The sequence below is a fragment of the Spea bombifrons genome, chromosome 1 (genome assembly GCF_027358695.1).
Source record: "Spea bombifrons isolate aSpeBom1 chromosome 1, aSpeBom1.2.pri, whole genome shotgun sequence".
Lineage (NCBI taxonomy): Eukaryota > Metazoa > Chordata > Amphibia > Anura > Pelobatidae > Spea > Spea bombifrons.
Genome location: NC_071087.1, coordinates 60,467,389 through 60,526,705, shown reverse-complemented (window position 1 = coordinate 60,526,705; position 59,317 = coordinate 60,467,389). Strand labels below are relative to the sequence as shown.

General features: G+C 37.2%; 2 protein-coding genes across 2 annotated transcripts; one reads left to right on the top strand and one right to left on the bottom strand.

Moving 5' to 3' along the window:
- The first annotated feature begins 9,497 nt into the window (after nucleotides 1-9,497).
- GIPC3 (GIPC PDZ domain containing family member 3) lies at nucleotides 9,498-24,209 on the top strand. The gene is made up of 6 exons (XM_053455948.1): nucleotides 9,498-9,992; nucleotides 14,191-14,376; nucleotides 15,122-15,302; nucleotides 18,787-18,899; nucleotides 20,936-21,017; nucleotides 23,991-24,209. Exons 1-6 carry the CDS (start codon nucleotides 9,738-9,740, stop codon nucleotides 24,131-24,133), a joined length of 960 nt encoding a protein of 319 aa, XP_053311923.1. The 5' UTR covers nucleotides 9,498-9,737; the 3' UTR covers nucleotides 24,134-24,209.
- Nucleotides 24,210-33,257: 9,048 nt separating this feature from the next.
- Nucleotides 33,258-58,655, bottom strand: TBXA2R (thromboxane A2 receptor). The gene is made up of 3 exons (XM_053461971.1): nucleotides 58,537-58,655; nucleotides 38,042-38,990; nucleotides 33,258-33,776 (listed from the first exon to the last, which is right to left on the bottom strand). The coding sequence occupies exons 2-3, from the start codon at nucleotides 38,933-38,935 to the stop codon at nucleotides 33,507-33,509; spliced, it is 1,164 nt and encodes a 387-aa protein (XP_053317946.1). The 5' UTR covers nucleotides 38,936-38,990; nucleotides 58,537-58,655; the 3' UTR covers nucleotides 33,258-33,506.
- Nucleotides 58,656-59,317: the final 662 nt, after the last annotated feature.

Genomic DNA, 59,317 nt, shown 5'->3' with positions numbered 1-59,317 from the left:
AGAGCTGTCCAAGGGTGTCAGGGATAAGATTGTAGACCTACACAAGGCTGGAATGGGCTACAAGACCATCGCCAAACAGCTTGTGGAAAGGTGACAACAGTGATTCGCAAATGGAAGAGAAACAAAATAACTCAATCTCCCTCGGACTGAGGCTCCATGCAAGATCTCCCCTCATGGAGTTTCAATGACCACGAGAACGATGAGGAATCGGCTCAGAACTACATGGGAGGATCTTGTCAATGATCTCAAGGCAGCTGAGACCATAGTTACCAAGAAAACAATTGGTAACAGACTACGCCATGAAGGACTGAAATCCTGCAGGGCCCACAAGGTCCCCCTGCTCAAGAAAGCACATGCAGGGGCATGTCTGAAGTTTGACAATGAACATCTGAATGATTCAGAGGAGAACTGGGTGAAAGTGTTGTGGTCAGGTGAGACCAAAATCGAGCTATTTGGCTTCAACACAACTTGCCGTGTTTGGAGGAGGAATGCTGCCTTTTGACCCCAAGAACACCGTCCCCACTGTCAAACATTCAGGTGGAAACGTTATTCTTTGGGGGTGTTTTTTTTGCTAAGGGGACAGGACAACTTCACTGCATTCAAAGGGACGATGGATGGGGCCATGTACCGTCAAATCTTGGGTGAGAACCTCCTTCCCTTAGCCGGGCAAATGGGTTGTGGATGGGTATTCCAGCATGATAATGACCCAAAACACACGGCCAAGGAAACAAAGGCCTAGCCGGTCTCCAGACCTTAATCCTATAGAAAGTCTGTGGAGGGAGCTGAAGGTTCAAGTTGCCAAACATCAGCCTCGAAACCTTAATGACTTGGAGAGGATCTGCAAAGAGGAGTGGGACAAAATCCCTCCTGAGATGTGTGCAAACCTGGTGGCCAACTACAAGAAACTTCTCAACCTTTTATTGTTGTTCTGTCTCTCACTGTTGAAATAAACCTACCATTACTGATTGTCAGGACTCGGGTAATCAGGTCAGGTAGGAGCCCATGTGCAGGGAATACTTGGGGTCTGTCTGTAACCCACGGTGCATGATTATACAAAGACACCACAAGCAGAAATCTAGGTAATCTATCTAAATCCCTCTGCAGCAAAGTAATATCCTACTCACAGTATTACTTTACAGAGTTTGGTGTCATCTGCAAACACAGAAACATGACTTTCAATGCCTATTGCAAGATCATTTATAAATATGTTGACTAAAATTGGCTCCAGAACAGAACCCTGAGGGACATCACTTACCACTTTTGTCCAGCTTAAAAAAAAATACTATTTATGGCAACTCTCTGTACTCACTAAGCCAATGTTCTAGAACAATCTCTTTCAGTTTGAATTCTTACCTATTGTGTGGAACCGTGTCAAACACCTTGGCAAAATCCAAGTAGATTACATCCACTGCAACACCTTGATCTACACTTCTACTTACTTCTTTGTAAAACTCAATTAAGTTAGTTTGACATGACCCATGTTTCATAAAACCATGCTGATTTTTGCTAATTGCACTGTTCTTCCCAATGAATCCCTGAATATTATCCATTAATATCCTTTCAAATACTTTCCCAGCCACAGAAGTTAAGCTCACAGGTCTATAATTTCCAGGCAAAGAGTTTGAACCCTTTTTTGAATATAGGAACCACATCTGCCTTCCTCCAATCCTCTGGTACAACTCCTGAAAGAAAAGAATCATGGAAGATTAAAAAAAGAGGTTCACTTATTTCCAGGTCTTTATTAACTTACACACCCATCTCTGTTTTCAGTGTACCTACATTTTCATGTTTGTTTTGTTATTTTAGAATTTATGTACTTTTTGGGGGGGTGGTTTTGCTCTCCATGACTATCCCTTTCTCATTTTCTTGTTTAGCCTGTCTAATCACCTTTTTGCATGCATTATTGGTTTCCTTATGTCTTAAATAGGATGCCTCTGATTTGTCTGATTTAAATGCTTTAAAAGCCCTTTTCTTATTTTTAATTTATTGGTTTACTTCCCCACTAAGCCACATTGGTTTCAATCTGTTTCTTTTATATATATATATATATTACCCAATGGTACATACGGAGGAATGTAGCGTTCTAATATTTGTTTGAAGATATTCCATTTTTCCTCAGTGTTCTATTGTTGATTTCAAATGTTGATTTAATTTTGTCCCCCCCAGGTACCCCTTTGACAAAGGCTCATTAGCCCAAAAAGATGGTAGTCTTTCAGTGGTGTATTGTTATTTTGCTATTTGTAAATTATTTTGCTTACTATGTACACTGGTATGATAGTTACATTAATTGCGATACATGTGTGCTCTGTATCCGAAATTATGATTTTTGCATATTTGTTTTTTAATTTACTCCAGATGGTGTTTATAGTTGCAAAAACTACCCTTCAAATGCACTATTGTTTTTATTTAAGAGCGATATGTGGCCCCTTCTTTCCCTCCTCAGCCTGAGGATGCTTCAGGAGAACTGAATCTTCTTGGCCTTTCCCCACAGAGAATGACCACATGAGTCACCTGAGGGAGGAGGGGCACTCACCTGCTAACCTATTGTGAGGTTCTTGTAAACATTTTCTTTATATACCTATCAATTTTCGTAGTTTCTTCAAAGAAGGAGTTAATGGATGTTTGTATAATTGATTTGCTCACAGATATCCCCTGTGAGTGCATCTTTTCATGTATAGCCCCAGGGAAATTGGTTTGTTTAACTCAGCTTCACTGTTCTCTTCTCATTTGAGTCCGGCACTGACTGCTTTACTTCATTTGTGCTGTAAGATAAGATTACATGTTCTCTAACATGTTTGGGAGATTGTTTGGGACATCTTTTCATGGTATATACTTCAAAAGAGCAGTCCAACTTCAAATTTTAATCTCTTGTAGCCTCTGTCTTAGTATTTTTCTTACACCTGGCAGTGAAATGTTGCATGGTTGAGATAGGAGAACAATAAAGGGCATACCTCAACTAGAAACTGGTTTTATGAAGAATGGAGTGGATTCTGAGCTGAAAAGCTACAAGTCACTAAAATAAACACATAAGACCACGAAACAAGGCAAAATGTATCTAGTGCACCTACTCAGGGTCAACCTGTGCCTCCTCAAAAGCTTAGACCAAGATTGGTTTTCCATACTCAGCTAGCCCACGACAGCTCAAATGGACACATCAAAGGTCTTACGAATATTAAGGAACTTTATGCTAAGATTGTAGAGGCGTTCAATATCTCCAACAAAGGTTTTTAGAACTATGTATATAGACATTCTTATACAGTACAATACTTAATAGTACACCCTTATCCTATTTTCTCTGTAGCAATCTGCTGATGCATGGGGGATCAGGCAGTGATCATGACTTCTGATCTTCCTCAATTTGAGAATGAGTCAGCATTGAAAGAGGTTTAATCCCCAACCATTCAGGCATTCCCTTCTGTTTATGTCAGTGTCAATCCTCATGCCACAGACCCTAATGGGGCCTGACTTTGAGCCAGGTCGCACATTCTGTTAAAAGAAGAGGGCAAGGTTTTAACATAAGGAATCAGAGTGAGGAACGAGAGAAGTAAACTTTGAAAAATAACAGACCAAAGATAGATGGGAACCCTAGGCATATGAGTGCCTGTGCTGAGAAGTTCAGGATTTTTTAAGCTGGTGCCAAGTAAATCCCCCTCCAGCCACATATCATGGGCGCGCCACTTGCTGTGTGTTACCAGTGCGCCTGCTGGCATTTCCGGGATCAGGGTAAGTGCACATCACTCAGAACTTCTGATAATGGATATTTATATCATCAAATTATGTGTATTTGAAATAAATTATATTCTTCTTGTCATTACATTTTCTCCTCTGATGTGCCCTCTGGTATCATTGGAGACTTCAACATCCAAGAAACCCTTTGAATCTCATGGCTTCTAAATTCCTTTCTTTTACCTCCTCACACAGTGTACTAATGCCTCTACTCATGTTGATGTCACACTCTGGACCTTATTTTTTCTAGCATGAGCTCACCCACTATTTTCTCTTATTCCACCCCCCTTCTGACCACCATCTCATATCTCTCCCACTTTGCCTCCTACTCCTTCCTCTCCACTCTAACAGGATGACCAGCAATGCAGCAACTCAGTGGGTCATAACCAGGATTCATTGAATATGAGTAGGCAGGAGAGCAACCCCTGCTGTGTAGAGTAGTAGCAGGAAAACATCAATATACAAAAGCCTAAAAACCATAGTCTAATACAGATGCCAAGGTCAGGGATATGCAAAATCGGAAAGCCGATATACCAGCTGGGTCAAAGACAGGAGACAGACAGGAAGATCACAGAGCATAGTGAAGATTTAGATACCCCTCCAATCGAGTCCCCACCCCCCAGGGAGCGAAACTGAGGCTTGGAATGCAAGGAGGGCAATGTCCCCTTGTAAGAGGCAGTACAGAGTCTGGAATGGATGCATTGCCATCTGGCTGGTACTTGCTGCAAGGGGGCTCACCAAACTTTGGTTGACTCCATGTGGCCAGGAAGAGAAGTGGTGGATCCGGGAGTGGAACAGCTGGCTAACTAGAGACCTTGCCTAACTAGAGACCTTAGCAATCTTCAGGAATTCTCAAGCAATCTACTTTCCTCTCTCCCATCACAAACATGTCATGCCCTATCTCAGCTCCTTTTCTACAACTCCACTCTCAAATTTGCTATTAAATGTTCAAGTAGGTGAATACCAAGTTCTAGCAGTTTGCTGGTCTGGAGCAGTCAGCTGTGTGTTAACACAATCCCAAGGAGAAAAGACATCAGCAATGATCTTAGAGTGCCCATCAATCTGGGAAGGGTTGTAAGGCATTTTACAAACAATTTAAAGTCAAGATAGTTGCTAGTCTTCCCAGGAGTGGACGTCCTAGCAAATTCACCACAAGGTCAGACCGTGCAATGCTCAGAGAAACTGCAAAAACAAAAGTTACATCGCAGACTCTACAGGGCTCAGCTAACATGTTAAATGTTAAGGTTCATGCCAGTAGAATTAGAACTGAACAAGTATGTTTTTTGGAAGAGTTGCCAGGAGAAAAACCTCTTCACTCTAAAGCAGCAAGGCTTATGTTTGCCAAGTTCCATCTAAACAAACCACAGGAACTGACAGAAACAGTGTCCTTTGGACAGACAAGACCAAAATGGAGATGTTTGGCCGTAATGCACAGCGCCATGTTTCTCGAAAACCAACACAGCATATCAGCACAAACACCTCAAAGCTCTTCATAAACAAACGCTGGCAAACCTCAATGAATTGAAGCAAAGTTGTAATGAAGAGTGGGCCAAGACTTGACTAGCCCACGCAGAGGCCTGACCTCAACCCCATCAATCACCGTTGGGATGAACTGGAATGGAGATTGGGAGCCAGGGCTTCTAGTCCAATATCAGTGCCTGACCTCACAAACGCTCTACTGGATAAATGGGCAAAAATTATCACAGAAACACTCCCAGAAGAGTGGAAGCTGTTAAATATAGGGAGACCAACTACTGATTAATGTCTATATATGTAATGTCCCAATACTTTTGTCCATATAGTGTATATCTGTATGTTGATTCTTCTTTGGAGATAGACAATTGCTTTCATTAATATATGTATATATAGTAAAAAAAAAGGAAAAGGATTGCACAGACAGGCTGTTTGAGGGCACAAATGGCACAGACAAGCCTTTTGGTGGAAAGGCTGGAACAGACAAGCTGTTTGAACTGAAAGGATTTTTGGGGCAAAGATGGCACAGACATGTTACTTGGGGGGCATATGGCACAGCCATGCTGTTTGGGAGCAAAGGTGGCACAGACTAGCTGTTTGGCAGGGCAAAGGTGACACTTTGGGTCATTTTGCTTGTGAAGTTGGGGAGGTCAGGAGTCTATTCCCCACAAACATTTGGACCTTTTAACAATTTTGGTTATAGGTATTTTAACAATGATGTCATATTAAGGAACAAGTCAATATAATTGTAAAAATAATTGTTATATTTGTATGGCAAATAGTGTGACTAGGATAAACATGCATAAAGGGTATGGCGTGTGGGCACAAGAGCTGAATCACGCAATAAAATATATGGGGCTGGTGTCCAAATATTTTCAGTGCTGTTTTTAAGTTCCAGCCTGGTTAAGTGGATTTATTCTGTTAAGAGTAAAAGAAGAAAAGCATGTTAACAGTGACATGTAAAACATAGCTGTTATATCTGATATATATATATCCTCCTGTCACACCACACATTGGATCTGTTGTCGAGAGAAGAAGTCCTGTATATAGGGGGGTACACGGCTGACTTGTGCATTCAGATTTGAACACGTTTTAATGTTAACAAATTTTGTAAAATTAAGTTGTTCATACAAATGTTAAAAATGAGGATGGGGCTCCAACAAAACAAGCAAAAAGCTCAGAATTTTCTTCTCTTCCTACCTTCTCTGACACCCGCTTTGGTGTCTCTGTCTCTGTCTCTGTCTCCTTCTAGGCAGGTCCGCTTCTTCTGCTACTTCTTTGATGGTTCTCCTACTCCACTTATCCTTCCATACTGATCTTTCTACATTATTCCCTCCTTTACCAGTACTTCCACAACAGGGCAGGGCCTTCATACACCTAAACATACACCTAAACTTAAAAGTTACCTGATAGTCGTTACAGATTTTTTTAATTGCCAATATTTATTGTAGTTTTAACAATTTTCAACCTAAAAATTGCTATCTGATCAATGATTATTGACTCTTTAGGTCACTGATTGTCAGCCCCCCAGACTGGTCCATGATTCTTTATAAAAGGCCGGTAAATATGATATAACGCGCCTGTTGAATATGTTGATCAATTTGCAAATTGAAGTCTAAAAGTTAAAGTGTATTAATTTTAAAACACATGTGTCATCATATTTTCTATGTTTTTTGTATAGAACTCTTTTTTCCACCCAAACACTCCCTTGCCATTTTATTTCCATCCTCAGCATTGTCCTTTTCCATCTGTCATTTTGCCTCTTTGTGTCCTTTGTCCTCTTGTTCTTTGTTTTTTCTTGTCCATTACTACCCTTTTTTCATTCCCTACTACCTGCATAATGTATTGTAATTCCTTCTATTTCTATCCACTCACTATTGTTCCCTGCGAAGCATCTGTTTCTTTAGCAGTAGCTCATTTTGTTCCGTAGTGTGTGGCCCTGCAAACATATTTATCCTTTACACTCTTCTCTCGCTGCTTTGTGTGACTGTTCCTGCTTTTCTGTGAATCACCTTGGATCCGACTGCCCCCTCCTCCAGAGATTTTCATTATTCCTGAAGGTTATTAAGACCTATACAACACATATGATATCCACAAAAACACTTGATCTGATGATTCAAATATAGATTAATAGTTACCTTTCTACCCTTATCATGTGTGGAGTCCTTTGTAGGCCATCATGAGCTAATTTTCTGCCAGCACGAAAAGTTTTGTCTTCTTTGTATCAGAGCTCCACCTTGTCATGGAGCCCTTGGCGGATGCCCATTTGTTAATTTTCGATGTTAGGTTATATTATTCAAATCTTAGGAAATGTAATGTTAATAATGTGTAAATTCCATATTCTATTTTATTAATCTTAAACAAAGATTAGGTATCAGTGAAGATACATTTAAGAAAAGATTTAACACAAATGTGATGGAGTTAATGATAGGGTACATAGACAGACAAAACGCTCCACTCCGGAAGTGAAAAAACTATTGTACCTTATATATACATTTTTTGAAAATATATCAGTATAAAATATTGTCTCTTTCATTGAAATTGATCCTGACACCCATGCAAAATGTCATCTAAGCTTCCATATTCTTCTGATTTAAGTAACAAAACACATTGCTATATATATATATATATATATATATATATATATATATATATATATATACACATAACAGAAACCCTGTCAAATCAACAAAGCCCAGGAACATCCATCTGGCCAGCAAACATATAGTTAAACAACGAGGAGCACAATGGGACCTTAAAGTAAATACTGTTTAATCCTTGTATCCAATGTATAGAGATCCAGGTTGAGTCTATACAGACTTTCTTGTCCCTGTTGTATCAAGGAGATTCCCTGGAGACATCAGGTCATCTGAAGGAAATAACAGAACAAAATATTTATGTCATAATTTTTTAGTAGTGGGGAATCGGGGATTTTTAAAGAAAAATTAATTTTTATATTCAAGGATTTTCTCATAGGGAAGTACTATTTGGATTTTTATGAATAGGTACTTTGTGTTCCTCGTATCACCAGGACCCATGCCTACTATTGTTAAATGATAGATACCATCTTGGTGTTAGCTTCTTTATTGGTACATACATAGTTTCCTCTGAATTTGAATGAGACAAGAGAAACTCAAGAGGCAGAGAGAGATGGAAAGCCATAGCTAGTTTTATTTTTTCTGTATCTTTCTCCAGCGTCCCAGAGAAGCTGGAATCAGCAACAACAGCCCATGGTTGTGGAACACTGCTCTATAAATTATAGATGGTAGGTAAGGATAATTAGTTACACATATCCTATGACTGACTGTAGAGTCTTTGGGTTGCTCTGAAAGTCTCCAGGTAGGGCCATATTTGTGTTAAAAATAATATAATATATATTTTAAATTACTAAGTTCCAGCTAGCCTTTTTCCGTACAAAGTGCACGGGCGCCACAGCAGTAAGTTGCGGGCCCTTGTTAGGCGCTGTCAGGCCGCATAGATTTCTGGACAACCCCAGTGATGCCTGGCTGGCCCACAGAACAGTAAAATCTGCAAGAGAGGTAAGGGGGTGTGGGAGAGTGAATGTGTTTAGGGGCAGAAATGGAACAAGCAGGCTGTTTAGAAGGAAGACGTGGCACAGGCAAGTTGCTAAAGGGGCAGAGTTGGCACAGACAGGCTGCTTTGGGGCAGAGGTGGCACATGCATGCAGCTTCAGAAGCATAGGTGGAACAGGCAGGCTGCTTCAGAGGCATAGGTGGAACAGGCAGGCTGCTTCAGGGGTAGTGTTGGCACAGGCAGGCTGTTTTAGGGGCAGCGGCGGAAAGGGGATCCTGTTTTAGGGGCCTACCACGTCTGACTCAGTATAGTGATTAAGTGGTTATGCTGCACTACCATCAATGTCTGGCTCAGTGTATAATGATGGGAGTTATGCTGTACCATATCTGTTTAGTAAATGTTATTTATTTAATTTAAAGTTAATAATTTAGTTTTTTAAGATTTCTATTTTTTTGTGTGGGGGGGGACCACATAAAGGATCCGCCCCGGGTGCCAAATACTCTAGGTACCCTTTAGATGTGCTGCTCAGTAATGAGAAATGTATATGTCTCCTGGAAGAAAAAAAATGTTCATTAGATTAGCCTCTTGTGCAATACTTGTAAACAACCTGATTAAACCCCTATGGATTTCCCTAGATATATTCTTCAATGAAGGAGTTAAGGTGTATAATTGATTTGCTCACAGATCTCCCTTGTGAGTGCATCTTTCCTTTTACAGCCCCAGGTAAATTGGTTTGTTTAGATCTGCTTCACTGTTCGCCTCTGACGTTAATTCAGCACTGTCTTACTTGATAACCTGAGCTGTAAGATACGGTTACATGTTCTCTAAACCGTGCTTGGGATCTCTTTTCAAGGTGTGTACTTCAAAAGAGCAGTCCAACATCAAATATTAATCTATTGCTGCCTCTGACATTTTATTTTTGTTACACTTGTTCCTGGCAGCAGAATGTCGCATATCTGAAACAGAACCAAAAAAAAGGCATACATCAACCATAAACTGTATTCATGGAGAACGGTGAGGACTCTGAGCTGAAAGACTGCAGGGCACCAAAAGAGACACATAAGACCAAGGAAGCGAGACAAAATGTATCCAGTGCACCAGCCCATGGCCAACCTGTGCCCACTCCAAGGGTTAGACCAAGATTGGTTTTCCATACTCAACTAGCCCATGGCAGCTCAACTGGATGTATTGAAGGCTTTACCAATGTTAAGGAACTTTATGCTAAGATAGCAGAGGTGTTCAATATCTCTCCAACAGAGGTAAGGCAATACATATTTAGAACTATGTTTAAACACATTGTTATGTAGTGTTTTCAATCATATTGAAGGACTTAATAGTATGTCCTTATAAACCATCCCTTGAGGACAAAGGACATACTAGTACACCCTCTGTTTCCTCAGTAGGATGCTGCTGATGCAGATATCACGGACTGTGACAATAGCCTGATCTCCCTCTCTCAATATGAGAGCACCTCTTAAAGAGTTTTAATGTCCAATTATTTAGTCATTAGTTTCTAGTAACATATGTAGTAATTTAGGTTGAAAAAAAGAAACAATTCCATCAAGTGGATCAAGAGCAAAGTGGATCAACTTTGCTCTTGATCCACAAGAATGACAAAAACCCAGATTGAAGACAATGTCCCTCAAAGAGGGGAAAACATCTGATTTCTCACTGAATCAATAAGATATAACTAACCCTGTACTAATACTCCTGTTTATCCATATTTGTTTTTGCAACCCCCCCCCAAAATAATAAAATTTATTATAATAATAATAAAAATAATCTGGCCCATATTTAAAGGCATATTTTGAATCTTATAACACTACATCTGTGGGTGGTGAATTCCACATTCCTTTCTTCAAAAGGGATGACCTTTTTGCAGAGTCCTTTCAGTCATCGAAGAGCAGCTGATATTGTCCTTGTCTGCACTTCTATAATGCTATTATATCCCCTCCAAGGTACCTTTTTAAATGTAATCAAATTGAACTTCTCTAGCCTTCCTTCACAAGAAAGGTGTCCCATTCCTCTTATTAACTTTGTAGCTTACCTCTGCATTTTTCAAGCTCCATAATGTACATTTTAAGAATAAGACTTTTGCTCAGACTTTTAACCTTTTCCCCCAAAGAGGCAATACCTCTTTTTATACATGTCTGACATTGAAAAGTTTGCTTAGTTTATTGTCTACAGCTATTGCATTCCATTTAATGATGTAATGATTTCTCTCACACAATCTCATTAAACCCCTTCAGTCCCTTATGGACGTACCGGTACGTCCATAAAACGCATCTCAAGAAACCATTATGAACATACCGATACGTCCTGACCTTCTTGCAGCGGCATGGACCCATACCTGCCACTGCACGGGAGATCAGGCTGTCGTTTGACAGCCTGGGCTCCCCTCTGTCAGCAGAAGCCAGCATCATGTCTATGGGGACTTGCATGGACATCACAGTGTGATTGGTGCAGGGGGATCACAGGGAGGAGAGAAACCATGTTTCTCACTCCTCTCACATGCTGAAACACAAATCAACGAAAACAACTGTTGGTGATTTTTTTAACAATAAAAAAAATCACTAAAATAATACAATAAATAATAAACAATAAAGTGAGCTAAGTGATGTCATTGTGACAGTACTGGCATTACTAACATGTTCTAGATGTCCCTAAGAGGACCTCTAACCATACTGCACTGATAACAGGGCAGTTTTTTTTAAAAAAAATAACAACAAAAAATAAAAAAAATTAAATAAAAAAATTAAATAAATTATAAAAAAGAAAAAACCCTTACATTACATTGCCCTAACACAACATCTAAAAGGTATAAGCCCCCCTGCCCCTGTTCACAACCCCCAAACCTGTTAAGCCATAACTATAAAAAATACTACCCTGTAAGGGATGGATATGGCCCTCTAGAAAGAAAGAAATCCAAGGATGTGGGATATTTCTGTAATCAGGAGATGCAGCTAAACAATTTTGGCCGGGTTTCTCTGCCGTAACACATACCCTGTGAAAAAAGCCCAGGAAATAATTTCTGCAGCCACCTTTGACTGATGATTGGTGGCCAAATAGCTGCATGAAGAGTGTCCAAATACCCCTGATATGATAGTCTGGGTTGTCTGCTTTACAGAAATATATACTTTTGTGGGTATTTTTGGTTTATTTGTTTAAAATTAGAATTCCATCATACCTAATGTAAAAATTCTACGGCTTTGTAAAGAATAATGTACACCTTATAGTATGGTCCCTATAAATGCTGGCAAAGTATGGAAATTCTATATAAATTAGGAATTTCTGAAATCAGGACACCTGAATTGATAAACTTGGAGGGGATTTTTCATCACTTTATGTAATTTTGTGAGGATTCAGAGGGGATACTAAAATAGAGGTTTTATTTCCAAGGAGAGAGTAACTAAAGCTGCTAAGTGGGTCGTTTTTAGTTTTTTTGATATTGCTCAAACCTTTACAAATTGAAGGCAGATATGGACACACATCAGCCCTCACTCAAGGAATTCCTGAGCTTAGTAGAAATAACCATGCTTGAAAAAAGTTTTTGGTAGTGTCTGTGTCTGAGAAATAAATTTTGTTAGCTAGTTGGGACAGATGGATTCTCCAACAAGTATTATAAAATATTCTCAAGTTCACTTATTCGTTCATTGTATAAGTTAACTATTTCAGAACTCATTGTAATATTTTGTAACAATTCCCAAACCAGGATTCCAGGATAGGAGTGGAGGGAAGACTCAATGGGACTATTCATGGATGACATGTTGTCAATTGTGAAGAATTTTTGCTTCTCAGTTGCTCTTTTGTTGCGTTTATTTAGGGAATATGGTGTGGTAACATATCATAGGTTGAATTTTGGTAAGACTCAGATCCTCAGTACAAACTTACCGTGTGGTGAAGTCAAAAAGTTATGCTCTCAGCTTTAACTTGCAAAAAAAGACGTATTTATTCAGAAAATAGGCTTATGAAGGATCCTGAGACTTTTCATGTACATTTATAATGTGGCGTGGGCAGGTTTGAGAGAAGACAGAGTGAATTGGACTAAATATGAGCAGAATAGCAGCTGTCAAAATGGCAATTCTCTCAAAACTTCTCCTTGTTTTGTGTACAGATCCACTGAAGTTACCAGCCTAGTTCCTTATAACAGTTGAATCTAGCCTTCACCATCTATTGAGAAGTATTCCCCTCTTACTCTATATTTTGGGTAATTGTGTTTGCACTAATATCAATGTGGTGATATTGCACTTTATTAATGTGGTGATTTATATTCCAGAAATCCTGAAATGGTTCTGTTGCATTTCTTCTCTGAGACCTTGTTCAATACACAAAGGCGCCTAGTCCGGTAATCAATTTCTTCATAGCAGTTAAATTGGCAATAGCTCAAAGGTGAAAGCCCATTCCTTACCCTATACTTGCAGGAGTGTTTTTTTAGTATCAGTATCTACTGAGAAATTCTCACATTCTCATGGGTTTTGAAGCTTATTGTGGTTGATGAATATAGAAGTTGTGGTGTAAACTATTCCTTGAAATTATTAATGTTGTACTTAAAATAGGATTTGGATCATGTTGGTTCGGTCTACATTTAGAGGACAGACTAATTAGGTCTATTGTAAAGCCACTCTGTTGTTCTTGTCCCCTTATTTCATTTTATATCAGATTGAGTTTTTCATTTGGAGGATTATAAGTTATTTTTTTTAAAATGTAAGTCAATGGGAATATGATTATGCCTGTACACATGTCCTTCCATGGGCCTCCTTTGACTGAATCCAGCTAAGTACAATTCATAAAAAATATTGTGTGATTGAACTGGAAAGAGTAAAACAAAAAACTACACAATATAGAGAATGGGAGGTTTCATCTATTAAAATCACATCATTTGAGGCCATTTCAGGAAAAATCTTTACCCATATCAACAGAGAAGATGACAAGAGGCAACATATAATTAGAGGAACCATGGTTTAATCTAGAAAAGTATGTTCTTCAACAGTAAGAGCCACATTACTGTGGAATACGTTACCTTTACAGAAGGTGACTGTAAGCACTGTGGAGGCTATAAAGAATGAACAAGATTGTCTTTTGTTCATCGGGGTTATGAAGATTTTTCCCCTTCTAAGCGATATTGCCATGAGAGTTTGTGTTTGCCAGGATCAATGGAACTGATATATTGTGGATAGGCTTGAACATGATTTATTTCTTTAACGCTTTTTTTGAGTACATTTTAAAAAAACTGTAAGAAGGCACTACTTTAGTACCTGCTATTAAAACCAAACCATGGCCTACATCCTTGATAAATAACACAGAATATATGCTCTTATTTACTTATTAATTGTTTTACGTCCAAATATAATGTAGTGCTAATCTTTGTGTTTTAGTGTTCTGGTGTGTATTAGTGCATAACTGATATATATATAAATGTACATGAATGTGTTGACTCTTTTGATTCACCTTTCTTAGATCTTGTTCTGTACCCTGAATACGCACAAGGTGGACATGCAGAAGCTGCTGGGAGGTCAGATAGGCCTGGATGATTTTATATTTGCTCACGTCAGAGGTGAAACCAAAGAGGTGGAGATCATCAAAACAGAGGATGCCCTGGGTCTGACCATCACTGATAATGGGGCTGGATATGCTTTCATCAAGGTACTGTTCTATAAAATATTAATACATATTCATGAATGTCGAAGCAGCAAGCCTAACTATAAGAAAGAATTTTCTGTGGAAAAATTATCCATTTTAATCATAAGAATGTTCCTTATGATAGTTCCACAGGGCTGTGGGCCCAGGCTTACTTCAGGGCCCAAGGTAGATGACTTTGTGGTCTATGCTGTCTCTGATGATAGGGAGACCTAAGATCCCCAAGCATTAGTGGTGCACAGACCTCAAAAGACTTCCATCTCTATCAGTGCATTCACCATGACTTTCAAAAGATTATAGATAATGCCCTATTGTGACAAAAAGCAAACCATCATCAGTCTATTTCAGTGTTGTACTCAAGTTTTATGCATTTGCCATAGTTTGCCTTATTATAGTTTAATGTTTAGAAATTAGCGTAAACAGGGCAATGCAGTAACATACAGTAGTGAGCTCTGAGGCCAATTAATAATAGGGATATTTTCAGTGTGTTTTTATATATTATTAATTTTGGCTTATCATTAAAATGATTTTCCTCTCCTCTCCTGATCCACAAGTCATCTCTTCATAAAACCTTAAATCTAAAAAGAAACAAAAGAAGATGTTAATTTCATGTGTTTATGAAAAATGCAGTAAAGATAGTTCTTATAGGATCCTACAACAGCAAATTTAAGATTCACCCTATCTTTTGGTGGATTAGTCATGGTTTAAGATGAGCAAACTACTTATGTTTTGTTTATTTTAATTGCTTTAGAGGATTAAAGAAGGAAGCATTACTGACAGGCTAAAATCTGTGAATGTTGGTGACAACATTGAAGCCATAAATGATCAGACCATTGTGGGGTGCCGACACTATGAAGTAGCCAAGATGTTGAGAGAGCTACCAAAATCAGAAACCTTCACCTTGCGTCTTGTCCAACCAAAGAGAGCGTTTGGTGAGTTCATTGTAAAGGTTGTGGGATGAGGTTGCCGTGGAAAGGGGTATAACTAGAAACAAGAGGGCGCTGGTGCGAATATTGCCCTGGGGCCCACCAACCTTACCAAGCAACATGTCTCACATTGTCACCTTTGTCCTAAACAGCTTGTGATTGCCACCTTTGCTCCAAATAGCTTAGGAGTGCCTTTGACCCAAGCAGCTTATCAGTGTCATCCTAACCCCTAAACAGCCTGTCTGTGCCATCTTTGCCCCAGCTCATCAGTGCCCCCAAACAGCTTATCTGTGCCATCTTGCCCCAAACAGCTGGTCGATGCCATTATTGCCCCCAAAGAACTTGTCTGTGCCTTCTTTGCCCCTTCAACATACACAACCCTTTCTGAACAATTCTGAACTGGTACGAGGAGACAGGAATGAGTGTTGGCAGGGTGGCCTGGGCCCATTGCATTTGTGACCCTTGTAGTTGGTTATACCACTGGCAATCTTTGTGGTAATTGATTATTATACCCAAAATGATAACCTTCTGTATAACCTTTTTTTGTTTAACTAGTAATGTCTAGTTCTAGAGATGATTTAAAAAGGCACAGATTCCTAGCAGAATTTGGGTAAAAGCCTCTAAAGATGATGCATGCATATTTTTCTAGGATTCTTCTTTGTGTAAAGCCCTGCATCTCCAAATCAGTTTCTTATTTCTCTGGGCAGAGGAGTGGAATTTGGGCATGCACACTCACTGCCTACTCTTCACCCTCTAAAGATGACTGGGGCTAGCCCTACCCCTTAAGACAACTATTCATAACATTGCTGACTGACAAGGAGGACAGGTTCTCATGCAGAGGAAATTTGCTTTGCATTTCATTCTTGGACTGCCCTTATGGTAGTATGAGACTGATGAAGATTTTTACTCTGTAATGGCACAAGAGAGTTAAAATTTGAGATTCTCCCGAGCAGGGACGCATCACAGGACAGGCTATTAAGCAGCCGCCCATCCTCTGCAAATTAATCTCAAATCTTCTTAAAGTCCAATTAGTCACGGAGACCTATACAACACTAATGATATTCACAAAAAAAAACGAATTTTACTCATTCACAATATATGCCACATTTTTTGCATTAGACAAATTGCACGTGTGCTCCACAAGGTGGAGCCCAAAGAACGTGGCACATTACTTGTGTAGGATAAAGTGTTACATGATCTGATTATTATAGTATACATTAAGAGTTACCATTCTATCCTTACTATGTCTGGAGTCCTTTGTAGGCCTTTCTGGGCTAAAATTCTACAAGCAAAAAAGTGGGCTGCTGCCAGATTTAAGTTTTGTCTGTCTTGTGTCAGAGCCCTGGACGGATGCCCCTTTTTTAAACCACCCTTGGATTATTTAACCGTAAAGAGAAACAGTCATCTATGCTTGTTATTAATCTTTGAAAAAAATAGGTATTAGTTAAGACACATTTAATAAAATATTTGAACATAAATGTTGTGATCCTGATCCTGATCTATATACCACTTAACCTATAAACTATAAAACAATGTATAACAAGCAATATTAACTGAGATACTTTCAATAAAGTATATCATATGGACCTGATGTCTTAAAATTATTTACTGGAGTGAAATAACTGTTTAATGTTATATACATTTTTGGTGGAAATAAGTCAAGGTGTCTCTTTCATTGGAATTGCCCCTGACAAAATTGTTTAGAAGAAGGACATTTTTTAATATAGCAAAGCTCATGGAAGTCATTTATATTTACGATGCCATTTATTTAAAGGTACACCTCAAAGCCTGTTATGTTTGAAGCAAAGTGTACCGTACGTGATGTATACGATCAAATTTAGATTTAGTACACAACGAAAAGTGCCTATAAATGTATTCATGCTTAAGCATGAATTTTACATTGAAAATGTTCATCGTAGATCCTTTTAATCTCCTTAGACCAAAACAGGATGAGGTTAAACCTACCCTACAACAGGAAGCATCAAATGTTGCTGAACCAATGGAAGGAAATGATTATTGACACCAAGTTTTTAAATGGATGGAAATAATTTATACATTTTCAGGGGATTTAGAAATGTTGGAAACAAAACCAAGCTACTTCTGCAGTTCTTTCTGCAAATCATGATTGCCTTTCATGTTGCCCATGATGAATTACAAATAAGTAAACTTATGTTGCACCCATCTAGTAATCAATGTCAATAAATATATATATATATATATATATATATATATATATATATATAATTAGCATAAACAGCTTAATTTAACAATATCAGTCCAGACCTATCCACTTATGAATAGTATTAGTACCTTTTAGGTACCCTTACAACCTATAGTGAATACCCAGAATGGGTATATTTGTGACATCAAACAACAAATTACTTTATTTCAACAAATTAGTGGTTTTCATTGGCAAACAATGTATTTATGGCTTTCATACTGCATACATGCATACTGCATAATAAGCGCTTGGTGTTTACATAAATTCAGCAATTACACATTGGATACAAAATTGAGTTTCCTTTTTTGGCACTGGAATTCCTTCTCACACATAGTTTTATTATTTTTGAGGTTGATTATTACTTGCAAATCCGGAGGACGGCAATGGGGCATGTTTTGCACCCTATTATGTCTGTTTGTATGTTTGGTTTATCTGCAGGAACATTATATCTTTCATGATCAAAATCAATTTAAGGAATGTATTGTTTATTTTGATCACTATATTGATTGCCTAGAACTTATTTGGAAGAGGTTTATTAATTTATGTTGTATGATAATGTAAACTCAAATGAGTTAATTCACTATGTTGGATAAACCACTCGCCAATTGAAAACCAGAATCAGGGAAAACCTAAACAGTGTTGAAAAAAAGAGATATTTAGTTGCCTATTGGTGGACTTTGGCTTGTAAAAAAATATTTTTCTTTCATTGGGTTCTCGTTGGGTTCTCCCAGTAGTGTGCTAATGCACCTGAGTCAGCGTGAGGTATTATGGAAATTTATTTTCGTTACTTGTATCCCAAATGTCAGTTCTCAATATGATGTGTCTTGCTATATTGGTTAAAATAAGTAACATATTTGTTTAATTTGGATAGTGGTATTGAGGTCACATTTTGTATTAACTTCTTGATAACGAACTTGCCGCAAACTTTTTTGTTTTGACACTAAGTTTCAACCTGTAAGCAATTTCATTTTGATTTGCTTGCTTGGTGTGCTTGCAAATGTAAATATAAGTTGTCCAATACATCTCTATACGGTATGTTTATATAGGTTGTAGATCTAACATTAATTAACCATATGGGGCAACCACACTTTTTAATGAGTGTGTATTTATATTCTTTTTAATTGACCTGAGACTTTCTATGAATGTTTCTATAGAATTATAACACACACCATGTGTTTAGCTTTGTTTTATGTTGGTTTTTACATTTTTCCTACCACTCCTCTTTCCATTATAAGTGACCTTGCTTTGTCTGTGTTTGTGATTCAACAGATATGATCGGACAGAGATGCAGACCTACCAAATGTCCAAGTGAAGGGAAAATATCAAGTGGAAGAGAAACTCTACGCCTGCGAAACACAGGCATGGCCACTGTGGAAGAAATGGTAGTCCTTATATGCACCCTTAGTATGAAGGCTTGGGCTAGGGTGGTATCCACATTAGTATTTAGTATTTCTAAAATGATGCGCCAGCATGAATATTTCACCAAACTAATATAATAATTATCCAAACTTAAAGGAGAGCTGTCAGAGGACTTAAAGAAATTTTAACATTTTGGGTTATTTTACCAAAACACCCATCAAACACCCTTCTATTTTAGTAACACAATACTTATTTCCATTTTGCTAAACAATTTTTTTTTCAAAATATCTAAAAAAAATCAAACGAGCACTAAACTTTCTGATGTAATAACTCAATATGGTTACTTTTCTTTAAAAGAAAATAAAAAATAACTAAAAATAAAAATGCCTGGAATACCATGTAGATGGAAATGCTCTACTAAAAACAAAATCAAAAGAATGTGGCTTGTGGAAATCAATAACCGCACACAATGCTATAACAAAAGTTATTTACGACCAACAAAATATGACACATTTACACATATAATGTGGTTGAAAAATATTCCTAAAATAATTCCAATTTTCCAGAGAAGCTAGAGTTAAAACAAACAATTTAAGCAGAAATGTATTACCTAATTTAAATGGAAGATATGACATCTAAGCAATTGGATCATCTGGCAGTAAATATTTTATCAGATATAAATGTATTTTTGTAGGTATATTTTGTTACTATTGTTTTTTGCCCATATTAGTTGTGTTCCTAGCTTTATGTTAAGTACATTTGTTCTATTATAGTAATTTTTATTTCTGTCTGTAATACATTTTGGAAGCTATTTTTATATGTGTGTGTGTGTGCGTAAATCTCTTACACATATGGATGCCGTTATCCAGAGACTGGTTGCGAAATAGCAATTGACTCAGCCCTTGGACAGTTCTGTTAATATACTCCAGCTGGATCAGCTATAGTTGCAACTAGCTGGTCAGAAGGGGAGCAGCATCAGCCTGTTCTTGCTAGAACACCTCCTCCCTTACATGTTTGATCTCTTATTTATGTGCAGACGTTCTGTGCTTGAGTTCGATTTGCAGTCTTGGGGTTTGCGTATATCAGTTTTCAGAATGTATGTAATAACATTGCTTGAAAATCCCTGTAATCTCAAAACCCTGGTAATCTAGATGAAATATGACTATATCATTCTTTCTTCTATACCCTTGTCAGTTTCACAAATTTTAAATGTAAATCTGTCTTAAACAATTAACATAAAATGCATTTGTTTATTTATGTTTTTATGAAACATTTTTTTTCTTGTAGTATATATATATATATATATATATATATATATATATATATATATATATATACGGTATATATATACCGTATATATATATATATATATATATATATATATACATATATATATATGGAAAATCTAAATTAAGTTAGTCCACATTTTTCCCCACAGTCACTAAAACCTAGATATAAAAGATTTCTACCTTATACATATGTTCTCCTACTTACTAGTTCAGTGATAGTAAGGTTGAAAAAAACATACAGGTATTTTAGTCTTTAAAAGATATTTCTAGTTGAATTGATTAAGAAGAATATAAACTGGATGTTCTTTAAAGCATGGACATCATCGTGTAATATTTCACTATATGTCATGCTTCCTTCATTGTGCTACAAGTGTGGCAGAATATTCTGGTTTTATTTTAAAGAAACATATTTTAGTTGACCAGCATCCATACAAGAGGATTTTTAAGTAAAATACAATCTGAAGTCCCTTCCAAATTTGACAATAAATCTGACTTTATTAATATAAAGCACACTTAATCACATAAAAGAGTGAAAATAACCTTTTGTCCTTCTAGCTACTGTGGATTTTAATGTCAGTGGTACCCCATACACAGTGATAGTCTCTGACAGCGTGCACCAGGAAATGTACTAAATCTAGGATTATGTAGGGACTGGAGGGGTTTCTATAGCAAGCATAGTGCCACTGTCTGTTATCTATGTTAGAATCCATCAGGGTATCATAGAACTTAGAAATGGCTCGGACGTGTAATTTGTAACCTCTGTTTTCTAGCCAACTGAAGTTGAAGAAGAAGCATCACGTAAAGTAGATGATTTGCTGGAAAGCTACATGGGGATCAGAGATATGGAACTAGGTAAGACGTTTTTTTACACTAACATTATACAACAATTAAGCCACTTTACATTATAAGTTTAAGATCTAATTACGTTTGCGCATTTTATTCCTTTCATTGTTATTAGAGCAGGTACTTCTTGAAAAATAAAGGAGCTGTTCTGTGTGTACAAAATCTGTACACCAAAGATGTAGATTACAGTTTTAATTTCATTATTTCCTCCAAAGGTTTTTACATGTAAGAACACTGCATACATGTTTATTATGTTACAGGTAAGAGAGGTTTTTAACACGTGAATGTCCTCTCCTTCCTTGCAAAAGTATGAATGTGACGAAAACTTTGCATGATTAATAATGATTGATATACTACTAGGAATCCTCTTTCTAACGGTGCATTCATTTCTAAAATGTGTTTTATTCAACAGAGTTGGTAGAACAATAGACTTAGAATCAAATTAGGGGTAGGCGCCAACATTGCTCACGGTGGACATTTATTGGGGTCTGTGGTTGACAATTTAATGTTGTTCTATGGATCTTCACAAATCTTGCCATGGACACCGGTGTCATTGTACCGGTGTGCTTATCCCTGAATCAAATAGTCCTACATTATTTAGTGTACTGTGTGCTGGTTTCTTCATTCATGCACTCTTACTGATGCTTACCAACATTGCTCTAAAACCTCACTAGTACTGTAGTACTAGTACAAAAATAAATAAACATGCATTAACATGTTCACTGAGGTTAAGACATTGTGCTTTATATTAAATTACACACTGTAGTTTAATGCAAAATACAACAAATATCAGCCCTTAAGTATTTGGTTGTCATTCAAACATTAGTGCCTTAATTCTGTTTATTTATGCAGTCTCCTATTGCATTCATCATTCCAGCACAAATGGCCAGCCGCTAGGTGATTAAACACGTGTTACAGTGATTGTGCAATAACAGTGTAAAGATCAACCGGAAACACGGACAGTGGTTTCTGTGTTTCTGTTACTATATTTCTGTAACTAATAACACACATTAGCTTTCTTTCCAGTAAAAGCGCAAATTTAATCTTAAGTGACACAGCAAAACAGGGTATGTTACAACACTACTGAGAAGTGAGAATCGTCAGGGATCCATAAAAGTATGCAATGTTTTACATAAGTTGATATTTAAAAAAATATCTGCTGAAATATTGTTTTATTGTTATACTTGTGTAGTGAATGACTGCATACTGATACCTCATGATAGGTGAGCTTTTTCTTTAAAAAAAAACAACCACAGATTTCTCTGAGAGATTTTCTGTTGGTATAAAAACAGTAGGATGAACCACTCCTTGTTTTCCTGCCTTATTAAAAAATGATGTCACTGATAGCAGGGACAATGTGAATCCCACTTTCACAACATGACAATTGCATGCTTATTCCCTTCGAAGAACCCCCTCACCCCATTCAAACATCTGAAATAAAGACACAACGCATGACGGGTTGGAATGAAATGTCCGCCGCTTTTATTACCAAACGTAAAACACAAAGTAATAAAACATCAACCAGGGTCCCCCTCCTTAAACTAGGACATCATAAAACCACATGGGCCAAAGTAAATGCTGGAAACACCACCAGCCAATCCTAGGCATGCCAAACTAACTCCCAGCCACCTAGTCACAACCACACCAGCTCGAAGGCCTCGTCGTCATCCACCATAACAGGACCGGTGTACTACACAACTTAACACCCTGCAGGCATTACTCAGAACCCCCGCTAAACGCAGTGACAAAGCCTTCCCTACCAAAATACACGGGTCGAACGGGCAAATCACTGGCTGGGTAAGTCCTAAAAAGGGACCCAAATCTAACTGCTGCAACTTTAAATACTTTAAATCCTAGCCTACCCATAATCCCCTGAACCCCCATCTAAGCCAACCCAGCTTTTTATACCGCCCGTACAACCCCCACACCCTGACTAATTAACCCCTGCATGCAGCCCGTGCACCTCCCCTGCGCTCCATCTTCAGTGCTTACTATCAGTAGAAAGGGAGGTTGCTTAACTAAGTTAAGTTAAAAGGAGAACATTTTCAAACTGGTGTGAAATAAAAAACGTTCCTATCAACCATAAAAATCACCACCATATAAACCAGCATCATAAAAATCCCTAATATATTTCCTCTTTACACAATATGGTATATAATTATTAGTGCTTCTCCCAGGCAAAATTGTCTTTTTTTACCTTTATCTGGATAAGTGGAATTTTGGAATAGTTGAACTTGATGCGTTTCTTACTTTTTTTTAACAATACTATGTTAACAATGTATATGGTTACAATAATTATATGTATGTACTGTTTTTGTTTTAAATGTGACACATAGGGATAACATATTTCAGTTCAAGTGCTCTATTTTCCTTACCTCTTGTCAGGTATTCCTCCGTATCAACTTCGTTTTTACACAAGCCTCTATCAAGTGACCCTTCCATACTGTCTCAGAAATGATCTGCCTTTTTCACAGAGTCCATAGATTTCTGTCAATTGTTCCCCAACCCCATCCCATATCAATATTCTTTTTGTGCCTTCTCCCCTTCACCGATTCAATCTCTATTGCACCTCTATGGATAAAAATGTCTGTTCCCACCAAGCGCATTTCCTGCTGATTTTTTTGCTGCTCTTCTTTCTTGATGTCATGGCAACGTGGCACACTTCCGGCCTGCTCTCACACACAATGCCTGTTTAGCCTGAATATAAGACTTGCACAATATCTAATCCACCATTTAGGTGTAAATGTGCCTTTAATGCTAGACAACATACAGTATGTAGCATGAGACAAAGTATGTATACTTTATTGCATATTCCTTGCATTCACGTGTTGTTCCTGGCTTTCTGTAGCATTTTATAAGCAATTGCTGTGTAAATATATGAAAAATGAAAGTAAAATGAAAGATCCATGTATCTATATTATATTATTTTATGTAAAGTCAGCAACTGGAATATAACAAAAGTCTTTTTATGTTTTTGTGCAGCCTCAACCCTTGTCGAAACAGCCAAGCAGACGCAAAACCCAGAGGAGTTTAGCAAAGGGCTGGACAATGTTTTGGGGGAATTTGCCTTCCCAGCTGAGTTTGTATTGGAGGTTTGGGAAGCCATTCATGAAACAGAAAAATGAGCTCAAAATCCTAAATGTACACTGTGGACTGATTGTAGGAAATCATCTTTCACCAAATATCATCAATGAACAGACCTTTTTACGGGAGCTAGAGTACTTTATAAGGCATTTTCTCATGACCACAAGATAAGAATGGAATTCAGTACAACTATTCTATGTGTAAAATATTTGAATCTTGTTACTCTTCCAACACTATTTAGGAAACAGCTTCAATCAAGTACCCATTACCCCCTGCTAGTTTGCCTGTTTTTTCCTACGTTAAAGACTCAAACCTTAATCAGCCATTGGTCTCTTCTTACATTCAGGATAACCATGTGCCTATCCCATGCTTGTTTCAATTCCCTTACTTTGTTAATGTTTACTACTTCTGCTATGAGGCCGTCCCACTTATCTACTGCATGCTTAGTAAAGTAAGACTTCTTTACATTACATCTAAGCCTCTGACCCTCTAGTTTTTGATTATTACATTTTACTTTTACATTTCTCATCCTTTGAAATAAAAATCCCTCCTTTTCTTTGGTAAATCCCTTTAATTATTTAAATGTTTCACCCCCTCCCTTCTCCAAGCTATACATATAGTATACATACAATGCAACCAATTCACCATTTTAGTAGTCCTCTATAAACTCTCTCTCCAGAATATCCTTCTGGAGATGGGGTCTCCAGAACTGCCCACAATACTCTAGGTAACGTCTGACCAGAGAGGCATGACCAGCTCATTCTTCTCCTACTAATGGCTGCAGCTATACAACCCAACACCCTGTTTGTTTTTTTTCTGACAATTTGTTGCATTGCTTATTTACATTTAAATGATTAAAAATAATTGTTCTCTCTTCTGTTAATGCTGACAGTAAAGTACCCCAATGCTATATTTTGCCGTTTAGATGTGTATATTCTTCAAAATAGTAGTTGTGTTTACCAACAATTAATGTGTTAAGTGCTAGGTGTTTTCTTCATATGCAAATATATATCAAATGTGTGCTGTAATGGAAACCCATGTGTGAAACCAATCAGAATGTAAAACTGCATAACTAGAATAAAGCATTTTTAGATTCTAACACTGAATGCCCTTCTGTAGGAAAGGAAAACACGTCTGTCAATAATGTAACTTGCGTTCTTAACATTGGTATAGAGGACAATCTAGAAAATGAATGCCTGCTTTTGCAACTTGTCTCAATATAGGAGCCACAGTGGGAAAATAGATAATAAAAAGTTGCATGTGTAGCATATATAATTACACATATATATTATATTACAGTATATGCGAGGGTAGTGATACACATAAAAGGTATTGCTCTTGACTTAATAAAGTAAGGTTGATACTCTTGAAAGCTCATCCTTAAAATGGAATGTTAGTCCAATAAATGGTATTATTTTATATTGCAATACTCATTTAATCAGTATACGGTTTCTTTGGTTACTTAAGTTGGAAAATGGAGACTCTTATATCATGCAGGAAGCAAAAAATCCACATTTAAATCATTTGTTAGTATCCCTTAAAAAGAAGGAAAAGTACTCGACTCCAAAATAGCAATCTGATTTCTCACTGGATCAATATATAATTATAAATAATTATGTTTTTGTTTATCATTGTATTTTTGCTATCTTTTTTGCTAAGACGTGTCTAGTTTTAGCAATTCATATTTAAAACATCCATTTAAAAAAACCTCTGTGAATTCCCCATGTTTAGTGTTCTTCCTTTAAAGAATCCTTTTCACTGCTTTAGGCAAAAAATCCTTTCTTCACGTGCGAATTAATGATGTCTTTTCAGAGTCCCAAGACACATCTCTTCTAACGAAAACCAATGTAACTTTTCTAGTTCTAAATGTCCTTTTTAAGAAAACTGTCAATTCCATTGCATATTCAAGGTGGGGTATTACTGTTGACTTTATATTGATACTGAGGCAAGATTATATATTTTTTTCCATGAGTCAATATTCCTTTTTACGCATGACGGTATCTTACTGGCTCTTGCAGCATCTGACTGAACACTGTTGCTAAGTTTACTGTCTGAAATTATTCCCAGGCCCTTCTTGTTTAATGATTTAACTAAAATACCGCCATTTATGGTATTATGCTCACACGTAGTTTTCCCCAAAATGCTTAGCTTTGCATATGCCACTTGGCTGCGCGGTCCTTCAATTTCATCAAATTTCCTTGCATGGAAATAACATTCACTTAATCCTGTATTGCCTTGCATAATTTTGTGTCACCTGAAGACCAAAAGATGTGGCTCTTGATGCCCCTGCAAGATCATTATTAAACTTATCAAATAGAAGTGGGCATAGGATAGAACTGGGAGGTACCTCATGTACTACTTTTGTCCAATATGAGAATGTTTCATTAACAACTCTCTAAACCCTTTCGGCCAGTATTATCCTCTTTATGACCAGAGATGTACCAGCTACGTCATGCCAAAGTGTCCTCACAGGACTAGTGACGTACCTGCTACGTCACAGTTAAAAATGGACAGTCCAGCAACTGCAAGACAGAGCCCCCAAGCCTTTGATCACTCCTACAGGAACAATCATACAGGCTGAACTCCTCAACTGCCGTTTTTACCAGCAATTGTGTCCCAGCTGCCACAGACAGCTTAGGTCCCTATATGAGTGTGGGTACCAGTCCCGACACTACGCTGCTACCCCTGCGATAGTTCAGCGTTAACCCCTTCATTGAGCGCTGCGTTTCAGAGGTTAATTGGTGTCTTTCTTGGGGATACTGCTGTTGATATTTGTCCAGAGGTCCGGGCAGAAAAGCAACAGTCACACAGGCAACTTCAAGGACAGGAAACTGACTTTGTTTCTTTGTTCCCCACATGCAGAGCTGGTGCAAGGATTTTTACTACCTTAGGCAAATCCTAATTTTGTATCCTACCCCCTTTATTCCACCCACTTTTACCCCACTGACGGTTACCTTAGCACCATCTCTATCTCTACAGATGTTTGTTGTAGCAACAGATGTATATACAGAAGTATATCACATAATAACGCAGTGGAATATCACATCATAATGAAGAGGAAAATTAGATTTTAAAGCAGAGATATCACGTTATAAAGCAGAGATATTACATTATAATGCAGAGAGATATGTGATCATATTATATGACACAGGAATATCACATCAGAACATAGAGAAACAACCTATTATAACTGAGAAATATCACATTATAATGCAGTGAAAGCACATCATAACACAGAGATACAAAATCATAACGCAGAGGAATATAACATTATAATGCAGAGGAATGAGGCAGAGAGATATCACATCATAATGCAGAAAACGATATATTCAGAAGATGCTTTCTCCCAATGGTGTCAACATTATTTCAATTATTATTGGCAAAACACAACTTTAGTGAGCAGAATTCTCAGTAGTATCTATTTTAATAAATAAACCACACAATGTGTATTCCTCAATGTCCCTATACTTTGATGCAAACATAAATGAGAGTGTCTGAGTCCCCTGAGACAATAGGGCACACTAAGGGCTTTAAGATTTGTCAGTGTAATTTGTCTGAACTAAAAATCAACTTGATTACATTTTGGGAAAAAAAGATACAGAAATCGATAAAATGTGGTGTGTAAGTGAATCAAAAGAAATACATGGTTGATAGCCATTGCTTTTAATATTTAATCAATACTTACCATTGTTGATTTTTAATTTGGACACATTACATGAATCAACTAGTTTAAAGTCATCTAGTGTGCTTATTTTGCTGCACAAAGGTCATTGCACAACTCAAGTACAGCTGTGGCCATGCAAGCCACACTTCAGGCTCTGCTGCTAAAATCACAAGTGAGCCAAGCCGTACCTGCTGGCCTGATAGCAAAGATCCATACAACACAGCGGGGGGTTTACTCAGATCTCATTCCTCCCTCTTCATCAAGCTCATTACGATCACATATCAGCTTACCAAGCTTCATATTTTATTACTCTTTTATTCTGTAAAAGAATATATATGTACATTTAACACATTATTGATCTTGTTAGTATTTTACACTTTCTGCAAAGTAATACATCTGCACAACGGCCCAGTTTCCATCTTTTAGATTAAGCCCTCACTCAATTTTTATCTGCAATGTCTTCTAACATGGTGCGCATACCCCCTACTAGATCTGAGCTCTAGACTGGCGCCTACCTTTTCTATCAGTAACGCTGGCCCTGCACACACAAGTATGGGGACCAGCCCATGCTGCCCGATCACTCCATGAGAGCATCATTAACCCCTTCAATTAACCCTGCATGATCTCTCCCATGGGCAGACCTCTGGCAGAGGTAATTCACCAGCATTAAAGGAGTTAACAAATAAAAATAACAGCACTGACATGGAAGTCAAATGTACTTCCAGGTTAATTGCTGTCATTTAAGACTCTTCTGCAGTTTAAAAAAAAATCAAGAGTGGACTGATAATGATCAGATCGCTCCTGACCAATAGAAGGCCCCTGCCCTAGAGATGGAGAGGAGGGGACATCCATTGTAAAGAAAAAACACACACAAATTAATAATAAAAAAATGTTATTTTTTAATACATATTTTATTTATACTTGATCACCTATTGATGACACTTTATATCTCATTGATCAATGTCAGTGGCCTAAATTTGTCACTTACAAATGATCTAAAAGCGATACAAATATTTAATTTTTACATTTTTTTACTCTGATAAAATGGTATGTGACCACTCATTGAGTCTCATGGATCAATAGCATCATCATCCTTATCCTAACACTATACAGTAACTGTACCTAACACTATCACTATCCACTAACAGGACCCCGGAACTACCCCTTACACCATCTGCTAACTCCTACTAAACTGTTAGATTAGTTATTTGCATGCTTGTTGGTTTGGAGAGACACCAAAACCGACATTTAAAGAAATGCCCCCAAACCCAGGAAAGAATAGACACCAGAACCTCAGCAAAATTCATGCCATGTGTGCAAGAGAAAGGAAATACTGATATTCATCGTAATACCTGCAAGAAATGTGAAAAGGTAGAAGTAAAAACTTTAATCTCCAGTTATGAAAAGGGGTGCACTTTTAGGGAATATATAAAAAAAACATGGACCCAATAAAGTAATCTGTCACAAATCCAAGTTTGAAAACTGAAATGCTCATTTGACCCCAGAATGTGTGAGAAACATGGCTTACCCATTAATGTGAGGTATTGCTGTACTCAATGGGTGAATACAAATCAATAACGTTTTTTCTCACACATCCATTTAGAAAAAAACATAGCGTAATTCTTTCCCCCATATTTAGATTTTTTTCATGTTAAATGGTATATATATATATATAATGGTTTATATATTTAATTATCACTTCAAAAGAAAGCCATAATTGTCCTAAAGAAAATATATATATATATACCGTAATTTGTTTTTCAACTCTTAACATTTTATTATTTTATTATACATTTTCGGCAACTGGAGACTGAGAGGCCATAGTGGTGTCCTTATGTTAAGTGTGGTTTTCTCTTTTCTAACCACTAGAATTCAGACAAGACATTAACACATTTCCTGAGTCATGTTTCTTATGATAAGAAAATAGAGTTTTCTCCCTTTTAATTTGATCCAGACATTGTTTGAACACAGTTCCTTTTTTTGTAATCACTATTATGATTATATTAAAAAACAACATCTTTAACCCATTAGTTTAACAGTGTTGGCCCTGAATGATCTTTGGTGTTTATTCACTAAAGCATGATAGTCTGTTCCTACATGTTCTGACCTGCCTCTGCCTAACATGTGCCTTTAACCAAATAAGTTGACTTACAAGAAATTTCACTGATTTGATTATATTGGATAGAGGCTCACTGTGGTTGGCACTTCATAATGCATAGTGAAGCTGCAAGTCCCTTCAAAGTTTCCCGCCAAATACCTTGTAAGTAATTGAGTGAAAAAGTAATTGAGAAACAAGTGCACCAAGACTTGCTTCCCATGACAATGATTTACACTTCTCTCCAAATGTTTCGTAGCATCTACTTTGACTAGTTTATGAAGCAATGCAGTGCACAGATTCTCTGTTATCATTTAAAGGAACTGCTTCTTCTGTTGTAGCGACAAACACATTTTATCCAAACTTAAATACAGAGCCAAAAATAGGACTCCATCAGAAATTAGATAGGGTACCAAATTGGACCTTTATCCTTAATGCACAATGAAATAAGACAAAATAGGGTTACAGCGATTATACTGGTACAACATAAACCCAGATTTGTGAAAATGTCAGCAACCATGTAAATTACGCCACAGAGCAAAATGAATACAATAATTAACATAAATGATAATTTGTTACACTGCAAAAAAAAAATATATAAAGTATTAGTATCATACATTATAAATATATATTTTTTAATTTCATGAACAACAGAAAATATAAACTGTGTGTGCTACAAGAATTATGCGAATATTAACTTCCTAAGCATGATGTAGTCTGTTTAGATTTTGTGTTCTGTTTGGGGCCTCACAGGAAGCGGTTCATCATTAATTTACAAAAACCTTTTATAACTTGTGTTTTCAGTCGTTAAAGTTGCTTTGTGATTTGATTTAATGTAAAGGACCACAACCTTTTTTTTCAGGCTGACAATCATTCAACAAAATATTAAACAAAAAATAAATAAAACAGGAGGTTAAAAAAATAAATAAAACTGGAGGTGAAAATTACTGTTCCTATTTGCATGCATAAATAGTAGGTTCATAGATTAATGTCTTAATCTATAAGAACAATTAAATGTACTAGTTCTAGGGGAAGCAATGTTTTGAAATGACGTGAAATTTCATGGGAAATTTTAACCCTGTTTCTCCCTCTCCTCCCTGCGATCCCCCTGTAATCTATAGAGGATGGGGGGGGACTAATGTGCCCTGAACCTCTCGCAGTGGGGGTCCCAACATTTTCTTAGAATCAGAAAAAACACTGTATTTACCCCTTTAAAAAAAATTCTAATTAGAGAAACATGATTAGTACACACATATTACATGCTTATTAAATGCAAACAGTACCAAGTTTGTCCAGTTTCCTTCATTTATTAAATAATTTTTAACAAGGATAAATTCATACAATTCTACATAGCAGATTCTGGGACTAGCAATGTCTGCTTGTCTGTGGAACGAAAGAGAGATGCAGGTTACTCCCTTTGTGTCATGAAAAAAAAAATGAATGCAGGCATTTTTCTAGCAGACTTTAAGTTGCAAGCACTTTTGGATGATGAAGAAACTTTTACGTCCCAGTCTTCTCATGATGACATTTTACAGTTTTCAAAACTCCCTTTAGTGAGCACAGTGGTCAAAAGAGAAAATACGGACCCAAGAATGTCTGCTACATTTGTTCTATGACAAAAGGAGCTCTTACACCCTTATGTGATGACATGCGAGAAACGTACTGTTTTGAGACAAAATGTTCCATATGTTCAGTCCACTATTTATATATATCTTTTTTTTTTCTCCTGAGAAAATGAAGAAAAATCTAATGACTATTTAAAGTATTTAAATCTGTCAAATAGAATACTACAAGATCATACCTCATTAAAATATTATGTTCATTATCCTACAGGCTCTGTTACCAATCTACAGAAGGCACAACAATAAGCAAAAAGTCTGCTTCTTTATTAAATAGATCATGCAAACATTCACAATGCATTGTGGGAAAAGTATGTGAGCCCCTAGGCCAATGACTTCTGCAAAAGCAAATTGGAGTCAGGAGAACATAGCGTTATTAAAAAGATAAGATTGGAGGTGTTGGTCAGAAATGCCATGAGCTATAAAAAAAACTCACAAAGTTTGAATTTTTTATTCACAGGAAGATTGCCTGATGTGAACCATGTCTCAAACAGAAGAGATCTCAAGAATTATGGACTCGCCGAAAGCTGAAAAGGGTTACAAAAGATGCCCACAATAAGACAAATTGTTTATACATGGAGAAAGTGTTGTCCCTAGGAGTGTTCATGGGAGGAACCACTACCCTTCAGAAAAAAATATTGAAAAAAACTGCACAACTGAGGGTCACAAAAAAGCATCTGGATATTTCTCAGTACTAGTGGCAGTTGTGAATTTACCTTGGGTGCTGCCCTAGGCATCCCATCTCTTAACCATTCCATTCTGCAGTGGGGCACCGGGAGACTTGACTGTTCAATATTTTGTAGCAGGGGAGGTAGTGTCTCCCCCTAATCTTGCTGCCCTAGGCCTATGGACAGATGAAGACACAATTGACTTTGAAAGGAACACACAAGAATATGTGTGGAGAAAAAAAAAAGACACAGCACCATTAAAAAGTAAACACAACTGTAAAGTATGGTGGAAGGACATCATGGTTTGGGGCTGCTTTGCTGTCTCATGGCCTGGAAAGCTTGTTATAATTGATAGAAAAATGAATTCCCAAGTTTATCAAGACATTTTAGAGAAGTCCGATTGCCTCTTGGAGTCAAGAAGGAATTTTTTCCGCCTGATGGCAGAATTCGAATTAGCTTAATTAGGCGTTTTTTTCCCCTTCTTTTGGATCAAGAATAGGAAGGTTAGGTAGAAGGGTTGAACTTGATGGACTTAGGTCTTTTTTCAACCTTACAAACTATGTTACTATGTTACTATGTCATCTGTCCGCCAGCTGAAGCTCAACAGAAGTTGGCTGATGCAACAAGACAACAACCCCAAGCAACAACATAAATCAACAGAATGGTTTTAACAAATGTGGTCCAGTCAGAGTCCTAACTTCATCCCAATTAAGATGCTTTGTCATGACCTCAAGAAAACGATTCACACCCAAGACTATTGTTAACATGAAACAGTTTTGTAAAGAGGAATGATCAATTATTCCTCCTAACTGCAGGAAACTTTTAGGTAAGGTTATTGCTGCCAAAGGAGGGTTGACCAGTTATTAAATCCAAGGGTCCACATACTTTTTCCACCCTGCACTGTGAATGTTTATATGATGTGTTCAATAAAATAAGTGTGTGTTATTAGCGGAGCCAGGCTATGTTTGCTTGTTTTTGTAACTTAGTTGAAGACTGGATCAAATTAAATGACTAATATATGTAGAAATTCATGTACTTTGAAAGGGTTCACATAATTGTTCCTCAAACTGTAAATACCTTCTTTATTTTACGGAATTCAGAGAGTGTTAATCACAGGATAACATGACCTATTTCATGTGACTCACATATAAGGCAGACAAGGTCCTTTTTGCCTGAGCTACTATGTAGACATGCGGCAGGGCTCCTGCAAGAAGCTGCTGGGCATTTTGCGGCAAACTGGAACTCCTTCATATAAGTAGCATATTACTTTATAAATATTTGCAAGAACCAGAACACATTGCACATGCATGTATGTAACTAACTTAGAGGTTATTGTTTTCTCCCCACAAAGAAGCCGCAGCAGTCTGTTTAATGAATCACAGATTCTTGAGTGTATTTGCGACGTAAGGAAGCGGTAAGAGTTGGATACAAGGACACGATTGATGGCCGAGATTTCAAGCTAGGATAAACTCTTTTTAATACTGCTCTTCTAAAGAGAATGTAGACCCAGGGATCCAGAATCTGATTCCAGGTAGCCACGCGGAGATAGATGAGAAGAAACTTCTCTGTTTCTCTAGGAATTTCTCCGTTAGCCAGTCCCACGTTGGGCTGCTGCAGAACAGTCTGTGTTATGAAGATCTAAACAAACAAGAAAGGTGTAACAATGAGATCATCTTTATTACTATCAAAATAACACTACTGAGTCCCAAAACCACAAGGGAAGAACCAAACTTTTCCAAAAAAAAAAAAACTTAGACACAAGTACTTAAAATTGACTAAAATAAACTTCTACAGCCTCAAATGATACATACTAGTTTGTAATAACATTTCAAGCATAAACAGAGATCTAACTGTTATATTAACTATCATTTTTGTATATGTAATTAATTACTACCAAAGACAGGGGTTATACAGTGTTGGCAAGGAACTAAGTAAAATGCATTACACTGTATAACAAATTCTCTCGAAAGGCTTATGTGATTAGTTTCTCCCTTTTAGCATTAGTGCTTTTTCTTCTAATAGAATTATTATATTATTTCTTCAAATACATTTCTTTATGTTCCATAATGTTGACTGATATTGAAAGAAAAAGAAAATTGAAGGTTATTTGGGGGTTAATTTACATACAATAATTTGTGCAAATGCAAATGTCAATCCTATAAAATCATGCACTTAAAAAAAACAAGACCATTTAAAATGTATCCACAAAAATATATTGTTTCACAAAAATATAAACTGAAATTTTGCGGGCCCTTTAACTCACACTCTCCCATGCTCTCACGCCCTTTAAATGTTTCACTACCTTCGCTGCTGACCACTTCTGCTTCCATTTCCACATCTTATTGTTTTTCATCTTCTCTCTTTTATCTTTTATCTCCCCTCTTCGCAGACATAACATGGAGCGAACTTACACCAAAATGGCAGCCCTTCCAGTGACGTGTCATTGCCCGATCCTCCTATCGCAAAGACGTCACAGAGAGCCCTGAGATTTTGTTGGAAGTTCACTTTAAGGCAAAACGGCAGCGCTTTCAGTGACGCCCTCTCAACCAATTGGAGGAACCAACATAACCTGGCGCCAACTTCCATTTTGTCGGAAGTTCATGCCAGGTTATATCTGCGGAGATGCGGACAAAGAGAGAAGATTGAAGGTGAAGTAATTTAGAGAGTGTAAGAGACAGAGTGAATGAGAGTGTGAGTGAGAGTGAATGTGGGCACCAGACAACAAATTTTGTTCCCAGCATCCTTGTGCTACCTCATGCACTCAAATTAAATATTATATATATGCACTAAGCAATTTAACTTTGCAGGTGGCATTGATAACCCTTAAATGAACTGGAGATTTCTGTTTACAAGTATAACATAAGTGTAACGTTGATACATGTAAAATAATGTACTTGGGATGTAAACATCCCAAGGCGGAATATATCTTTGTGGCATTGCCTTATCAGCAAAAAAACAGAAAAGAGCGACTTTGGAGTAATTATCTTTGAAGACTTAAAGAAAAACAGACAATGCAGGCTGGTATAGCTAGAGTAGCTAGAGGCATTACTAAAAATAAGATGAGACCACAGACTGATTAAGGTCTTTACATCCGGTAAAAAGCCTTTTTTTAGGAGGATCTGTCCTGCTTTTGCATCCAGATATTTTGCCCTAGTACAATTAGGCCTAGGGCTGTAGGTCCAGGAGGGTGGCAGTTCTAAAGTGTAGTGACATGTGATTGGCTCCTCCTTGGAGGAGCAGCTGCAGCTTCTCTCTAAGGTTTTTGAAAATAATTCATAGTAAAGTTTTTTGAGAGATCCGTCCTAAATATAGATACGATGAATGCACACAGTTTTTTTTAAAAATGTATAATGATTGATCCAATGATTAATTTGAAAAATTTCTAAATAGTTCAATAAAGGGGTTTGTCTACGATCAACAGAATAGTATAAAGTATACTAGAATAGTATAAAGGGAAAATCTTGAAAATGAAAATAAAGGGAAAATCTTGAAAATGTTCGACTAGAAGCATGTCTGTTTTTCTTCCAACTTCACCACTTTTCTAGCTATGTAGCCATCTGACAAACTCCAGAACATGCACGGTAATAGTTTTCTTTCTCAGATGTGTTCATCAGTTTTAAGATGTCTCTCAATCACTTGTAATCCACTCTGCATTTCTTAAAGGGGAAATACCATCTTCACATTTTTCCTCAAAATTCATTTATCAAAACAACCCATAACTTATTTGAGCTCTTGTTTATGTCAGTCAAATTGTTACATAATACGGTACTTATTATGTCCTGTGCAGCCATTGTACAGCAGTGTGGAATATGATGGCACTATATAAAACAATAAAAAATAATAATATCTAGTGCTTTTTTATTTTTCAAAAAGAGCACGTTTGTAGTTTTGGGGTTAGGGACTGCTTTACCTCAGGAAAGTTTTCTATGATGATGCAATAAGATACCACCTTTGACAAAAGTCTCAATCTATGATGAACTAATTCAAAGAGAAATGGCTATTTTTGTTTCTAACAAAATTCACAATTAAAAACTTAAATGCATAGTATGTATGGGAAAGGGGGGATAGAAACATGTAAAAACATTACATACACAAAAGGATTCAGTAGAGTTCAGGAATGATTAATGGAGCATACTTTAATTAAGAAAACATGGTGGTTATGCTTTGAGCTTAGTGGGCAATAAAAGACATAGGAGAAATCGACATATGGAAATACTATTTTACAAAAAAAGGCGCTAACATATGCTTTTTTATATGCGTGTATCATATCACATATAACATTGTTCATGCTCAAAAATATTGAAATCCTATGAAAATAGTTAATCAAATAATTGTTTTATTTTTTAGCTTACCAGTAATTTATGGGTAATTAAAAATCATGATTCTTTTGTCATTTTTTGTCAATTAGGTTCACTGGAACAACAGTGAACCTAATTTACTCAAATTCTTCTGTTTTTAGCTATTACATATGCCTAAAGTTCCAGACAGTAGAAAATCATGTTACTAATTATAAAGCTGGAAATGGATCATAAACTAGACCTTATAGATCATATTGTTAAAATAAAGTTATTGAACCATAATCAATGCTTCAGTTGAAATAACAAATCCCAACGTAACTTTATCAACGCTTCATGTTGTGTACAAGAAACAAAAACTGCCTGCGCTTCATGTTGTGTGTTTATTGCTTGCTTCATTTGGGATCAGTAAAACTAAATTTAATTATCCCTATCAATCACTTACACAGTAATTGATTCCATAAAACGTGCGACTTGCATACTTAGCAAAGGCATTCTCATAATAGTATATTGCCAGTTTAGTAAATTAGGAGGCTGCATATTAATATTGACACGGAAACATAGGAGATTGTGTTTAAAGCGCTACTTCTGCATAGCAAACCTATGCAGAAGTAGTGCTATGATGTCAATTGCCTATAACGTTTAAATAAAAAACATATGTCGATGACTGTTCTTTTAAACATGAAATTAATTGTGATTTTTTTTTTTCTAAACCAGACACTCAAATAGCAAAAATCCCCCAAATTTTGTTTTTAAACACGGCGGATTTCTTAAAATTTAATCAAAACTGAGATTATGGGATTAATCTCTTACTATTAGGCAGATATATCTAAAGAACATTCCTTTGACAGAATGCAAACACAGATTTATTTTCTGGCTAACGTTTAAAGAGAAACACATTTTGTTTTGCATAGTTTCCTGAAGATGGAATCTGGTTTTGTTACATGTTTCAATGAATATGAAAGTACTAAAGTTACGAGATATTCATGTGTGATGGGCGAGTAGAACAGTGATGCTGAGTGAACTACGCCTGGGTCAATGTGAACCAGATGTTGGAAGCGCTTTGACTTTCATCTATATATATTGTGATATTTCCTAGTAATAGTATTGATACAAAGCTTTTGGCACCTTGCTCTGTCACAGAATTCATTAAATGTGACTGAAATCTGACCATTGTTCTACCCGTTAAGCGTGGGGCATGCCTAGTGTAGCAGCCCCCCAAAAATCACTGTAAAGGTGCCGTGCTGCGAGTGTTGCAAATACTAAAGCTGCATGGATGTTGTAAGTGGAGTCCTTCTAGGTTCTTTTCTGGTTCCACTTATTAACTTATTTATCAAAGTGTTGAACTCCAGGCCCTGAGGACCAAAACCAGGGCATTTTATGAATATCTCTGCCTGAGCACTGGTAGCTCAATCCAAATGGTTTGAACAGATTAAAACATTTGTGCTCAAAGCAAAAATTTACCTAAATCCTTGAGGCCTGGGAATCGACAGCCCAAGTCTAACATATGTGTTTGTATGCGTGTATCATATCACATATAACATTGTTCATGCTCAAAAATATTGAAATCCTATGAAAATAGTTAATCAAATATTTTTTTTAGCTTACCAGTAATGGAAGCCAACAGACACTGGCAATCACCATGATCCCGACTAGCTGGACCATCATTTCAACCTCACTGTCTCTCCGTCGCTGGACAGACTCACGGTCATGATAGACTTTGCAGAGGGTCACCACACTGATGGTGTTAAGAATAAAGGAGAGACAGACGGATAGAATGCCAGTCAGGGAAAAAATCAATCCAAATGCCTTGTTGTTTGAATCTTGTAATAATGTGAGGAAACACCAGGATCGTGGATACTGTAGGGTATAATTTCCAAAGCCCATTATGGGCAATAGTCCTAAGAAGAAAGCAAAGCACCATACCATGACCACGATTCCCCAGGCTCTCTTTTTGGACACATTAGCCGAACGGGAAAATGGTTTGTTTATGCCAAAGAAACGTTCAGCTGCCATGGCAGCACCAAGAAGAAGTGGGCACTGCCCATAAAAGACCATAGATAGTCCTAAAAAATTGCACAGATGGCAATTCTTGTCAAACACTTGCCAGTCAAATTGCGTTATATGATATGACACCACAATAATCCCAGTGACCAAAAGTCCCATGAAGTCGGTAACCACTAAACCACAAAGGAAAATAAGGAAAGAGGAACGTGAGCGACTGCAAGTCTTCCTGGACGCACTGACCAATACACAGAAGGCAAATAGATTAGAAGCCAGGCCAATCAAGCTGAAAATAGTGGAAAACCATGAAGAAGTAATTGGCTTTTTCATATCCATGGCAGTGGTCATATTTATATATCTGAAGCAGGTTCCATCAGATGCATTAGTGTCAAGCGTTGGGCAAAAAACGTCTATTCCATGTATACTGCACATGTTAGCAACCCTTAATGGGTCATTTGGCAGATCCATCAGTGCTTTGGGGATCCTGGGAGAATTCATAGACTTGAGTTGTACATCATCTCAATCTTTCATGGACTTCAATCATCCTGCAAAACTGTGGGCAAAAACAAATAAATGTAATAAGCATATTAATTGATATAATGTAAACATTTGAAAACATTCAAGACACTAGGGCATACGTGATGCTAAAGCTCCAAATTATGTTCTTTACCAGTCTAACACTTAAGAAAAGCACTTTGGTCATAATCTTGATCCCACAGTGACGCTTCACATGTAATATCTGGCAAAAAAAAATTTCATATGCTTCAGATGTCACTTAGCTGGACATGCCCAAGGGCTAAATGTTGCCAGCTCTTTGCCATCCCTGCATCCCCACCTAAAATAAAATCTGCAAATCTACAGACACATCATTATACTCGCTTACATATTGCACAGTACATTGCAGCATGTAAGAAGATATAACATTGAAATGCAAACATTAAATAGTCATAAAAGAGACCTATACTAATTACTAAAGTAGAAGGAAAGGAGCCAATGCAAATACATGTGAGTAAATACTTCCACAGTATGAAATATTAATATAGATGCATAATTATAAGTATACATAGTTTACAGGAATAGGCACATACGTGTTTCATGGTGTGTTTCAATTAAAACAATTGTTTCTATTGCTTGAAAATGTATTAATTAACCAAGTGTTTATAATATAATCACTTTATCCTCTTTTAAAGGGCCAAAACAAGATATTAATGGACATGCTGTAGAGATAAGTAAGCATGTTGCTGTTTAGGATTTTTTAAATGTATAAAAAACCTTCTACGTCCTCTAAGACCATTAAATCCATTAAATTAAATACAGGCAATATATTCAACCCTTCTGGGTCTTCATCAAGGGTGCTCTTGTCCTTCTTTGACACCATGTACAGACACATTAACACACACGTACACAAACACACACACTAACATGCCCACATACACACATGCACAGACACACACACTAAAATACATACCCCCATACACACTAACATATACAAGCACAAGCGGACACAGCTGGACACTCACACTAACATACACACCTAGACACTCACACTAATATGCACATAGACACTCAAACGAACAAGCTCATCCAGAGACACTAACACACCCACACAACCAGGCACTCAACAATAACACATACAGCCAGACACATGCAAACATGAGCACACACACAGTCACACACACGAACATACCCACCTAGACACTGACAAGACATCCGGGCACATAACCACACACTAACACAACTGGGCACTCAGGCTCAGACACTAACACACAGCCCCCCCCACTAACAAACTCATATACTAACATACCAAGTACATATTGAAAGAGACAACTACACAAACGTACCCAGGTACACACTAGCATATTCAGAGGCACACACAGTGACACACAAACATACCCAAACACAAACACCCAATATGTGTCATGCCAAGTCAGCCAGTACATGCTGAAACCTGGCTAGCTGCCCTCCTTGTGTATTGATGCTGCCAGCAGTATGGGGTCTGCACATCACTGACAGCCACCATGTACTGGTTGACTTGGCATGATAGGAGTGTGATTGCTAACAGCAATCAGAGTCCCATCATGCCTAGGTTCCAGCATTTACTCGTTGCCTGGGTATGATAGGAGTGTGATTGCTGTTAGCAATCACACTCCTATAATGCCAAGTCATATTGTTGAATTTTTTTGTCCAATTGTGGTGTGTTACTTACTTTTATTAAACGTGTGGGGTTTTTTTAAATTATTTTTAAAGGTCACAAAACTTTCTAGGCCCAGAAATCAGTGAGAGGAAAAGTAAATGTTTTGTGTCATTTGCTTTATTTTAATCTGCATATCTTATTAAAGGCCATATTTTCTCACAGTGAAAAATGAGTACGGCCCGCGCACGTATACAATTCTGATGAAGAGGCCCACTGCAGAAAAAACTTGTATACCCCTGCCCTATGTGAAAGATAACATAAAATCTAACCTAACACAAGTTGGTGAGAAGAACATCAAGTCAGTTTGGATTACAGTAAGATTTGGTAAATGTACAGTAACTTGTGTAGGTGTAATTTATAGACCCCCCTGTACAATAAGAAGAGCTAGAGAATCTACTAAAATGACAGTGAAGGGGGGGGAGTTATAATCATGGACGACTTTAATCTTCTTGATGTAAACTGGAAAAACAAAATAGCTGATTGTGCCCGGAGTGCAGATATTCTAAACTTCCTACTCCCTGTAAGGAGGCCATATTGGATTTAGTGTTCACAAATGGAGAGTTGTTAACAGATATTTCTGTAGGTGAAAGTTTGGGATCTAGTGATCATCACTCTGTGTGGTTTAATATGTGAACAGTAACTGAGTCACACTACAAAAGTTTTAGATTTTAGAAAAGCTGACTCTTCTAAAATGAGAAAATGTGTAAAGGAGTTACTATCAGACTCGGACCATTTAAATGGAGTCCAGGAGAAATGGGCTTATTTAAAAGTTTGTTATTATTGAAGGTAACAAAAATTTTATTAGGCTGTTCAGTAAGTGCAAAACATGAAGGAAACCACTGTGATACTCCACAGAAGTGGCCAGAGTAGTAAAAAAAAAAAAGAAGTTAGCATTTAGTAAATACAAAACAAACCCAAAGTGACAAAGATCTAGCTGACTGTCTCACCGAATATTTCTGCTCAGTTTTTACAGATGAAAATTAAGGAACGGAACCTCAAGTAGGAAAAAGCCTGAGTCATTTGATACATATAAGTTTATTGAAGAAGAGGTTCTACTTCAGCTGTCTAACATAAGACTAATAAGTTGATGGGGCCTGATGGGATACACCCAAAGTTAATAAAAGAGCTTGGTTGTGTACTAACAAAACTGATAACCGATTTATTTAACCAATCATTGGTAATGGGAGTAGTCCCAGAAGACTGGAAATTAGCGAATGTTTTCCCATTCACAAGAACAGCAGTAGGGAGGAGTCAGCAAACTACAGGCCAGTAAGTCTTACATCTGTAGTGGGGAAATTAATGGAAACTATGTTAAACGATAGGATTGTTGAACATCTAACGTCACGTGGGTTTCAAGATCAAAAACAACATAGGTTTACTTCAGGAAGATCATGCCAAACTAATCTTAGTGACTAAATAATTGATCAAGGTGGTGCGGTGGACATTGCGTATCTGGATTTCAGTAAGGTTTTTGACACTGTCCCACAAAGAAGACTTATCAATAAACGGCAATCTCTCAGTTTACATCCAAATATTGTTGAATGGGTTAGGCAGTGGCTGAGTGGCAGACAACAGAAGGTTGTAATGAATGTAGTATATTAGGAGCAGTGGGGTACCTCAGGGATCTGTTCCCATTATTTTTAATATTTTCATTAGTGATATTGCAGAATGTCTTGATTGTAAGGTATGTCAGGCCCTGTTCAGGCTGCGGAGCTGCTTATCCCTAGTTTCCCCTGTCTCACTACAGTCCCCCCTTTGCGGTAATCCATTCCTGGATTTTCCTGTGCTCTGCTGTTTACTTCTGATACTTTGTTTCCCTCCTGATCTTAGCTTCATCGTCTGTTTCCTTTATAAGGTGTGCCCGCCCATTTGTTATGTTATGAATTACATCATTGGGCGCTCTGGGTCTTTACAGCCGTCTGTATGGACCCAGCCCCTGACAGTCTTTTTGCTGATGACACAAAGATTTGCAATAGGGTTGCTGTTCCTTGAGGTAATGATTGAGGTAAACTGGAGAAATGGTCAGAGCTGTGGCAACTGGCATTTAATGTGGACAGATAAAAAACCCAATTAATTCGAGTTTCACAGTTTAATTCTTTCCTGGGGTGATCTGGCACAGCATGTTTCCTTTGGCTTTCTTGTATCAAGTTGGCCATTTTTTTACCCATACAGGTTGTCACCTTCTTGAAGTCTCATCAATCTACATTTATGAAAGCGTCATCATTTTACTGTATAATCCTTTCTGTTCATTCTCTCTTTACTTGGTACATAAGTTTCTCTGTTTAGTGTGATTTTTTTTCCCTCCGTCTCTTGTTTGGCGGTTCTGTTTCACTGGTCTGTGGAATTTCCTCTTTGACCTAGGGAAAACATCGGTTTTGCATCGGGTCTATTGACAAGCAGGCTGACAAATTATTAGTGTAGTAAGCCGGCATTTCTAACAATTGGGGCTATGTAAAGGGACAGTCCTCACCCAGGTTAATAGCGAGAACTGCTTTTAGAATGAATGAATACATAAAAAACCTTTATATAACCACGAGGATATTACATATATATAGGATGCAATTAGCGATAGACAAAAATGAGGGATGGGTGGAAATAGAGAAAGAATTAAGTGGTAACCTAGAGTTAGATAGCCTTATTTGGAATATCCATGGCTTAAAGCATATAAAAGAAAATATTAAAGGTAGCATAATTCTTGAACATCTCATCCCTTTATGGGAAAACCAAAAACGACATTGGAAAATAGACAAGAAGATTCTTAACTTTCATCAAATCGAAATTCTGGCGGCCAATATAGAAGAACTCAACTTAACATCTTGGAAACATAAAGGCTTATTACGAGTTAATAACTTATTCTTTGGTGGCAAATTAAGAACTTTCCCAGACTTACAGATAGAATTCCAATTATCATCAATAGAAATTTTTAAATATTTAAGAATAAAAAGTGCCCTCAGACAGTTTTTTATGCATTCCACCTCTCAGATTGACCTCCTTGGTGAAATATTTAGCACTGAGAAAGTCCCTCGAGTGACCTCTAAGATTATGAAATTGGTGCGTGAATGGGAAGAGGTTCAGACATCTCCCTATATAAAAACTTGGGAAAAAGATCTGCATTGTAAAATTTATATTACAGACTGGTTCCAAGCTCAATTAAATACAACGAAGTCTATACACTCCATAACTCTTTTGGAGACCCAATATAAAGTGACCAATAGATGGTACCTTGTTCCGTCTAAGCTAAAATGTATGTATCCCAACAGTTCCTCTACCTGTTGGAGATGCAATAATGACGATGGAACATACCTACATATTTGGTGGGAATGTGGACAAATTAGACCTATCTGGAACAGGATGTATGACCTACTAGACACTTTACTTAAAATAAAGATCAAAAGAATACCAGAGGTAGCCCTATTACATCTAAAATGGCCGCCTTTACAAAAGAAAGATAAATTATTACTTACGCATTGCCTAGTAGCAATGAAAATCACAATAGCCAGAAATTGGAAAGTACCTAATTCTCCTATCTGGAATCACTTCATCAACCAGTTATTTTTCCAGATAAAAATGGAAAGAGCAATTAGCTGGCCCTTCCTAAACTCATGGAAATCTTATAATTGTTGGGACTCTTGGTTCAAAATATTTGATGAATTAGTATCATCCCTATAAGTGCATACAACAACTTTATTAAGTTTTCCTATTGTAAATACATAAAGTTTACCCCGTTCCTTACCACGCCATGTTTGTTTGTTTTTTGTATGTTATAAGTGGATAGCCCAGAGATTTTTTTTTTTTTTTTTCCTATTTTATAGGCGGACGGCGTCAGCCTTAAATAAGACAAATTTAAATGCATTTTTATTATATTTATCTCTGTACGCAATCCCCTTATATGTTTAGTCTAAATGGTTGTATATCTTGCTTAGAGATTTTTCTAAATATATTTGTAAGTACAGACAGATGAATCTGTTTTAAACTAGATTAACCTGCAAATATGCAATCCTTTTTATTTGTTTGTCTAAATGTTTGTATATTCTTGTATTTTCATAATAAAAAAAAAAAAAAAAAAAAAAAGAATGAATGAATGATTTCTTGCATCAATAGCAATAACAGTATTTCTTTTTTCCCCACCTTAAGTAGTTTATGTGTATAATTTTACCAATTCAATTAATAAAGGTTACATTTTAAAATTGTATACCGTTTCTTGCTGTCACTAATATTTTCTATATGAAGTTCAAAATTATCCATTTGTCTAGCTGCCTAAAAACTAGTAAATTGTGGTTTAGAATAACACACTCAATGTGCACTGCACATCAAATGGAAAGCATTTGATAACTCATACCAGGAACACAGAAAGGATCCTGTCATGGTCATCCTGTCTAAAGTACTTGTTTCAGTAACTGCTGGGTATATGTGGACCGTCAAGTAAAACAAAAAGAGCTTCCACTTATACATCTTCTTGCATAAACTCCCCGGGACCCAACTAGAAACTACCAGATTTGATTTAAACACAGATCTTGTAAAAACTAAAACATTTTGTTCCTAATGCTGTAACTCAGCCAGTATTGAAAAATGATACTTTTGAACAACAACATTGGGGGTTATTTAAAAGTAAATGGACACAAGATGAACAATAAAGTACAATAAGTAAGCAAAGTTCATTTAGTTGCAATGTTGATTAGACCAATTAGAGCATTTTTTTCACACTTAACCCGTATCAATTTTTTAACCCCTTAATGACAAAGCCTTAATGTACGGGCTCAAAATGCATTGTTTTCAATGGGTTTAGGGACCCGCCCATTGTCCTTAAGGGGTTAAAATTCCATCCATTAGCACAAGCACTGACTGACAGAAGTACAGACATGAATAAAAATGAGATCAGATTAAATTTAAAAGTAAGGAAGCTTTTTAACAGAAAACAAACATGATTAGGTCCTCATTAGAAGGCTGTCTGAAAGGGAACATTACCTTGACTTCCTTAGTTAATCTTGTTGTTATTGTTTAATTGTATGTAAATCATCAGACAGTACAGCTATGTATTTCACAACAATTAGATGCCCTAAAAGCTTATTAACGAAAGCATATCATCACGTTGTTGTATCCATTTCCTTTCTTCTTATTCAAATAAGTGCTGTTTTCCTTTAACTGCATCCGGTTTACAATCAGCTAAGTAAAATAGTTCCTTAAAGTTAGCAATAAGTATATCAACCCTTTAAATGCCAGAATTTGCTTTTTTTCATTTTTGGTGTTGGATCAACATTACGCCTATTTAGGGCACATATAATATAATATATCATTCAAAAGTTTGGGGTCACTTACAAATGTCCATTAAACTGACATCAAAGGGTTCAGAGATACAGTGTAAACATTGTTAATGTTCTAAATGACTATTGTACATGGAAACGGCTGATTTTTTTAATGGAATATCTTCACAGGCGTACAGAGGCCCGTTTTTCAGCAAGCATCACCCCTGTGTTCCAATGTCGTGTTGTGTTAGCTAATCCAAGTTTAAGTTTAAAAGATCAATTGATTATTAGGAAACACCTTTGCAATTATGTTAACACAGCTAGAAATGTCCTTGTTTTCCACGAAAACAGCTGACTACAAACTTTTAAACAGTAGTATATATGTGTGTGTGTGTGTATATTTATATATATATATATATATATTTATATATATATATATATATATATATATATATATATATGCGTGTATTTTACACAAAATACATGTCACCTGCTTTTATTGCATCCAAAATGTTCAATTAGATACTAGAAAGATAACAATATTTGAAGTATTAATACTAATTCTGATCAAAGTTTCCTGAACAGGCATTTCTGCATAAATTTTGTCACATCTGTTTCAAACAATACTCTATTAAAAATAAGTCTTGTTTAAAACCAGTACAGAGAATGCAATCTTTTTCAAACCAAACATTCCACCATCGTATGCCAAAAACCAACGGGAATTCAATGATTTTGCAACTATCTGGTCATTTCAAATATTTGCTTTGAGCAAAATAGACATTCAGCATCCATTTACTGAAAACAAATGTGAACAAACTCATGTTCAAAAATTTGGAAATATAGCAAAATCAGTATAAAACATATATCACTTAAGGATGGTATGTAGGACAAAACTATTCCTTGAATGCCATAAAGAATTCCCAGAATTCCACAACTTCCTAATGGAGGAAGTGAGCAACCGTCTGTTATTTTTTTCCCAAAATCTTTGTTGCATTGGTCATTCTACACAGAACAATACATGATGTCATTTATATACATCATCACATATAGATATTAGTAATGCACAACATGGCAACTACCAAACTAGAATGGCATTTTTCCCAGCAATGTGCTATTTCCATGTATGTTAAAGGAATTATTTATTTACTTCTTTTACTAATGGGGGGGGGGCTGGAATTCCTTGTTGGGAGAACTTTTATTCTATGTTTCTGTGAAAATGGTAGCTTAACAAGCAAGTAGGGACAAGTCTGTTGTAAGCATTTGTCTAAATAAATGACATAGTCTATTGTTCTGTTTGTTAAATAATAATCATACTTAATAAAATGTTAAGTATTTTTAGAAATGGCAAAGCCCAGGGGGAAAGCCGGCATCAGAGAAAGCTGTTTATACTGGCACAATTATGTAGAATAATTCTGAAGGCCAGACATAACTTGTACAACATAGCCTGAGAACCTTTCTGCTTTTCTCTACCATTACATACTTACAATTCACTCCTTTGTCATAGAGCCCCTTTACCCTTTATTAATAATAGAGGACTAGAAAACTAGCATAAACGCCTCCAGCCCTATTTATGATCTGTAGGACTGAATAGGGTTAAATTAATAGCAGCCAGCAAATCCTCTAGCATTCTGATCAGCACACAGGGTCTAATGCATGGTGGTGGGATACTACAGAATACCTTCATGGATTTCCAAGGGGGGAAACCAATAACGCATATACATTAACACGCGTATGATGGCGGGAGTTTCCCTTTAACAATGATTAACATATAAACTTGAGTTGGGAAAACAGTGAGCGGAGGTAGAATCGAGCCTGACCTTTAATGCATATGATAGCTGAGAGGTCCCTTTATATTTTCTTGGTGCCCCCCTTTCAAATACATGGTTGATTCTGCAGATTTTAATGGTAGTTTTTTTCCCGCCACTGATTGGTTGATTCGCATCATTGCACCTCAGAGGCATTCTCCAGTAGATGTGGAACTGCAGCTTCTACAAGTACATTACTGTCATTATTATTATTTTTTTTTTTTACTTTTTTCAATAATGCATATTAAAGTACTCAGAAAGTACTTTAATATGCGCTATTCTTTGGAATATCTCCATGGGGGCATTAAACTATCCATTTAAAAGCAAATTGAGCAACGGTGTATTTAGTTATTTTTGATGACTTTTTTGGTTAATTGATGTTCTGAATCATGTCCAAGGACTTAAAAGAATCAGTGTGCCTGAGAAGTGATGAAATCATAGGATGTAGCAAATGCAATCCATTTGTGCTTACTTCACTAACTTTTCCACAAAGAATAAGCAGACATATTATATTTCCCAACATCATATAAGCAAACGTCTCCAACATATTTTAGGAATCATAAATATCGAACAGGAACAAACACGGAACAAAGTATGGAAGGATACATCGCTTTATGTTCATATGTTCTAGATTTAAGTAATCCAATGCACACAGTGTAAGGTAAACAGTGGATTTATTATTAACTTTCTTAAAGCAGTGTTTATTTTTTCTGGCTTTCATTGCATCTTAATAGGAATGTGTCAGGATAAACAACAATATAGAAAACAAATCAGGATGAAATACCGAAATATAGCTGGAATCTTATTTTAGCACAAGCTGACAGACATATGTTCCTGTAATCAGGTCTGTTTGGAAGAAAAGTACAAAGAGCTGAAAGCATATTCAATCTTTCCTATGGTGAAATAGTTCCTAAGTATGAATCTCAACATATTTAAACAATTTCATTGATTGAAAAAAAATTCATAAATTGAGCTATTTTTTATTTAGCATACTAAACTGCAACATGTGTTGTTTGGCCAGTATCAGATCCCCTTCTACATTGGTAATGGTATTAATATTAACAGCTAAAGAGATATTTATGATCAGTCCAGAGTTTGCCCTAAAAGAGTTTAGACAGGCGACCATGTTTGACAATGCACTACCGTGTTTACCAGTAGGAGAGTGGGTTTCCCACCATGCTGACCATGTCTTCTCCTAGATCTTGTAGGGTCTACCAGTGCCAAAGCACTGGAAGCTATGGACGCAGATACCGTAAGTCTGTTTTCCCTGGCATTCACAGGAAAACTTGTTGAGCACAAGAAAATAGATTTGCGCTAGTAGTAACACAGGGTTTCCTGGTCCCTGCTTAACCGCCAAAGATTGTGGCCATAGGGGGTATAGGGGACTGGGCTTTTTTGAGACTTAGAACCAGCGTTGTTATGCCAGGGTAAGAAAATAGGGCGGATCTAGCACAGACCAGTCCAAAATTCTTTTTGATTTGAGTTGGATGGAGCCACTTGTGGAGGCAGCGACCCTGCACATCATGTAAAGAGGCATTATGTGGTAATAGACAAATAGCCAAAGTATCTGGGTAATGTAGGACTGTGGAGGTGTGAATGAGCAAGGTGTGGTGGTGTGATAAAATGAAGATGTTTTAGTGTGTATGTTTACGTATGTGTCTGTTAGAGTGTGTATGTGTGAGTGCACATGTGTAAGTGTGTTAGTCACGGGGGGCCGGGGCACTACGCGGCAGGGGGCCACTCTACTCTGCATGCTACAGGTAAACAGTGAGCAATGTGTAGGCTTGAAATACAGTTGTACGGGTGGTACAACTTAAAAGGAAAGGTCCAATAAATATTTTGGAACATATATAACAGGGTGTATACAGTAATGTAGTTAAGAATTGAAGCCTGGTTTCATTCTACTTTTTTCCATCATTACAGGGCTGAATGATGCCATTGCAGGCAGTCCTTATATTTAGGGTTACAGTCCTTGTTCAAATATTACACTGAGATGAGTCCTTATGGGAAAGCTAATTAAGTCCATTCATTCATACACCTTCGTTAGTGGGAATGGTCAGCTTGGCAATTAACAAAAAGCTATTGTATTGTTTGCCACAAGCATCATAAGGAGTCAATTTGTCTAGTAGATTGTGCTAATATAGCAGAGCTACAATATACAAATGACTAATGTGTAGCTTTGTGAAAAATTATATTATGTAAAACATTTAAACAAATGTAACAATGTTTTTTTTAAAAAAAAAAAAAAAAAAAATTGAATGCAATGCTAGTAATAAAATACATTGGTGTGAATTCCCCTTTAAGTTATACCGATGGTATTTTATTCTTCATTAGTGAAATTTCATTTCAAATGCTATTATTATTTATTTATATAGCGCCAACAAAGTTCAAAGCGCTCTTACAATGCATGCATTCAAAGGATATGACAAAACTGGAATTGTCAGACTGTTACATTAAGTGAAAACAAAAAAAAAGTCCCTGATCGCAAGTTTACAATCTAGAGGGCTATATTAAGAAAAACATTTAAATTTAAAGAGAAGTAAAAGTAAATGAAGATAAACCTTAATGTGTACACACGTGGAGAGAGAAGAACATGGTAGAAACCTTCTAATATGTCAATAGATATGATTATTTACTTTCCATTAAGTATCAACAAATCTTGTTTTTGCTTAGACATAATAGTGAATTTGTAGCAATTTAGAGTCTAAACAAATCCATGGAAATGTTTCCCTGATCCATGCGCCTAAGGCATTCATTCCAATGAGCACTAAAGTAGTGCAATAACTCACAATAAGGCAGATGTCTCACATAATAGTGTCTGTGTTTATATATTTCCGACAAAAGGAGGTAGCCTCTATTTTAAGTGCACTCTGTTTTCGTATGCATTAAGTATAAAAGAAATATCAGATCCCTTGTAGAAGGAAAAGCTGTTTTAACTCAACACAGATAACCTTTATTTAGAACCTCAAAGCACGGCCGTGTAATCAAAAGTGAACAGAGGGTGCGAGCTTTGCCGGCAAAAAGTGTTTCTATGTCTATCTTTGTAACATCCTGGTAGAAATTGCGCAAAACACATCCGAACCCATCAATCAGAGAGAAAGCCTACCCTATCATAGGAGTTAAAAGTTAACCCCTGAATTATATTAGCATAAAATATGTGAAAGATTTCAAAATAAAAAAACAAATTGATTAACCAGAGGACTCATCACATGGACTTCCTAAATCAAAGCACAAAATAATTGTGCCGACGATCTGTAAGGCTTACTAATTGATAATGAGACAGCTAAGTTGCCTACTCATAATTGTTTCCGATATCCCCACACAGGGGCGGGCTGGGCTGGTCCGGGGGGCAGGGGGGCAATTGCCCCCCAGGCCGCCCGAAATCTAATCTAAACGGCCGCTGGGTGCTGATGCCGTCGGCCGGCGCTACTTTAATACTTTTTTTTAAAATGTAATATGGCAAGACGGATCTGCTATTAAATGAAAAAAAAAAATAGTATAAAAGCAGCGCCGGCCGGCGGCATCAGCACCCAGCGGCCGTATGCGATGGCCGCCAAGTGATGGGAGCAGCGTGAGGGGTGAAAGCTCCGCACCCTCGCACTCACCTTTCACCCCTCACGCTGCTCCCATCAGTATGCGGCCATCAGATTGTTGGAAATCGAATCTAAATGGCCGCTGGGTACTGATGCTGCCGGCCGGCGCTACTTTAACACTTTATTTATTTATTTTTAATATGGCAAGCCGATCCGGCATATTAAATAAATAAAAAAAAGGATTAAAGTAGGGCTGCAACTAACGATTATTTTAATAATCGATTAGTTGGCCGATTATTTTTTCGATTAATCGATTAATCGGATAAAAAAAAACAATATGCAAATTTTTCGTTTATTTAAAAGAATTTAATGAACTGGATGTTAAAAAACAACTTAAAATTTACATTAACATTCTTATTTTGTTATGATGTAATAAAAAACAATATTTTCAAAGTACAAGAACCCAAACACAATATTTATGAAACAAAATAACCCCAAACATTCTGAAAAGAGGTGGACTATTACTGTTCAAGAAACTTTGCCCCAGCACTTTGCACTTTGCACCCAGCACTTTGCACCCAGCACTTTGCACCCAGCCCTGGCACTTTGCACCCAGCACTTTGCACCCAGCACTTTGCCCCAGCCCTGGCACTTTGCATCCAGCACTTTGCACCCAGCATTCAGCACTTTGCACCAGCACTTTGCACTTTGCACCCAGCCCTGGCACTTTGCACCCAGCACTTTGCACCCAGCCCTGGCACTTTGCACCCAGCACTGGCACTTTGCACCCAGCACTTTGCACTGTGCCCCTGCACCCAGTCTCTAACTCTGCCCTGCACCCAGCCCTGCCCCCACATTCTGCCCTGCCCCCACACTCACACTCTGCCCTGCACCCACTCTGCCCTGCACCCACACTCACACCCTGCCCTGCATCCCCACCCCCACTCTGCCCTGCACCCAGTCTCCCACTCTGCTCTGCACCCACACTCACACCCTGCATCCCCACCCCCACTCTGCCCTGCACCCAGTCTCCTGCCCTGCACCCCCCACCCCCACTCTGCCCTGCACCCCCACCCCCACTCTGCCCTGCACCCCCACCCCCACTCTGCCCTGCACCCACACTCACGAACCGCTCTGTGCGAATGGAGCCACTCGCACAGAGCGAACCGCTCTGTGCGAATGGAGCCACTCGCACAGAGCGAACCGCTCTGTGCGAATGGAGCCACTCGCACAGAGCGAACCGCTCTGTGCGAATGGAGCCACTCGCACAGAGCGAACCGCTCTGTGCGAATGGAGCCACTCGCACAGAGCGAACCGCTCTGTGCGAATGGAGCCACTCGCACAGAGCGAACCGCTCTGTGCGAGTGGAGCCACTCGCACAGAGCGAACCGCTCTGTGCGAGTGGCTCCATTCGCACAGAGCGATTCGCTCTGTGCGAGTGGCTCTGTGCGATCCGTGCACATAGACATGAAGAATACTTACCTCCGGAACGCGTCACATCCGTCACGTAGCTAAAAGAAGGCGGAGACTGCAGAGCGTGTAGCAGAAGCGGGGAACGCTCGCGGAGGTAAGTAAAAGGAGCCGAGTGCTCCAACAACGAATTGATCACTCGATTAATCGATAACGGAAATCGTTATCGATGATTTCCGTTATCGATTATTATCGATTTTATCGATTCGTTGTTTCAGCTCTAGATTAAAGTAGCTCCGGCCGGTGGCATCAGCACCCAGCGGCTGTTTAGGTAAGTTTTCCAGCAGTCTGAAAGGTGAGGGGTGAAAGGTGAGTGCGAGGGGGCGGAGCCACTTCACGTGACTTGCCCCCCAGGCCTTAGGCTGCCAGCCCTCCCCTGTCCCCACAACCGCTACACTGCCATTCCCTAAAATACTATCACAACCACCCTGCAACAACTCTGCTAGCTCCTATCTACCTAAAATGTCAATAGTACTTTGGTTTCAATTAGCACTTTGTGTGTTTTGTCGTGTGTATCAACAAGGCATCATCGTCTTTTTGTAAATTTATCAAATTCCTGTAAGCCCCTGTTCTTCTTTCTAGACACACTAACCAACAACCCTTACAGGGACACTACAACCATCATATGCACTATAATTCATGAGATAACAGAGAGATCCCATTCATTTTTTGTGGGATCATAATTTCAAGGCCTGCCAGGATCATGTAATGCAAAGTTATGTGGCTCGTCATAAGAGCTGCTCTGAGGAAGGGCACTGGAGGTGGTTATGTGTGCATGTATATATACATTATTGTTTAAAAGTTTGGGGTGACTTAGCTGCTTTCCAGGAACAACAAGGAAATACCGAGCTGTGCTAACATAATTGCAAAAGAGTTTTATAAAAAGTATTTAGCCTTTTAAACTTAAACGTGGATAGCTAACACAATGTGCCATTGGAACGCAAGTTATGGTAAATATATTCCATAAAAAACGGCCGGTTCCAGCTACAATAGTCATTTACAACATTAACAATGTGTCAGTGTAGAGTGGTAGACTGTGTGGTCTCTGTGTATACTGTTCAAGTGTATGTGTTAGTGTACAGTGTGTGTGGAGAGTATAGTGTGTCAGTGTACGGTGTTGGATTGAGTGTGTATGTGGAGGTGACAGTATATAGTATTGGACTGCTTGGGGTGCGACTTGGTCTAGGAGCAGCCCTGGCACTTCCCTTAGATAGAAGCTGCATCTCTGCAGCTGCATCTACCCTCCTCTTCTGTAACTGCTTCAAGCAGCCAATTGGTGGCAGGAAAGTACTTCCATTAAAATTAATTGGGCCACATTTCACACCTGTGCACAGTGGTCTGAACAGATAACATATAGACACTACCAAATGGCAAAGAGCAATGCTGGGGGGTGCTATGGATGTTTCAGATTTTTTTTTTTTTTTTACAAACCTGGCTTCTCAATGTCAGGTTACTACTTAGATGCTGTTTCATAATTAATGAAAACCAGATTTGTATTTAAATTGTCTAGAAAAAAAACTAAACAAGAAAAGAATAAGAATAAAGCCACAAAAAAGTTTAGCATAAAATCTTGCATGAAATGTGCCAACAGACGGATTGTTTAAAAAAACACAAGAAAAAAATTTAAATATATGTTAAATGTCATCAGTAGACTTTTCTGATGGAGTCATATCACTGAAACAGGATTTCCTATATCATAGTTAAGACTGATGTGGCCTATTTAGTTTGTTTTTGAGGGGGACGGTGGGTTATATTTTTCCTGTTGCTAGCTAAGATAATTTTTGTAGTTGCTGATGTTTGTGTCATGTTCATACTGATTTGATAAGCCTTATAAACTACCTTTTCACCGAATACTCATTCATTTTAGGGACTGTTGCCCATTTTTGTATTCAACAAGCATAAAAACATGACAGGCCTCCCAAAAAAAATCTTGGTGATGCTTAACAGAAATTTCTGATGCTTGTCAGCTGACTCTTCTTTAACCTCCTAGAACAATTTTGTTTAACCTTTTTTGGAAATTTTGATACGTTCTTGCAATACGTGCTGCCTTTTGATCTTCAAACAACTGTTTCCACTTGACGGTGCTTTCCCATCCCAAGTAATCATATAAAAGTACATTGAGCATCTGACTATTTCGGCAGGCTATTTATTTTAATTCAATAACCAAACAAAAAAAACTATAAGTAATGTTAATGCTTGAGATACTAAAACAATTTTGAATGGCATTTTGATATGTGATACATTTATTATGTACATCATAAAATATGCATACTTTATAATGCTATTACAGTGCTATTTTAGTAATATATTGTATGAAAAGGCAGCAGAAAATCAGCACTGCCATCATGTGTGGGGCAACAATGGGAGCTGAAAAGGTTAAATTGAGGTGTGGGGTGGCATTTACAGAAGTCACAAGGCTAAAATTCAAATTTGAATTGGATAATGGGGTGTCCTTGAGGCAGCTATCTGCGGCAATATACCTTATATATTGCCTGGTCTTCCTGGTCAACTGGAAGCTGTATATATATATATATATATATATATATCAAATAATAGATGTTATAAGTATCTTCTGATATTACCTTTTTTATTGGACTAACAGAATTTTGGAATGACAAAAATTCTGTTAGTCCAATAAAAAAGGTAATATCACAAGATACTTATAACATCTGTTATTTGATATTGACACCACTGGACTAATATGACTACAACCTCTACTATATATATATATATATATATATATATATATATATATATATATATACTATATTTATATTTCTGTGGTCTTTTTTTAGGGGCAAATAGCCTAGATCACAATAGGTGGATAGAGTGATCTGGAGAATCTATAATAATAACAGTCCAAAAAACAGTACATAGAACATAATCCTTGTGGAATATTTTAATTATGTTACAGGTGCTAAAAGGGTTAAGCGTAAAATAGCCATTTGTTTTGCTACACTTTATTATGGTAGACAGACAGAAAAAAATAGATCTGAAGGACCACAAGATTTATTTTTCTATTTCTAAGGGACTGAGAATGTAAAGAATGTAATGTTTAAAAAGCCTAGAACATGGACAGGCCTGGGAAAGAACAAAGTGACCTAGCATCCTCTAAGGCTGGTATAAGAAAAAAACTATATATTGAAATGGAGGTTAGTAAATAAGCACTTAGAAAGCGGATCATATAGCAGTGTAGTTGCAGGGCGACTAAATGTTCGTGTCTTCTGGAGGTGTCCCTGTTAATTATTTGTCCTCTCATGTGTCCCTTGAACTACCTCTTAAACCTAAAGAAAGATCGTATGTATTCCTTAAAATAATCACATTAAACATGGTCATCCCTTGAAAAAGCTTAGTGTAATCTAATTTGGGTCATACAAGGCTCTTTATATTTTTATAACATTCATAAATAATAATAAAAAAAGAATAAAAATAAAGTTCACAGCAAATTTTGAATTTCAAGTAGACTTAGGTGACAGTATGCTGTATATTTACTCAAGAGCATGATAGGATAGGAAAAATACGTTTCAATCACCTATTTGGCATGCAAGCACTTTCCCGGTAAATATAGTAACGTTCACTTAAATTATGAAAAGGGCTGCTAACCAATGGCAAATCGGAAATATTAACCCCTTAAGGACAATGGGCGGTCCCGAAACCCATTGAAAACAATACATTTTGAGCCCGTACATGTACGGGCTTTGTCATTAAGGGGTTAAAGTCATCTTCTACAACAGATTGTCAGGCGGAAGACAAAGCTAGAATTTTCGTGTGGCTGTAAATGTGAAATGAATTGGGGGAAAAAAAAATCTAGCAGCCAAATTCATATCGAAACCACAACGAAGCAACTGTCGCTGACCTCTATCACAATCCATTAATAGACCAGGCATTGTCATTATATTGTAGTAAGATGTTGTATATTACATAAATGATGTTACAAACTTTCAGTCACCAGACACCACCGAGTGCTCATTTGTCACCCAAGGAATGGGCTATCAATCCAATCCAATGGGTGATAGAGCTACTAGCGCATGTAGGGGAATCCGTGGCACAGCTACGCCGCTGCTGCTGTTGGTGCTTACGCAAAGTGGAAGGAGCAACGCATCTAACAGATAAATTATTACTGGAAGATGTCACTTGACCCCTAAACGCCTGACTCATAATGTAAATTCAGCTCATTATCAACAACATGGTCATCTTCTTAGTTAACCCCCAAAAAATGACATCTGTTCAATCATATCCTATTTCACTGCCTTTACTTAAAATGGAAAAGTATGCATTTAGTTAACATAGCATCTCTAGAGCAGATGGGCTTTGCTATATATTTCACTGAGGTTGCTTAAAATAACAAATTGCGTTAATTTTGAAATGTTTTACATATGTATTTAAGTATATATATATATTTATATATATATATATATATATATATATATATCATTTTAATTACCCCCTACATTCTGAAAGTGGAAATCTCAATAGTTTTTGAATGATATTGACCCACTGTATGGAAGCTATATAATCTCTGAAAATCATTATGTGATTATGTACATCAAAATCAAAATTTGAACATATGTTTCTACTTTTTGTGTAACATACACTTATTTGTGCACAAGCTCAAGTAATTTTCAAAAAAAGGCAAAAAAAAAACCCCATCCTGATGTCTTTTAATGTTACTCACTTAAGACTATGGTAAGGTTAATCAATATTAGAATATTGATTCACTTTTAGGTTGTATAGTTCTGAGCTAAGAGTATTTCCTACCCCCTCCCAAATATATTGTTATCCTATGTCAAATGTGGATAAACGCTGGTTTCAGAGTTTTAATACAATAATTCATATTTTTACCCTCCGTCAACATTATAGGCAGAAGAATGGGCAGACTATGAGCGATTTTGGAGTTATTTTTTGTCAAACAGACAGATATCAGTTTGGGAGTAAACCTGGGTGATCGGCGGTGGCAATGCATAAAACTGTAAAAAATAGATGAATCTCCCAAATTGTATCCCCATTTTGCTTGTTTTTGATTGAAACTAATTGAAAACCTACATGGATATTACAAGCGCACAGAAAATCGAAAGAAAGCTAAAAAGTTTGGCGAATGTCTTTCATACTATTATGAAATTAGTATATCTCCCCTTAATATCTCCTCTCAAATAAATTCACAATTGTCTCTAGAGAGCTGCCAGATGCAGATGTGTTTTGGAAGGAGAAGATACGGAAACCTGACTCTGAAACCACACAAGCAAGGCTTTCATAAAACTAAATATATATAAAAACCTTGCGTTGGCAACTTGAAACTATTCCAGCTAAAGTTACAAAACACATGTATATGGTAGGGCAACTACTGCTAAACAGGCACAGAACATAATCTCTAGTCAGCAATTATATATATATATACTAGTATTTCTTAAGGCTACTCATTTTCCCTGTAAAAAGAACATGTTAGTAACTGTTCCCTTAACTCTAATGTGAAGTGGTAGAGACAAAACCATAATTAAACCTGCAATTAAGAATGACCATTTGTCTTCTAGTAGCACAATTATCAAGAATATAATCCTGATGTCTTTAGAGTTATGGTTAGTATAATGACCCCAGACCCCATCAAACATTTCAGCAAAGGCTATTATGCTTAATGTGAGGCTAACCTCATTATAAAGTAAGTGGGTGCTGGAGACAAACCCATAACTAAAACTGCAATTAATAATTACTAATTGTATTTGCCTTCTAGTAGCAAGAATGAAAAAAAAAAAAAAACAATGTCATCCTGATGCCTTGATTAGTATGATTGCCCCAAAATCCCATAAAATAAAGAAACAGCTAAGAATTGAATTAGAAAAGAAACTGGATGGATACATACTTGGGTGTGTAGTGGTCTTGTTGAGCAGGAGGAAGGCAGAGAGAAGGCAGGGAGAGACTGTTCTCTTATGTGAAGCAGCTGGCTGACTTGGTAATGTGCTCACACAGTCAGGATGTGTGTGCAAGGGAAGGAGCAGCGAGATGTCTTCCCTTATTATTGCATAACAGCCAGATGAAAGTTGCCAGTGACTCCTTTTGTGTTCCAGTGGGCTGACTGCTGGGTAATGGCATGTAGCTTTCAGAAAACTATCAGTCCCTTAGATACTGCATTCATTCATACCGAAATTCTGCAATTCTGTCCAGAATGCAAAACAGTTTATGTGCATGAATGCGAATTTATTATTATTTTATTTCTTTATGATTTATTGGATACCTTGTTTGTTTTTGGCCTGTAATATTTTTTTTTTTGCATAATTGTCTAATTACAATTTATATAAATTATCCACCTAGGTGAGAATTTGGTTTTAAATTTCTGTAATAAGATGCAGTGAATTAAAGGGCTACTTTTAGCATAATTACAATAAAATGGTAAAGGTTAATTTCTGTTTATTAAACAGTACAAGAAGGTATAAATAAAACCACTTCAATAACTGATGTTTCCTCAAAGGTCTTTTTTCCTAAAGGTGTTGGGTGTTTCTAAGGGTTACATTGATGGCTTTTAAATAATGGAAGGAGACAGAGTTATGCTAGGAGCTATGCCCAAGATAAAGCTTAATAATAATAATAATAATAATAATAATAATAATAATACAATACAGAGAGTGAACAGGTAGACTTTTTGA

Excerpts from the sequence above, each read along its gene's own strand:
- GIPC3 (XM_053455948.1), top strand. The coding sequence starts at position 9,738 with ATGGAGAACGGTGAGGACTCTGAGCTGAAAGACTGCAGGGCACCAAAA. Across the intron at positions 18,900-20,935 it reads TGGCCACTGTGGAAGAAATG|CCAACTGAAGTTGAAGAAGA; the intron begins GTAGTCCTTATA and ends TCTGTTTTCTAG. Across the intron at positions 21,018-23,990 it reads GATCAGAGATATGGAACTAG|CCTCAACCCTTGTCGAAACA; the intron begins GTAAGACGTTTT and ends GTTTTTGTGCAG.
- TBXA2R (XM_053461971.1), bottom strand. The coding sequence starts at position 38,935 with ATGAATTCTCCCAGGATCCCCAAAGCACTGATGGATCTGCCAAATGAC. Across the intron at positions 33,777-38,041 it reads TCTGTTGGCTTCCATTACTG|ATCTTCATAACACAGACTGT; the intron begins GTAAGCTAAAAA and ends TTGTTTGTTTAG.